We start from the raw sequence: 60,948 nt of genomic DNA, 5'->3' as shown, positions 1-60,948 counted from the left end.
ACAAATGAATTAATGCCACCATCTTCCCATGGATATCTAGACAACTTAAATCTGGGAGAGGGAAGAAGTTCCCAGGAGAGGCAGTGCTTGCACTGTGAGTATCCAAACCCCTTGACCATGGTGACAATGGAGTCAATATGAGGCACTTGCTCACATCATGTGGACTTGACAGGAAGAGCAGTTTATAATTCTAGACTCCAAAAGACTGAAGAACTATCACCGCTCATCTCCCCTTGTTTCCCGCTGCATGCCATACCACCCCCCCCCCAACATGAGGACCCAATATTGATTATCTGTACACAGTATTTTATAATTAACTGTGTGTATGACTATTCTCAACTAGTCTGTGAGCTTCTGTGCAGGGAAATTTTTTTTTTCAGTTTTATATTCCTGGTTTCTAGGAGACTACACAGAAAATAGTATAAATACAATAAATGTTTGAGTCACCATATAACTTGAATCTAATCTACAAGCTAGTGTCTTGGATTAAGAACCAGAACAACCAGATGGTTCTTTGCATACATCAAGGCTTTCAGCTGTTGTGGATCAGGTCTTGCCAAATTTGGGAGTATTCCAGCCTCTGCCTACCCTACCCTACTTTGGCTCTCTAAAGAGTGTTCATCACAAAGAAGTAAGCTAAAGATAGAAAAGAGCACTGAAGGAGACAAATGGAATGGCGGTGAAGTCTGCAGGAGGAAATTATTCTTTCTCTAACATTTTTGGGAAGGAAAGCAAGGCTTGCTTCCAGGGATTGGCAGTCTTCCAGAAGTGGTTTGTTCGCTATCTCTCTCCCTCAAGGATTTCCCTTTGCATTGTAGATATTCTTAGAAAGGGTGGCACCTTTAGCATATCAGTTATGCCTAATCAGTTGTAGCCATCTCTGAGCCAGAATGGGTCATGGGAAAGTGGCTGGAAAAGGGAAAAGGCCCAGGAGAGGGGAAAAAGATTCTTATGGAGGAGGCGGAAAGCCAAAGAAAATTTTGCCCACGGTCAGTTTTACTTACTCAAAATCACCCCCTCCCTTCACCCAGCATCTTTGCCATATGTATCAACCCATAGATTGGAGGAATGGGGAATCACTCTTTCTAGAAGGAAAGTGCTATTATTTAAGTTCTCTGCAGCCTGTCCAGGGACATCCCAGTTTGTCCAGGCTTCAGGATAGGAGAGAGGTGATGCCTGTGTTCGCCACATTAGGAAATTGTGTTGGAGAGCAAACATATGCCTTGTTGGAGGGACTCCATCAATGTTCAGGATGCTCAGTCTTTGCCAGCCTGAATGTCATTGGAAGCTCCAGTCTGGCTGTACAGAGATGATGAGGGTTTCTGTGTTAGAGGTGATGAGCCCATTGGGTCCAGCTGCAGCAGTGCACCATATTGGAAAGAAGTCATTCAATACATTTCCCCATTCCCATAAACACCTGGAACTGGAATCTGAACTATGAAGTCTGGTTCTCTATAAATTTAACATTAGTTCAGTCAGAGGAAACCTCTGAGTTTAGTATCCTTCTCCCTACAGGCCAAGAAAGATTCATAAATACCATGGAGTTAGACGATAACTTAGATACCTATTCCTACTCTCTTATTTTGTAGATGAGGTACTGAGTCCCAAAGGTAAAATGACTCACCTCAGGTCACACAAGTCAGTCTGTGGCAGAGTGAGAACCAGATATTTTCCCAAGTCCGGTGGCCATTTTATGGCACCCTTGAATTCTATGACACCTGACCCTTTGCCTCTCACTGCCCTAACCTTAGTTCCTGAGTTCTTAATAACATGTACAAAACTAAGAGAAAGTTTGGCTTTGGGAGATTTGCACCAACTTTGAGAGAATTGAAGAGACTTAGTTAGCATTTAACTGTGCTTCACTTTGTCATGAAGTTCAGAGTACTCATCAACCACACCCCACTATCTGCACCCCCCAAACCATTAAGTACAGAGCAGCCAAAGAGGAGAAAGAAGGCAAGGAAAGCAGTCCTGCAGGGAAAGGGGAGTTAGTAGTGGCAGAAAAACAGACAGGGGTCCTTTTTAAGAAGCTTCTCTTTTTCTGGAATTTCCATACACTATTAATACTGAGAACATCAGTTAGTGCTCATTGAGCCATCATTCCCCCTGGTCTTGAGTTGTTTTTATCACCATGGCTCTAGAAGTTGAGAAGGTGTGAACTTCAATGTTAACTATAGTCCAGAAAATGAGACCAGCTGGGCTCTACCGATTCCACTGTGTCTGGACTGCCTCCCTCTGCCTCTGCGGAAGGATCTCTCTGCCCTGCGATTTCTCCAGTGAAATCCCAGAGCTCTGCAATTTCTCCAGTGAAAAACAATTCCTGGAAATTCATGGAAGTGCATTGTGACAACCAGCAACTTTGTTTCCCTCACTCTCCTGGGTGTTTTTCTTTCTGCATACCGTAATTCCATAATAATTCTCAAAAACTATGTCTTCTTTGTTGCTGCTGTTTGGAAGGAAACACTTTCATTAAAAAACAAAACAAAACAAAATACCCAGATTACAAATGACCTGACCTGTACTCCCAGAAGACAGAGATTCAGGTGAGCTCATTATCTAATCCTCCCATTTACTGAAATGTACTTTGTGTTTTTCCAGATTACAGGATTTGAGGACATTTACCAATAGCATTTTCCTCTGCATGTGTCTCAGTCCCTTTGCTGAGCTATGGCTTATTCTACAGCACTGCACATGGATGATTCACGGCTTCTTGGCCCACTCACAGGAGGAAAGAGAGTTCAGACACATTGCTAATTATGATTTCACTGCCAGTGAAAAGTAATCTCAGGTTATAAGAAAGTGTTGTCTTTCTTTGGTTGTGGGCAGCTAGAACTTTACTAATATTATTCTGTAAGTAAATCTTCGATTATTATCTAATTGGTTTCCTTGGGAGATGAAACTCCCCATTATTATATTTCCTGAAATTGAGACTCTTTGGGCCCCTTACTTAGAAATTGTCCCTACGTAATTTCAGAAGCAATGGTAAAGAACTCCATTTCTTAACTGGCGATTTTCAGCTAGCCATCACCTTGGCAAATATTTAAGAGCAATTACAACATCCTGGTTCTCCCACCTGCACACTTTGAGCAGCTGGTATAGACTGTTCTAAAAGGAGAGAGGAAGAAAGCTCTTCACCATGGGAGGGGTTAGGGGTGGAAGCATAGTTTACACAATAAGAGAACTGTGTTCTAAAGTCACTTGAATTGTCTGGACCTCATTTGTCTATAAAACAGGTAAGAATGAATGGTCTTCATGGAGAATGAAGGGCAAAATAAGGGATTTCTCAAGTTTTTTGAGCTTAATTCCACTTTTACAATATAATTATGCATAACCAAGTCCAGATGATGTGAAGACAAATTTGTGAAAATAGGCATAGATAAGTTAATAGCTAATATTCACATGTGGCCTGAATGCAGTTATTAATATCTATGCTCATTAGAGTTAATAATACCAAGAGCATTAATTATTAATAAGAGGGACAAAAAATAAGAATTATCGATAGAGGCTGGCATGGTTAAGATGCTAAATGCCTGGGAATTGGACTGACAGCCCAGGGCAAGTTCACAGATAGTAGTTGGTAATATTACTTGGTGTTTGTTTGTTGAAAAAAAGAAGGAAGGGAAAGAGGGAGGGAGGGAGCATATTTAGTTTGAATTGCCATATCTAAAAAATAAATGCTCTTTTTCAAAGATAAAGATTGTATTTTGCACTCCAGCTACACTTCTATCCATTGTAACTTAGTAACGTTTACCTCTGAAAACAAAAAGAACCCTTGGATATACTCTCCTTTTTTGGTAATTTTCTTATATAAGATGCCAGTATGGTAATAGGTCCATTAACTAGTAAATACAGGGCTGTCAATTGTAACGGTTCAAGGTTTTCCGTGCCAGGAATTCCATGGCACCTGCTAAAATTCTGGAAGTATCACCTCTGGTTGCAATGCCAGATTCTGGTGATGATTTAGGGATTACTTTTCCTGGCCCTCTGATCTATCTCTGAAAAGACAATAAGATAAGAGAAACAGGGCAGAAAATAGCTATGATAGCAAAGCTGGGTTTGGTGCTTTTCCTGGCTTTGGTGGCCAATATCATTGGACTCCTATGGTATCAAGCTTTATGAAAGAATCTCACAATATAAAGCAGAGCCATCTCAACCATTTTTAGACTGACATTTCCAAAAGTGTTAAGAAGGTGTTTCCTCCGTTACATGTGTTCAGATGTTTCCTGAAAACATCTGTGCTGTGATCTTTAATTTTCTTTAACAATCATAGTTTTACTTACCAATGAATACTTTTTAAAAAATAAATGAGAGGTATAAATACTTTTATATAGAATTTTGTATTCTAAATAATGGCTATTATATAAGAAGAAGGAACTATCCATTTAGCACCAGATCCCCTCCAGTTAGAGAAAGAAACAATTCTTTTAAACATCTTTATGATTTAAGGTTTCAGTAACAACTCACGAGTAGGCAAAAGTTTGCTATTTATTTAATTTTGAAAGAACACAGAAAGAAAAAGGCAGGGAATGTAGGCAGTGTGGAAAAACTCCTTTACATAGCTGGCCACTTGTGGTTTTAACAGCTGCAGGGGAAACTGGCTGGGGCTAAGTTTACGTGTTTCTGTTCAGTAAGGGTATCCATGGTGGTAACTCTCATGATGACGGTAGTCATCCTGGTAACCATCCTGGTATCCTTGGTGGTAGCCATGGTAACCATAGCCTGCGTACTCATCTTCTGGGCAGCGCATCCCCAGTGACTGCTGAATGGCCATTTCCTGTCTCCTTAGTTGCATCGAATCAATTAAATCATACACAATCACCATGGACCACATTGGGGAAGGATACCAGGATTTGACATTTCCATCTTTTCCAACTAGAAGCATGGAGAAGTACTCTGGGCTCACTTGAAAATAGTTCCGGATGTCTTTCACCAAATGGGCTGGTATGTCTTCTCGCTCCACAACAGAACTCCCTAGAACAGGGTTAGAAAAGTTGTTGTTAGGGGATTGAAGTCAGCCCTCGAGCAAACATCAAAATGAGAAGAAATCACTATGAGAATAGAGAAAGTACCCATGAGTCCTTTGGTTCAAAATCCAATTAAAGAAGGTTGCTGGGTTTTTCCACTAGAAATTAAATGTCCCTGATGTTCTGCATCACTATGAGTGTCAAACTTTAAGACATGTGATGTCTCTTTTATAGGAATGTTACAAAATATGAAACCAGTCCTTTAATTTAATTCTGGCAAGATCAAGTTCTTTCAAGTTTGTCATGAACAAAGATTATATTGTTTATATTTCTAAGTTTATTTCCAATTAGCTTAGTTACTTCTTTGCAAATATGGCTTTCCTTTTGATACTTCTTTGTATAACAGAAAGCTTATTTCATTTTCAAAGGGGAAAAATACCAATTATGCAAGATGTAGATTACATGTATTTAAACTATTATGGTCAGTGAAAAGGAGAAGGGGAAGGGGGAGGGTGCTGATGCTTTGTGTGCCAGGGAGTTTATGCACTTTTATCTCTTGTGAAGAACTTGATCTTGCAAGGAAGAACTGATTTGCTTTCTGAAAACTTGAGTCATTAGTCATTTACTTTCAGCTTCTCTGAGCCTTTCAGTATTGATCCTCATGTATTAAAAGGGAATCAGTAAGATATGACCCAGGTGCTTCCTAAAATTATTGTGGGAATTAAATGAGAAGGCATAGATAAAAATGTTTTGTAAATCATAAAGTCCTATGCAGACAAAAAGCATTATTCTAGTTTAAAAAAATGGATACTTTTACTGTCACTTATGAATGATTTTATATTAAAAACAATAATAGTGATTGCACTCTATTTCCCGTTTGCGTGCACATGCACCCACATGCACACACACAAGGTAGGGTGAATTCAGTGAACTGTGTTCACCTTATAGGTACACCTACTGCTTGCCTACAGTTTAATATAATTTAATTGAACTTAACAGTAGTTCATAATGTTCTAAAATAACAGCACTTTACCATTAATTGGGAACAGTTCTAAAACTCCCCCAACTTCCTCTCCAACCCCTAAAAGTTTCAGAATGGTTATGTGGCGCAGACCTGAAAGAAAAAAGAAAACCATAAAATTGGTAAATCATATTTTACCTCCAAAGGCCGATATCTGACAATTAGAAATCTCTACATTAAAAAGAACATAGAACATAACCTGATTAGGCAAAATAATCCATTTTTTCTATGAAAATAGTAATCAAATGCTTTTAAAACCTCAAAAAAGACCAATTGTAGATTTAGGATTAGCAACAGGGTCAGATGTGCTGTTTTGTTTTGTTTTGTTTGTAGATGGAAATAAAAGAATTTGCTCTTAAACTGTGGTTCTATTAAATAACAAAACAGAAATGAAGCCATCAGAACATTCAGATATCTGGGATGATCTGAGCTGATTTGTGTGCTAAAAAAAGTCATGCCTGAGGTTATAACAGCTTACACGGATAATTCAACTGTCTCTAGGAGAAAAGACAGCAGAACCCATCTGTTTTGATTGTTAAAGGAATAGTTCTGGCTTTCTTGCACAAAGGTTTGTCAGTGTAAAGGGCAGGTTCTTATCACTTATTTAGAGGGTTCAAAGGAGAAGCACTTAAGCAAGCACAATGTGCTTCCCACATTCAGCTAAAGTTTCAGGAAAGGAGAGAAGGTCATGCCTTGGTAGCTTGTTGGAATTCTTTTGAGGATGAAGTGCACAGGAAGGGATTCAGGAGAAAAAACACTGGGGGACAAGAGGGCTGTCAGTTCATCATACCAAGATTTCATGGTGTTAGACAAAATGCCAACCTAGGCAGGGTCATAACTTAGGACTAATAATATGAATATCGATGGAGTTTTTTGTTCAGAGGAGAAAACTGACAGTTGTCATGGCAGGGGCTGTTTTAAGGAGGAGCTAAAATCCAAGCAAAAGGCTATTCCAAAAAAAAAAAAAAGTTTGTGGTCTTGCTCTTCTCCCAGAGAAATGAAGCATTCTGTTCTCCACATTGTTGAGTCATGTTTTCAAAAGGGAAGATCATGAATTTAATTATTCCCAGAAAATAGGACTTGTTTACATTTCCCGTATATTACAAAAGGGTTTGCTTGCACTAATGTGATTTAGGTTCTGTGTGCAGAGATTAAATGAAACATCACCTAATAACTGTTCCAAAGCTGTCTTTAGAAAATTAACAAATTTTAATGATATTCTTATCGTGAAGGGCCATTAACTTCTCTAAGAACTTCTTCCTTACCTAGCAACATGGGTGGCTACAAATAATTTAAAATATGCTTAAAAATACAAAAAAACCCCTTTATATTGATATGAAGTCTTATTAACTTTGATAATAAGGACTATACATAAAAACTCATGAATTTTCTAGTTGTTCTTACTGTTATGAGCTTGTTTTCTGTCTGCTTTTGAGTTATTATTTTACATCTTAAAACTGAAATGTATTTGTAATTTAAGATAGTGGGTTGTAGTAAGGCCCCAGGCTCTGTTAATGCTTTACAAAACTTATACCCCCATCTTTTTATCAAAATAATGCTGATTCATCTGTGTTCCAGTTAGGAATGGAATTTTTAAAATCTGTGGCTTTTAACTACTCCCCCCCGCAAGACTGTCAAAATTCTTCCTCCATAGAAGTGCATTTTAAATGAGATTTCAATTGTGAATTCCACTTTTGAAACTGCCCTTAGCTCCTTCATTCACCATAGAACTTAATAAATTCTATGTACTATGCATTTTCTGTTCTATGTGTCCATATTCAAAATGATACTATAGGCCACTAGGATAATAATTTTGGTAAAGAAATCAAGTGTTAGTCTTCAAAATACTGAGCAATTCACTATAAAAAATAAATAATAAACTATGTTTCTCTTTGACCTACTTGTCCTAAAAATAAGATTCTGTTTAATAAATCTTACTGTCTTTGGTGCCCAATTATATAGATCAAAATCCTTTTTAAGGGAATGGCAATATAGTACAGGATACTTCCATTAATATATTAATTCTCAAAGCCATTCCTGTTTTACAAAATACATTTAATCTATGGAGAGGGATCCAGCGTTTGTAGCTAAGTATTACCTAAGTAAATGATAATACCTGAGTTTTATGATGTTGAGCCAAGTTAAAAAAAAAAAAAAAGAAGGCACATAATACACATAATACAGATCACTCAAAGTAAAACAGTAGGTATTTTCAAACACTTCAGTGAAGAAACCCAGAGGGGAGAATATTGAGAAAAAAAAAATAAAAAAATAAAAAAACAAAAAAACTCCGGTTGACAAAGGCTCCAGTCTGAAAGCAACTTTATACTCAATACAACTGAGTAAGTGTCTGGGAATCTCCAGTCTGGACTGAGGAATATTTGGATGATCTAAGCTTCTATGTTCCATTTTGGAATTGACCAGGAAGAGAGTAGTATGGGAAAACAGTGATGACGAGGCTTCCCACTCACCAAAATTGCAGGCCTGGCCACTGAGAGCAGAGAGCTGCTGTGAATAGGCCCAGTCTTCATCATTAGGGGCAGAGATCACCAGCAACCGCCTCCTCCATCGGAACCTGAAACAGGCAGGAGGCGTGATTACTGCTTCAAACAATAGAGGCTAGTGTAAGAAAGCGGAGTCATTTTGGCTGGCGGGTTTGCCTGTGCCCAGAATAAAAAACACTGGCCCTTAGAAATATCTCATAGTTCCTCAAAGCCATTAAACTGCATTTCCACATTTCTTGCACTTTTTCTGTTATAACTTCACGGTCTGCCTACTGTGACATTTGCATGAAGCATCAGGCATGAGCCTGGCCACCATTCGGGTGGGGTCACTTGGGGAGACACGAAGTTCTCAGACGCCATGAAGACTGGCCAAAATGGTATGTTACATTGTAGCCACAGAAATAGGGAATCAGAAGGGAACTGAAGAAAACTCAAGTTCTAATAGAGTTCACTAGGGCTTGGAGGGAGTTAAGAATTGAAGGTATGGATAGGAAACAGTAGAAAAAGAGAACTAAATTTAAAGTAGGTGACAGTGACAGGAAGAAGGAAAATGGGGAAGTGGCTCAAAGAGGTCAAGGAGGGTTCCTGGAAAAACAAAGCCCTAGGTATCTTTCTTGGTAGCCGGTGGTTCTTCCAGAAGCAAATGCAAGTTCTAAAATGTAGCCTACTATCATTAGTAAGAACCAACATTATAGAGTCGTCCTGTGGAGTGGGATGGGGCTACACCTAGAGCCTAGGATTTTAGCATATATGGTAAACCTGTTTCTGCTCCAACACCGTAGGGTAGTAGAAAGAGCTTTTGTCTTATAACCTGAGTTCATGTTTCATCACTGCTAACTTTTTGAGTTCCTTGAGCATGTCATTGAGTTCATCAAAGTCTCAGATTTTCCTTATCTCTAGAACCAAAAATAGCTTCTACTTAAAAGAGGTGAAAACTAAAGAATTAAACTAAAACCCATCAGTGTAAGTTGTCCATGTGATGGCATGGATATAGACAAGACGGTGGCTTGATTTGTGGGCTTCTAGATATAGAACTTTGTCTATTAATAGACCCCGGACATTTGTCAGTCATAATGCCAAATGATAAGTGATTCAGTCCTTATGTTTGTGTATCATTTCATAGCACACACCCACCTACATTGACAACATTAGAGATCAGTGAAGGCACGGCCTATTGTCTTCATTTTACAGATGACGAAGTGGGGCTTGGAGGAGAGAAGTAATTTGCCTAACTAGTAAATTGAAGAGGTGGTACCAGTGGTTTCCCTAGTCTATCGCCCTTAGAGATCCTGAGGCGTGGCTGACACAGCCGGGGTCCCTCAGGAGAAAGGAAGGAAAGAGGGTACGCATCCAAGGGCTAACAGTATGGAGTTGTCTCCAATCCCACTTTCACTGGAGGAGGGCTTGCGCTTTCTGCCTTCTGTGCAGACTACTATGGGGTGTTAGCGCACTCGCTGAGCTGGAAGCCAGTTGGTTTTATTCATGACTTCTCTCCCTGTGCCCGTTCTAGCCTCACAGTGAACATGAGAGTTTTCAATCCCACAGAAAATGGCCTCTTGGGGGAATAGTGGTTCGGGTGAATGAGAGAAAATGACAGTCTGATGAAATACAACCTCTGAATGGACTCCTATAGCAGGGCTTGCAAGGGCTGCTTGCTGTGCCGTAATTACATTTGCTTCCTCTGCTTGTTTCTCTTCAAAGGGAAAGAAAAATGAAAACCTCCACTGAGGATTGGGAGATGAATGTATTTGGCACGGAGGAGGGGAGAGGAGCGTCTGAAACTGTCCGAGATCTCCTGGGAAGGGGAACAGTGATTGCTGTCGGATCACAAACATGGTCTCCTGCACCCTCCCTGCTTCCTTAGGACGTGTGCCAGCCCAGCACTGGCCCCCCAGCCAGCATCCAAACCAGGCCAGCCTCCTGGCCTCACACAGAGCTGCAGGGTATCCTCGAAGGAGCTATTTTGGGTGAGGTATATTTTGGCTTGTTTACCTGTGTGCACCACTGAATGCTGTCCTGATTGGACAGGGAGGATCTGAGACTCCCTGTCACAGACACAACTAGGCAAAGGTTATTTCCCCTAAGTAATGATTCTTTCTCCCACGGACCTTCACGTTAAGATACAAGGCTCCAACTCGCGACACTGAAGGAAATAACTTGCCTAGGGGTAACAAGAGGTGTCAACGTGGCCCACATCCTTATTTTGGATAAATTGTTCTCCTGTCACTTTAACTTATCAGTAAATAAAAATTCTGTGAGCTGCATGTGTGTGTGTGTTTGCTTCTCTTAAATGGAATTCCCAAATTAGTGTGCATTTGCCCACTCTTTAGGGCTTCTGTCTCAGGAACGTAATTATAGCCTGAACCAGATGAGTGTCACTAAAGACCAGACTGGCTTCAGAGTCTGGTCAGCTGAAACCAGGCTGTATAGACTCACCAACAACTCAGCAAATTTGAAGGAAAATTCCGATTGGATACTCATTTATTTATAGAACTGCTATTTAAAAAAAAATTTTTTTTTTTCAGCTCTTTTTGCCTGGGTTTCAATCCTGAGGTGTTTACTAAATATCCCCCTACCTCTCCTTTCATAACAAAGTTCTCTAACTAGGAGCTGAATAACTGGACCTAATACTACTAATAGCCAGCATTTGTTGATGACTTACTTTGTACTGGGCTGTTGGCCATCATTACCTTTATTTTTATCTTATTTTATTTTTATTTTATTTTATAAAAAGATTTTATTTATTCATTTGACAGAGAGATAGAGCCAGAGAGCACAAGTAGGGGGAATGGCAGAGGGAGAGGGAGAAGCAAGCTCCCCGCAGAAGGGAGCTTGGGTCTCTTAAAAGAGAACCTCACAACGGACCCTAGGATCCAGGTCCTCCATCCCAGGACCCTAGGATCATGATGCGAGCTGAAGGCAGGCGCTTAATGGACTGAACCACCCAGGAGCCCCACCACCCATCATTACCTCTAGTATTGAATTTACCTTTCACAACAATCTTAAGAATAGATACACTCATTATCCTCATTTTGCAAGTGAGAAAACCAAAACTTGGAGAAATTAAGTAATCAGCCCAAGGTCACACAGCTAATACATGGAGAAACCAGGAATCAAACTCAGGGCTGTCTTACTCATGCCTTTAGGTAATACACGATTCTACTTTAACTTTTAAGATCAATGATAATTATCAGCACAGTGATTTCATGAGTTGTGACCACAAATCATGCACAGCTATAGGACATCCAAATTATAATCATATCCATTCTGAGTATCTACAGCAGATGCATGTCCTTGACATAGTACTGAATATTAAAGTCCATAAGCCTCTGACATTCGAATGAAAATACATTTACATATCATAGTGCCCTATCCAGTACAAAAGGCTTTAGATGAAAAATGTGCATACAAGTCTTAAAAATCAAAGATAGGCCAAATTCAGATCAGTGATCAACTGGAATGAGCACTGCAAGCTTTGTATGTGATCAAAATTGAGATAATGTCAAGCCTTCCCTGTCAAGGTTTGAAACCCATGACACAGTAATTATAAAAAAGCCTGCCTGGGGATGGTAAGAAAAATCTCTCAGAATGTCTGTAGCTGCAGGTCCCAGAGCTGGCCCAAATCCTTGGCTATAAATAACAACAATGAACTGGGTAGTGACTGTCTGCTGTAGAGCATGGGCAATCTGAGTTTACAGGGTTGGTTCAGCAGGTATGCATCTTTTAGTCCTGGAAGACTTAGAACTAAGAAGAGAAAGTTTTCAAAGAATCATAGTGATAATATATATTTCTAAGAAGGATCCTGGTCTTCTTTATATATATAATTTATGTTCTCATGAAACAAGAGAATTTGGCTTAATAAAATGACAACCTTGAAACTTTAAATTAGAAAGTGTAATTGAGTAATTGGCTTAGATATGTGGTTTTACATCGTGTGCAGGTACTGGAACATCTGAGAAAACTTTATTTTTTTATTTTTTATTCTTTTAAAGATTTTATTTATTTATGACAGAGAGAGACACAGCAAGAGAGGGAACACAAGAAGGGGGAATGGGAGAGGGAGAAGCAGGCTTCCCACAGAGCAGGGAGCCCGATGCGAGGCTCGATGCCAGGACCCCGGGATCATGACCTGAGCTGACGACAGACACTTTAACGACTGAGCCACCCAGGTGCCCCCTGAGAAAACTTTAGATTCACTGTATTTATAAGATTACTGGATCATTTAAGTACTCAGCAAGGTTTTGTTCATTTATTTCAAACAATTCAAAAATACATTTTTAAATGTAAAATGACTGTTTGAAATAGTAAAATTGTTTAATTATTGAGTTTGCAAGCAAGATCAAACGCTATTCAAAGCCCCTTAAAAGTGATAGCTAAAATTTGCTAGGTTATAAATAGAATAATACAATTTAAAAGCCAAACTTAAAAGTTTAAGAGAGAGCTACAGTCTTAAATTTATAACTTGGATATATTTAACAATAATTGTGAAAATCAAAAGTAAACTTCTAAAGAATCTTCTGCCAAAAGAAAGGTAGAAGGAAGGACGGAAGGAAGGAGGGAGGGAGGGAAGGAAAGAAGGAAGGAAGGAAGGAAGGCAAGTAGGCAGTCAGAGGGAGGGGAGGAGAGAGCAGGGGAAGGAAGGAAAAGGAAGAAGAACATCTCAAGGGCACCAGAAAGCTTTTATCATCAATCTTCTAAGTCAGTGCCATCGAGAGGGATGACCTTGGACAAGAAGTTGATGTTTCAGTGCACCCAAGACTAGACAAAGAGCCATCTGTCCAGTGGAGTGGTAGAGACTTTTCTCAGCCAAGAGAGTGGCCTGAAGACTGAGTCGAGCCTCACATCCTTCTAAAGACATGCCCCTTCCATCTCCATTCCAGATGCTTGCACTGCACTGAAAATTTGAATGAAGGAAGAACCTCAGGTTCCTTTCAGCTCTGAAATCCTGTGGTTTTAGGGATATCTCTCTTTGCTTCAAACCCAGGGCTTCTGGCTCCAAGACTAAAATTAATTCACATTATATTTTCAAAAGGAGTATTTGGTAAGAATGTGGACTTTGGGAGCTCAATTCCCCTGGGGCCACCAAGTCCTAGAGCTGACACTAGCTCAGTGTTGACAGAAATTTAGTTTTTTAATCTCCATTAGCCTCAGTTGTCCCATCTGCAACACAACAATACTTACAGTATTCAGATCCTAGGATTGTTGTAAAGATTAAACGCAGGAGGGAGGATGAAGTGTTTGGCACAGAGGCAAGCATACAAAAAATGATCTCTTGGGACACCTGGTTGGCTCAGTTAGGTGTCCGACTCTTTATTTTGGTTCAGGTCATGATCTCAGGGTCGTGAGATGGAGTCCCCTATTGGACTCTGTGCTGGGCATAGAGCCTGCTTAAGATATTCTCCCTCCCTTTCTCTCTGCCCCTCCCCCTGCTACTGTGCATGAACTCTCTCAAAAAAAAAAAAAAAAAAGTGATCCCAGCAACACTGGGATGTAGTCAGGGCTACTTGTTAATATTCTCCATTATGGGTGAGGTTTTTAAGGCAGGTTAACTGAGAAGCATAGAGAAATCAACATAGCTAGTAAATTGCAGACCCCAAATTTGGATCAACAATAAGTCCTATGCTCTTTTCACATTGTGAGGTTTTCTTTTAAGAGACCCTAGCCTCCCTAATCTAGAGGAATTCAGATGATCTATTCATTTACTTATCATAGAATCCTTGATTCTCCAACTCACATAGGGAGAATACACTCTATAAACATAAGTAAGAAGTTAACAACTTCCAAGTTAATGAGTCTCCAAGTAAATGCTGCTCCATTTCTGGAGCCCCTCAGCCACACAGTCCAGCTAGGTGTGGGGGTGAGAAGGGGAGATGTTACGCTGAGATCTCTGTGCGTTTATTTGTTGTCAGTGGAATTTCAGCAGCTTTGTACCTCCTAGGGCCCCAAAGTCCCTGTAGAATTTTTATCCAACATCGGGGAAGGGATGGAGAAGGGAGAAAGTGGAGCAATTGTTTAAATCAATCTTCTCTGTGTATTTATTGAAATTTTCCTACAATGGTTTTCAATAAACCCTACTCCCCAGGGAATCAGGGAGCTGGGTCAAGAAGATTTCTTCTTTTGAGGTCCTAGAGGGGGCTTTTGTTGTTTTCTGCACAGTTAGAAGGAAGTGGAAAATCAAGCAGAGTGTTCTAAATCCTGTTTGGAACCAGAGGGGCCTAATAAATAAATATGTAAAATAAAAATGCTGTATACAAAGCCCTCTAAATTCACTGATGGAATAAATGAACCTTCCCAGGTCAGAATTCTCTATTCTGTGCCAAAAAAGGACCAGTAAAGAGAGAAAAGACCTATCCAAAGCCACCAAATCAATATTCAAGCTTGGAGCTGACCCCAGTCAACCTTGCGACTGGAGCCCTTTCAAAAGACTAAGCCCAGTGGCCAGAGGGCTATGAAGCAGACAGACCCTCCACCAGGGAAGGTCTGCACACAGGTCTACTTTGTGTTTCCTTAGCCTTTGCATTAGCTCACCCAGAACACCTTCCCACCTGCCTCCTCAGGGACTCCAAAGGTGGGGTACCTGGATAGGAAGTTCTCCAATGACTGCTTCTTGTCTTCCTTGCAAACAATGCCCTCCTTCTTCTGCTTTTCCATGTCTTTGATTCGGGACTGGAATGTATCGATCAAATCGAACACAGACTTCATTGATATAGGCACCTCATAGTATTGCTGTTTAAGAAAGAAAAGAAAGCATATGGTGTATAAGGGTGTTTCTTCCCTCTGTTTGTAGGATAGAAAGCCTGGGAGAATTCAAGAGAGCACTGGAGCAATCAGAGCCTGGAGGGTTCATTGATTTATAAACTAAACTCTCTTTTGCAAAAGTACCTCTGTTGATGTTTTGAGGTTCAGAATCCATGAAACAACTGTCCCTTACCTTTTATGAGAATTTTTTAATGCATACCTTTTAGTGGAAAGGGTCCGCGCCTTCCACATCACACATATTTTAGGTTTGCTTCCCTATTTCTAGGACTAAACTGGTTCCTGTTCACTACACCACTGAAGAGAAGGTGAGAAATGCTATAACCAACACAGGAATGGAATAACCTGTTAAGAGTATCTGACCTGAACTATAAGGGTAATTTTCCACCAGAGGGAGGACTGTTCTGCGGTCATCAGGAATCCACATAAACGCTTTGTGATTCCCAGAGACTGTTTTATTGAGCAAGTGTCACTTAAAATTAGGTCATGTTTCTATACGTATTCTCAGAAAAAAGTTGGAATCCAGCTTCAAGATGGTGCAATTCAGTTTCCTGGATCACAGCTGTCTGGACTTACAACAGCAACCTAAGGTGGATTTGAGGGCTGGATGAGCATAGGTGGCGTAAACTAGAGAGAAGTCTGGACATAGCTTGGAGCTATGCCCCCAGTGGGAATGTGAAATGTGAAAGCTGGCAGAGACCTTTGGGCCCATCTAGTCCAGCCCCTCACATTAGAGGTGGGGCAACACAAGTGAGGAATGGATTAATGAAAGGTCCTCTTTCAGGATCCAGAAGAATACTACAGGTTGGATCAGCTATTCCTATTCCGTTAGTCCAGGTGACCTTTTTCCTGATGATTTTCACATAAGCATGGTATGCTATTGGTGTACCGAATAGTTAAGACGTGCAAGCTGGAGCCCGCCTGCATGGGTATGAAGCCCAATGCCAACTGGGTGAACTTGGGCAAGTTACTTAACCATTCTGGGTATCTCTTTGTTCTGTGAAATAAAGGTAATACTTGTTATTTATCTCAGAGGTTTGAGATAGGGATTGTAAACAGTTGAGGTGAGTGCCTGGCATGCGGAAAACACTTAATAAAGTTAGATATTTTTGATAGTATTATTATAATTATTATTAGTGTTACTACATGGCACAGTTTTTCATGGCTCAGAACTTCTGTCCCTAAGCATAGGAAAAGAGTAGGTATAAAACCCTGCTGTCTTGTCCATATTGGATCAGGAGGTAAACTTCCAGGCCCTTCCATGTTAAATCTGGCTTTCCTGAAGGAAGAAGCCAAATACTCTTCACCTTTTATCCCTTGGGCCTGGCACATCATAGCTATTCAACCAGTGTCTGATGAATGCATAACACTGAATTTTGTCTGACTCAAACAGCTGGGCCACAGGAGGCCATCCAACCCAGCTCTTTCCATATACTTCAGTTCTAGGCACAAATTCTATAGGACAATGTGGAATATCTGAACCATTCCAAAACCTTTCCACTTATAAAGTAATCTGTGCCTATTCATATGTCTAATTGATTCATTGGCAAAAAATTCCGAGTTGTATTCAAAGGAATAGAACTGTATCATCTAAAACAGAAACCCATACCTTGACTCTAAGGTCCACATCTGTGAGCACCATGAAGAAGTCATTATAGGTCATTCCATACTCTTTCCTCAGGTCACCAATGAGATGCTGGTCTACCAAGTCCTCATCATCCACCACTCGCATGGGTTTTTCATTATCTTAAGGCAAATGAAATGTGAATAAATATAGGTGCGACAAGACAGAAATACGTGGGAAGCGAATGGGTGAAGGCTCTGGGTCTCCATCCTGAGTTAATTAGAACAGCTTTCATTAATTACACACATTCAACTAACATTTTGTTTGAACAGAAGTTTCCCAAGTGAATAAGTAAATAGAGAAATAAATGAATAAACTAATTTTGAAAGTCAGTATTCTGACTGACTTGATCAAGCCCCACCTCTGCCTACCTTGGTCATAGAGAATCAGAAGGAGCAAAGTGAGAGTGAAGGCAGCTGAGTCATCCCTGAAAGAAGACCGCCAATTCTACCCTGGGTATGAGTCATCACCCCACCTCACCAAGGAGTTTTTAAATTTATTTTAGTTTTAGTTATTTATTTAGTTGAGTCTAAAATCTGTGTCTTGTCGTCACTTTTATTAGAGAATCACTTTGGGACTCAATGAACTATGTCATTGCTATAGAGAAAAATAAGCTTAGGTTCAAGCCTGGCCACAGGTTCATTTTAGCTCCAGAAATGTAGGGCTTTTCATAATACAAATGTGGTGAGTGAAGACAATTTCAAGCCAAGTGTTACTAAATGTACGGAAGTTTTTAACCATGATGTATTTTTTTAAACATCAAGCCCTAAAAATTAATTACTATAATTTGAAATGGTTCTTGAAGGTCACTAGGTTGATGGGAAGTATGAACATGGCAACTCCTATGTCTCTGGAAATCATTTTAACATTTCTGAGATGATAATGCTACTTCCCTCCCTTACATGTCACCGTGTTTCCCTCAACCTTACTAAAATTTTTCTTTGCAAAATAATCCCCTGTACTTAAAAAAATGTGAAAAAATTAAAGTTAGCAAATATGTGATAATAGATATATTAGTGAAAAGAGTCTATCAGTTACTATCCACATTGTTACCCATGAATAATATTATAGTAGAAACAACCACAGTTTTGCAGATACAGAGGTTATAGAGTTTGAGTACCATAGACCATTGCTCTTTTATGGATAAAAAGGGGATGATTACAATTTAACTATTACTTTGGTTTATTTGATTAGGATCACTGAAAGTATACAAACAAGGAACTTGATTTCCCCCAAAGCAGATCAAAACATGAGGAGAAAGAATCTATTTTCCTCCCCCAAATTGTGACAGTTCTTCATGGAGGGGGTTCAAAGGCATGGGAGCTGATAGCTTATATGAAGACCAAGTACTGTCTACAAAATGAAAAATGACATGCTTCATGCATATGAACTATTTTTTAAGTGTACATTTTTCGTTGCCATTAATTAATTACAAAGTAATGGAAAAGAATTGCCAGATCTATGTTGATTTTTGTTTAATATGTCTCACTGAGCACAAAAAGCAAGTTGCTGAAGAAAATGTATAGTAAACGTTACTCTTGGTTAAAAGGAAATAAAGCAAAAGAAAACATATCTGCACAGGAATAGACACCAGAGAATGTCCAGAAGGACATCTAGCTGGTAACAATGGCTGCCTCTAGGGAATGGAAAAGGTGAGGTGGAAACTTTCACTGTTTATTTCACACAGGTCTATAGTATTTAAAATTTAACAAGAAGCATATTTTACAATTAATAATAATAATACTAAGGTAAATCATTAAAAACTGATTTTTAAAATGTTTTTAACAACTGATGTTTCTAAAATTTTACAAACAAGATTTTATCTGGAACCTAAGGATGACCATTTTTAATTCCCAACATAGAGTCATTTTTGCTTTTGTTCATTCAACAAAATATTTGTTGCCAGTGTCCTGAGCTAAGTCTATGCTGGGCCCAGGATTCAGAGATAAGTAACTTGGATGGAGTTCAAGTTCCTAATTAGAATCAAAATAAAACCATTAAATCTACCTAACAGAGAAAGTTACAAAAACCACTGAATGGCTGAGATGGAAGGAGATTGTAGTAGATTTCAAAGATGGCCCCGATTCAGCACCCCTCTCTATACCTAGACTCTTTTCTCAGTAACTGCAGCTCTCATTAAGGTGAGTGAGTTCAACTATCCTGCCTCTTGATTCTGAGCTCATCTATACAACTTGCTTTGGCCAATGCTAGCTGATGTCAGCACGAGTGACACAGATAGAGGTTAGAATTGGGCCTATACGTTTGGGATTGCTCTTGCCTCTACCACGGCCATGAGAACAACATCCACACTAGCCTTCTGAAAGATAAGGTACACCAAGTTACCCTGGCCCCAGCCCAGACAGGGCCAATCCAGATCAGCTAACACCCGTTGACCACTAAAGTGTTCAAGCCCAACTAAGATCACCAGGACTGCAAATACATGGACCAGCCTCACTGAGGCTCACCAAGCCCTGCCCAGATGAGCAGAACCCTACAGACATGTGACTGAATGTTTAATAATTATATGCCACTGAAGTGCGCAGGTCTTCTTTACAAAGCCTTATTGTGGCAATAGAGAAGTGATACAGACATTATCTGGCACAATCCAGTCACGTTATCAAGAAACAGTAATATAGGAAACATTATACGAAACGGGAACTGTAGAAGACACTGTGGTGTGTTGTCCAGATCCCACCTTCAGAAGCAAGGCAGCTGCAGCTGTGAAGCTGAGCAGCTGACTCCCTCTCCAAAAATCACTCTCCTTGGAAAAGAGCTGCCTTTCCCCCAAGTCACACTCTTACTAGGGGAGAGCCCACATTCAATGGTTGATGAGGTGGGGAGGGGGTAGATCTAAAAGGTGTCCCCCTTGGCTGGAAGTGGACCACTCTGAAGGTTTGACTGCATTACAATTAAAATTCTCTCCCTGTTTTCTCCTATCCCTCACCTCTCATAAGCATTATTCCTGAGAATACTCCCCATTCACCCCATGCATGCAAATCTCAGAGTCTCAGAGTCTTTTTCCCAGAGGATGAACCTATCACAGAGCCCACGAGGAGAGCAACTTGCTCAAGTTCACATTAGTAGTTAATAACAGAATGAGGGTAAAGCCTCAGGTAAAAAGACTTCACTCTTCTCCAGTGTTCTCTCTAGTTTACCAAAATACGCCCCACTCAAGGGTAGGGAGGACCTATGACCAAGATTGAAGCGAAATTTTTTTCTAACTGGGATATAGCAAGAAACCAATTTCATGGTCTGATTTCTCCTTTCAACTGAATATTTTCTGAAACATTTTGACTCAACATTAAACATAAAACATTTTACACTTCCAGACTACAGAATATCTAAATCCCAAATGAACGTTTGTGTCAAGGAGGAGCATCTGCCCCCCCGCCCCAAAAAACAATGAAAACACTGATCAACAGTGGCTGCAAAGATGGGCGCAGCTCTACCACAAGACAGAGTTCCCCTCTGGCCCAATTCCGAGCAAGGTATGTGCGAAGCCAATTCCCAGCTCAGCTGCCTGCCCTGCTCCAGGTCTCTGTTAACGTTCTGCATTCTGTCTCAGTTGGAGCTGAGACAGGACTGGGTGAACATGAGGCTCTCCTCAGTCTGGAAATGTAGCATACATCTGACAGCTTGTTATATTTATCCAAGTTTTGCCAAAGGTCTCCAGCCCTCATTCACAGGGCTTAGAAGCAAACATTCTTTGGGACACATCCTATAAACGTCCACATGATCTTGATACAGCTAAATGGATCCCCAGATCCAGACCCATTTGGTGGGATTTGGCTATCCCACACAGCTTGTCGCTGACCTAAGGTGACTGAGGAGGCACAGAAGGGAGCGTGAACTCTGTCACACGCTGGTGGGGACCTGCGCTGTGAGTGCAGCATTGGCTTGGGTTTCCATCCTTGAAGGACCTCAATTCCAAAAGTCAGTGACCAATTTCACGTTGCAGTAGATTCCTTCATGTATTTGTTCTTCCAAGTCTGACTACAGACAGCAATGACATTGCCGAAAAATTCCGCTCCAGTCACAACTAATTAACCACCAACTGGTGCCAGGCATTACGTTCGAAGCTTCCATCCGAGATGGCTTCTTCTCTGTGGTATTCATGGTATATCTCCTCCACCTACCCTGTCCTACCCGAGTTTAGGCATTCTGCCAATGTCCCTGGACCGCATCAGCCTCTCCCACTGCTTCAGAAGTTTCTTATCTCCTCTAGCAGTTTTTCAAAGCATGATCCACTGTCTACCTTCATCACAATCACCTGGGGCACTTGTTAACATTACAATCCTTGGATCCAGAACCATTGGATCAGAGTTGCTAGTCACGAGGCCCAGGAATCTGCATTTCTTTTGAAGATTTATGTATGTATGTACATATTTATTTGAGAGAGAGAGCATGAGCAGGAGAGGCAGCGGGAAAAGGAGAGAGAATCTCAAGCAGACTACACGCTGAGCATGGAGCCTGACTTGAGGCTCGATCTCATGAACCTGAGATCACGACCCCAGCTGAAAACGAGAGTCGGGATGCTTAACCGACTGTGCCACCTAGGTGTCCCGGGGATCTGCCTTTTAACCAGTTTTCTGCATGACTGTTATGCAGTCTAAGGACAGAGGACAAGGACAGAATAAAATCCAAATCTTAGGCTTAGCAACCAAGGCCATTTCTGTCCTGAAGTCAGCTGATCTTAGCTAGCTGATCCTTTAACTCTTCCACATTTTATGCTCCAGCTTCTATTTTTGGTTTCTAGAAATATGCCTTCTCTTTCTGGAATGCTACCCCTACCAGAAAATGGGAACTAATTACCCGTCAACCTGTCTCTACCTCATCTGTGCACTCACAACCCTTTTACATGCTTCTGCAAACATGCCTATCACCTTGCACCGCAAGTTGTTTATGCATCTGTCTTCCCACCAGATATGAGCAATTCACCAATAGGGACTGACCTTTGATTACCTTCTAAATCCCTGCAGCCTGGCACACATAAACAACTAGGTACCGATCTGGTAATCATGAAATCTCTTCCCTAAGAAAGACGTCACGTAAAAAGAAAAAAAAAAAAAAAGAGGGTAGTGAGGGATAGAGTAAAGACGGTGAGCAATTCTGAGTCTATACAGAGAACCCATCATTAAACCCTTGCGCTTCCTTTATCTTGTGAGCCTATAAAACAGCCATTCTAAGTGTAAGTTGAGAAAACTCATCATATAGATTTATTTTCTAAATCTGGGTTTTCATGTATGAGGTCTTATAATTGTATTAATCATATTTTTTATTTTCTATATATTATGATCTTTTGACATCTTAAAAACTCTTTCTGACTGGGGAGAGACTGCCCCTCCCAAGGCTAGCCAATTCTTAGAGACAGCAAAAGGTCCAGCCCGCAGCAGCTCTCTTAAATTCAAGCCATCCAAGCCAATACCCTACCTCCTGGATCTGGCACATGCACCCCAGGAAACAGTATTCCTTTGCTTTAATCATTCCAGGGTCAGGTACCAGGCAACTAGGGACCGCCCCTATAGCCCGAAGCCTGCTGAAATCATTCAAACTAGCCAATCAGAAACTATTCATAATGTCTTGCCCTGCCTTTCTCTTGGGAACCCTAGGGATAAAGGCAGTGACCAAGGCGCTCCCCTCCTTGTTCTGCTTTCAGACCCAACCCAGGCTCCTCCTGTGGCCCTGGGAGGCATACTGCTCTTTCCTCTCTGGGACCCATGAGCAATAAAGTGTATTTTCCTTTGGCATTCTGATCTTTTGAGTGTCATTCACTGTGCTGCCCCATTCACCACCATACCTTAATAAACCCTGTCGGGGGTGGGGGGGTAAACAGGCAGCAAAGATAAAGTGTGTTTATATGGCATTTAAAATATAACTATCCTATTCAAGAAGTCAGCACAGGCCGAAGCTGTGGATAAATCTGAAAGTAAAGACTCCAGCAGAAGCTAAATTGCTTTGATCTCAAGAATATTTCTGGGATTGCTGAGCAGTCTGTAGTAGATGAATCTCAGTTAGGATAACCCTGGGCTCCAGCGATGGCATTTACTTTCTTTTGATAGGAAACAGATCAATTTAAATGACTTTGTAGTTGATTCCCCTCCTCCTATTTTACTATTTGAGTGGTCGGTTGCCTGCCTACCACCCACTGTGAGGTGAGTGTCTGGATTAAACCTATAGGTGGGACTAGCCTGGCCATTCTTGATCACAAAGTTGCTGCTTTCACTTGATCTCTAGAAAGAGCAACTTGTCCCATAAATGAAGGAAGTGTCCTGCCAGGTTCTTTTCTGTCCCACAGACTGACTCTACCAAAACTTGGAAATTATTTAAAATTTATTTGAAAAATATACTTAGAAATCTTTAGGGCCTCCACATGGTTTACCAAATAAAGTTTGGATTCTCTGGCCTGGTATTTGGAATCCTCTAAAATCTGGTGCCAGTCTCTTTTCCCCTCTGTTCTACACTTAACCTTCTGCTTTCAAGCAAACCTAGCTGCAAATCAGAACCACTCAAGAAACGTTTTAAAAATATAAATTCCCGAACCTTATCCCCAAACTGGCTCAGTATCTTGGAAGGGGGAAGGGAGCCAGAATCTGAATTTTCATCCTCATTTATAAAGAGTACCTGTAAATTGAGATTAAAAGGAACAATCCTGGGGCACCTGGGTAGCACAGTTGGTTAAGCGTCTGGATTCTCGGTTTCAGCACAGGTCATGATCTCAGGGTCATGAGACTGAGCTCCGCATCAAGCTCCACGCTCAGCATAGAGTCTGCTTGAGATTTTTCTCTCTCCTTCTGCCCCTTCTGCGCATGCTCTCTCTCTCAAATAAATAAATCTTTTTTTAAAGAACAATCCAATAGAAAAATAGGTAAAGGACACTAAAAACTAAATATAAATGCTTCCTAAACATATGAAAAGATGTTCAATCATACTCATAAGAAGAAAAACGCAAACCAACAACACTCTGCACTAAGATATCATTTTTCACATATCACATTGGCTAAAAACACTCACAAGTTTGGTTATACACTCTGTTGGAGAGGTTTAGGGAAATGGACACTCTTATACATGCTGGTGGGACGGCAGTATGGTACACCTTGTGTGGAGAGAAATCTGGTGATATCTAACAAAGCTAAATACATTTTCCATTTGGCCCAATAATCCTGTTTCTCAGAATTTATTGTAAAGATATACCCACATAGAGTGACATAGGATAAGGTTATTTACTGTGAAATTACTTATAATAACAAAATACTGAAAATAATCTAAGTGTCCATTAACAAGGAGACTGGTTAAATAAACTGTGGTAGAATTTTACAATGGCTTAATAAAGAATGTGGACAATTTCTATATACTCATAAGGGAAGGTCTTCGGGAAATATTTTTTAGGTGAAAAAAGCAAAGTTCAGAGTTGTATAAATACTATATTTTGTACTAAAGCGGGGATATAGGTGTTTATATTTATTTGTATTTGCATAAAGAAGCACTAAATTTATAAATAAGAAATCATAGGGGCACCTGGGTGGCTCAGTCATTAAGCGTCTGCCTTCGGCTCAGGTCATGATCCCAGGGTTCTGGGATCGAGCCCCACATCGGGCTCCCTGCTCCGCGGGGAGCCTGCTTCTCCCTCTCCCACTCTCCCTGCTTGTGTTCCCTCTCTCACTGTCTCTCTCTCTCTGTCAAATAAATAAATAAAATCTTAAAAAAAGATAAATAAGAAATCATAAAAATACCTATGGGGCAGAGATTAATAAGGTATAGGGGTCAAGAATGGGTGTAATGCTTGTCTGTGTATATTTTTCTATGTAGCTTTGACTTTCGGATCCAAAAAAATGCATCATCTCTTTAAGAAATTAAATAAAAACAAAAAGTACTTTGATGGAGTCATCACCTATCAAAAAATCTCCATATTCAAGGCCTCTCCAAAAAATCAACACACTTTTCAAAATTCTCTGATGTTTACAGCTTCTCTAATGACTGCAATTGGAAGAGCTTAACCTTCCACCACATTCTTCAAGCACTGTTTTGTATGGTTGACTTATCAGGTGCTTTTCGCCCCTTGCTCATCAGGGGTTGATCTTGACACTGATGCACTTGAGAAGCAGGAGGGCAGTGAAATGGGATGACTGAACAAGCTGGGGGCAGGCTCCCCAGCCTCCAGGGCACACAATGATTGATAATAAGAGACTGAATAAACAGAGAGGGACACCCAGCCATTGTCTGGAAATCGGATCCCTCACCCAGCCTGGCCTCCCAGCACAAGGGGGCAGCTGCCAGACTTTGTCACCATGATGAAAGGAGGAGCTGGGGCAAAGCGTCAAATTTTCAGGTGTTCTGAGGGGAAGTGACATTTCTGCATTGTTATGGAGCCGGCGAGGCTTGTCCATAAAGAACAATTCTCTTCCACAGGATCAGAGACAGAAAGAGAATATTAGGCTGAAATGGAGTCTATCGCTCTCACCTATAAAAGGTATTTTAGAAATTCACCCATGAGTTGCTTACTCATATGACTATGGAATCACTTTTTCTCCTGTTGTCACATTCCAGCTGCGTCCCCATCAACTTTCGACCTCCTTTTTCATCGAATACCCTCAAACTTGTCTTCCTTCAAAGGAAGTTTTCAAAGAACTTCCTTTGCCCATAAAAATGTCTTGTATGTTCTAGCCCTTAAAAGCTGGTGATTGAATATCACTGTCAAATATTATTCATCCCTGTATCTTGCTAAGAAACATGCCTGCCGTGTTTTCCCCTTATTTCTCTTTCCATTCTGCAATAAAGCACCTTTATTTTTTTTTTAATTTATTTGAGAGAGAGAGAGAGTGAGAGCATGAGCAGAGCAGAGAGGCAGAGGGGGAGGGAGAAGGAGAAGCAGACTCCCCGCTGATACAGGGCTCTGCTCCCAGGATCCTGGGATCATGACCTGAGCCGAAGGCAGACGCTTAACTGACTGAGCCACTCACGCGTCCGAGTAAAGTGCCTTTAGCCAGCTACTTCTTCCTATCTGGCACACTTTGTCTATAATCCATCCTCTTCATATATACACCAATTTTTCTATCCGATTGATATTTTAAATACCACTAACTGAAAATGCTTTTATGTGCTATGTTTTTCTAAACTCTCATGTATAATATTAGCTTGGATGGCAAAACGAGATGGGCTTATTCTGCATTACAATTTGCTCAGGCAGAGTGACTTTCATTAGGCTAAGGACTGAAATCTTAAGGTAAATTTCCCGATATTTGTAGGGCCATCATCTGTAGTCCATATACATTTAGCAAAATGGACCAGCTGGTGAGAACAGCCCACAGTGTAGTTGGTTGTGGGTTTCTCTTTTTAAGGCCCAGTAAAAGTCTGGAAGAGTAGAGAGTGCTTGATTTATTTTTAAGGAAAGTAAGGCCATCTGTTAGATTTCCAGCTGAAAATCGGTCAAAGCTAGAGCTTGGTTCACTGAGTCTATGGTGCATGCCAATTCCTGTTTTCCCATGGCTGGCTCCCAGTCTTGGCTGAAAATTCTATGGCCTTTCCCATAAGGAGGTTAAGCTGGGACATAACACAAGGAGAGAAAGGCCTTCCAGGAATTAAATGAGGAACAAAAGAGAAGCCCCCCCCCCCCCCCCGATCATATCCAAGCTGCCATTCAGTGAGAGGCAAACACCCAACGCACAATACCTGACTTCCAATAGGGCAGGAAAAACCCCTCAGTGCCTCTACTGCTCATATTCAATCCAGATGTCTAAAAAACCAGCAGGATTAATGCTAAAAATTTGCCAAGGCAACACCAGATGCTTATAACAGTAGGGACCACATAGAGGCTAAAGCAGAACAGATAATGATTTTTCCAAACTTCTCCGAAATAAGGAATGAGGAAACACTGCACCAAAAACTAATGATGTAATATATGGTGATTAACATAACAATAAAAAAATTAAAAAAAAAAAAAAAAATAAGGAATGAGGATTCTTTGGGCAACACATTTGACACTGGAAACACCTGGCAGGGGAGCCCTTTCATCGCCAGCCAGCACCAGTTTCTGCACTGGATTGAATATCTACTTCCTCTCTAGACATCTGGATTGTAATTAAGCTCCCTGGCTCTTGCTACTATTTGGAAATCCAGAAACAAATGGTTGAATCTCGATTAGACACTAAATAGGTGTCTTTGCAGTCTTAGTGTTGTGGGCTTTGGTTTTATTACCAAGAGCAGTAATGCACCTTGTGACCTGGGAGGGCACTTGTGAGGGTTCCCTGTCAACGTGCTGTAATTAGCTGAGAGCAATTACAAGTGCTTTTTAATTACAGGTGCTCTAGTCCCTGTGACCGCTCACGGAGCTCCAGATGCCTGCCAGAAAAAATGGTGATGATTGTGACCACATAAGAGCATTCATGATATGGCAGATACTTATAGGCCTTATCTTACTAAATCCTCACCATAGCCCTTGAAATAGCTATCATTATTTTCTAGGCTGAAGCTTAGGAAACAATTTGCCCAAAGTCACGCAACAAAGAAGTTGGGAACTGGTCCGTTTGACTCTAGACCTCGTTTTGTGTCTTCTGTTTGTACGATTATTGTTGTGGTGGTTAAGGGCTCTGTTGTTGTTGCTCTCCCTCCCAAACATACACTCAGCATAGGGATGAATGTCCACAAACCAGTCACTGACCCCTAATGTTTTATGATGGGACATTGGAAAGGTTGGTATTTATTTTCCTTTGGAGCTAACTCGGGAAGGTGAGCTAATAAAAACAGAGAAGGCATAACTGAAACTTCATATTTGAATAAATTCTAGAGACCTGCTATATAATATTGTGTCTATAGTTACCAATACTGTATTGTGCACTTAAAAATTAGTTAAGAAGATCGGACTCAGGGCACCTGGGTGGCTCAGTTGGCTAGGCATCCTACTCTTGATTTCAGCTCAGGTCATGATCTCAGAGTTTTGGGATCGAAACCCGTGTCAGGCTTTGTTCTGGGCATGGAGCTTGCTTAGAGTTCTATCTCTCCCTCTGCCTCTGCCCCTCCCCAACTCTCTGTCTCATGCTTTAAAAAAAAACAAAAAAAGGTTGGGATCACATGTTTTAACCACATTTTTTTTTTTAAAGTAGGCTCCACGCCTAGTGTAGAGCCCAACACAAGGCCTGAACTCATGACCCTGAGATCAAGACCTGATCTGGTACCAAGAGTCAGATGCTTAACCATCTGAGCCATCCAAGCGCCCCTTAACCACAATTTTTAAAATATGATTTAGAAGCTAGACAGTATCCAAACTAAATTGGCATTATCATGATGTAATTATGACTGCTATGTGTTCTATTGCATCAAGATCACACAACAGAAAAATCTGTGAGATAATGTGTTATATGTATTGAAGTTAAATGTTAACTAATGGGGAAAATATGTTTTATATTCTTTCCGAGGAAATGTATTTTATGAAAAATATGCAGGATCTGCAAATGGTGAAATATGAAGAACTTTCGTTGTAGTTAAAAAATTTTAAAAAATAGAGAATGCATGAAGGGAAAAGTTTTTTTTTTAAACATAAAGCCCCAGAGATGTAATAATTATAAAAGAAACTGGGTGGGTCAGATCTGGGGCTTCTGACTGTGACCAAACTACTCACAGTAAGTCTTGCAACATTCCCATGAGAACTGCAAGGAGTTAGCTGCCCAGTGCTGAGCTGTACACCTCATGAGCCTCACACACACCATTAATATGAAAAATTATGAAAACTCTACATTCAGCCAAATTCTTCAGCTCTCCAAAAGGACTTGGGTGCAGTTCAGTCCATATTTTCACTAACTTTTCATTTAGCTGAACAGCCTTTCTCAGCCCTCCCCAGTCTTGCCAGAGACAAGTGCTTCCAAGGGCCTGGCAGGTCCCCATCTGTGAGTGAGTCACCTGCAGCATGAAGGTGGCAGGAAGATCAAACGGTATTATTCACAGGCAAGAAGACTCTGGATCCAGAAGAAACTGTCTACATACCTTTCTGGCTCTCCCACCACTGTATTACTTCTCCTGTTTTTCTCCACCTCATTGACTTTCAAACCATAGGATGCTTGCATATTTTTTTCATTGTAAAGTGCCAAAAACTTACACCAGAACCATCCAGAATAGTTACATAAAGAGGTAGGTAAACTGACCTTTGTTACCACAAGGAAAGAGCCCTCTGAATATCTGAATTTTCCTCTTAATTCCCTGCTGACCTCTCCCATAAAGTTTGTTTCACCTTAGGTATGAGAAAAACAATAATGTAATTAAAATGTTTAAGAGAACCTAGCTGGAAGTGGTCAATTTTCATGGTGCTGTTGTTGACAGGGCCAAAGATGGTGATCACGGAGATTTTCCGGGTGGCCATCTTGCAGAAACTTTCCAGATACTCATCTCGCTGCTGCACATACATGTTGTTCTCAGCCTTTGGAGCCGTGATCAGCTAGAGGTGGGAGGAGACAAGCAAATATTAATTCACAGTGATAGTTGTACACAGAGGCAAAATCCAAAAGGATAATTCGGAATAGAGGGCTGGTAGTGACTGATGCTAAAGACAGATGCTAAACTAAAGTGTTCTATTGAACAGTTAGCATAACTAGGGCCAAAACAGTCCATTTGGAAAGTGCCCCTGTTTTGTAATGACTCCAAATACCTTAGAGTTTTCTATTCCCTCTAGTTATCTTTAGTACTAGTCTTCATGGGTCCTAGCTTTCTCAGTGAACTCTGCACAGGAACACTTATTTTACAAGGCTGTTGTGGACATTACATGAATACTGGACATGTAATAATAGTGCAATAAGTGCTATCGCCCTTCCTTCCTTTTGGTCTTTATTATCCTAATGGGCTGCTCTTGTGAACTGAGTGGTTACTACTCTTTTGTTTTATGTCCCACAGGGTTGAGAGAGCTTCATAGCCATTGTAACTTCAAATCCATGCATAGATTCTACTTCATTCTTATCATACTTCTCTAGGCAACCTTGCAGAAAGTTTTTAGGATGGCACCTTGGCCTATGTTTTGTCACACAGAATATATTCATTGTCACACTGGGCCTGTACAGAGCTCGTGGCGGACTTCTTTGACACTGGAGTCCGCCCCAGCAAGATGGATTTTGCTCTTTCAGTTCAGCCTCCTGTAATTTAGGCCTGGCATTTTTCAACGAGCTCCTGTGTGTCTTTTAAGCTCACTGCGAACCCCAGACAGAGCAAAAGAAAGAGATGCTATAGTCACGAGAGTCATTTGGAAAAGCATATTTTATAATTTTGGATAAAAGGAGGATACCCTTCATTTTTAGGGCTCCTGTTGAATGCTCTAAGAATGTCTCAATATTTCCATCTAACTGGATATAAAAGCTTTTCTACTTCCTTGATTATTTTTGTAGGCTTTTCCTGAGCCTTCTCCAATTTTACCAGGTTTTTCATGAGCAGAGACCAGAGCTAGGTACCACACCCCCACAAGTGGGTGGGCATGGTGCTATTCACCCTGGAGGTGGAAGAACGTGGAATTTCATTCTGATGATGAGCAGGTCTTTGTTAAGCTCTCTGACCTTAAATAGCTCACTAGGCTGTTGTCTGTATGAACACTGTCTATTCACCCTTTGTTAACTCATCACTTGGCTTAGAGACCGGCCTCTATACACTTTCTCAAACCTGACCACATTCAAATTTATCAGCCACTTTTCTACTTACCATCTAACCTTATAAAATATTTCTGAAGTTTGTGGCTATTAGCTTGACATTTTTCAGAGGGCAAGTTGCCACGTTGTTATTGTTAATCTCTTCCAAACACTTTATCGAAATGGTTAATAAACCTGCTCCCAGCTTGATACTGCTATTTATCCTTCTCTGTCAGAGATGTGTTTATTATTGCCTGCAGGCTTTCCCTTTTAAAAATTCCCTGTGCTATACAAATACTATCCCTCATGGAAATCAAAATGTGTTCAATAACTTTTGAGTGGAACATTAACAAAGATTTTTTCTGGGATGAAGCTATTTTTTTTCTCAGGTTGTTATTTATTTAAGTGGTCACGATTTTGTTTATTTTTGATTTTGTGTTTATATGCCTGTTCAGATGGACAGGGTGGGTAGAACATGCTTATTTTAGAAATGTAATTTCCCAAGAGAAAAAATAATATTTTTCCAAATTTATTCATTGATTCATACTTAGCCTTAAAAGAAGATTTAAAGTGGCTATAAAAAGATACAGGAATGGTATTTTTGCTTTGTTTGTTAGTTTTTAATTGGTTTTATGACATTTGAACATATTTCTTCAGGTTTTGATGGTGGCCCATATCTTGGGACTTTATTTTCAGTTGGTATGTTTTAGGTTTTTCTTTCTGGCCATTCTTTGCTCACAAACACACTGTTTTGAAATAAATGAATGTTTAAGTGAAAACACAAAGTAGCCAGAGACAAAGGGAAGATCTACTGGTAATGATTTTGGATTCCCTTTTCTAAATGAAGGATATACCCAAATTTAGAATATATTTAGAGGAGTCTCTAGGGCACAGCTGCCCCCGTGCTAGATGACTGATAATTACCTGTCTTTGGAACTTCAAATCCGTACATAGATTCTATTTCATTCTTATTATACTTTGCCATGGACCTTTACAGCCCATGGACAGACCACGAAAGGACAGGATTTCAAGAGTCCTCACAGCTCCCTCTGGTCTGTTTCTCCCTCTTGTGAATAACTGGGAACTTCGGACAACATAGAATCATACAGAACCTCATCCTTCCCTGCCTGGCAGCTTCTCTCATTACCTCTGAATGCAGTAGCCTTAGACTACTTAGACTATTGGACACCCAGTGGGAATCAACATAAATAAATAAAGAGCCCTGATGTTTATTTTCACCTCAGGACCTGTGCCCTGGGATGCTTTAACCTACCCGTGAGGTGACATTTATTTTGCATGACTCACTTCCTCCCTCCACAACCTGGTCCCAGCCTCTCTCTTGCTAACCTTTCCTCCTATTCCTCCCTTACGTGACCTCTTCACTCCGTAGCCAGACTGGTCTCCGTTATGAAATGAAAGGAATCTGGGCAGAGTGGCACAGAGAAAGGGTGAGTGTAGTCAAAGTGGGAGGGACTGCATTTGCTTCTAATTCAACGCTGGCTACCTTGTAGCCTCAAGAAGGCTACTTAACTTTCTGAACCTTGGCTTTTGCATCTTTAAAATGAAACAACTTCCCTGACAATCGGGGAAGTAGTGAGAATCGGGGGGAAAAAAAAAAAGTATATGTACCGGCTGTGTGCACACAAGCACCATATGTGTATGTTGCCTCTGAAGAGTTGACTCTCATTCCTTCTTTTGCCTTGGCCCCTATCACCCCTTCCACCCAGAAAGCTCTCCCCTCCCCTCCACCTTAACTGCATGCAAGCAGTCTTCAAACGCAGCATCGTCCTTATTATCTTTCCTAGCCTACGATGGTCACTTTCTCCTTTTCATTGCTGTTCAAATGCTGGCCGATGTTTCTCAGTTTCCATAGATCACTCCAGCCAGAGGAGAGGAGGAGTGGTCCCCTGCTTAGGAATGTCTAGATGCCGTCTGCGAACCAGCTGCTAAAGACCCCTCTCCCCTCGCATTTAATCTGTTGCTCGAGCTTGCATCAGGGACAGTAGAGGAGGTTGATCACGTGAACATATTTCAGGCACTTTCCCTGTGTGCTGACACCTCCGTCCCATTTGTTGTCGAGTTTGGCAGTATTTTCAACGGTGTTTAAAATGGTAACCGTGTCCAATCCTCTCTTCCTAAAAAGAGCATCCTAGAACTTCTCAGTAAACATTATTGTCTGGCACTTGGCCTCCTTCCAGTTTGGTGGTGATAAATCAGGGTATGTATCATGGATTCAGAATTGTGTTGTGGTTCTTTTTTTATGTTTCTGTTCCAACTGGTGTGTTGGCACAAGGAGCCTCAGAATATAATGGAGCCTGTTTGCATAAGTGAAGGGAGCAAACAAGAATGGGAAGATGCTAAGGGGAAGATATTTTAAGTCTCAGCTTATTCTAAGCACTGTGTTAAGCTCAAAACACTAGATTTTTACAGGATTCTGAAAAATAACATTCGAGCTACTAGTACGCCTCAGTAAAGCAGAGCTTTGTAGCCCTTTCTAAAATTAAACCAAATAAGTAGATTGTTGTCCCAATGTCCAAATTTCTGAGGTAGGGTTAAAAGTAAGAACCTGGTTGAATTATAGGAAATTCAGTCTCCAGGGTGCTTAAACTTGATCTTGAGTCTATGTAATTCCACATTATGAGGACTCTTGCTAGCTGACAAGTAGGTACATCTCAGGGCACAAAATGATGGCCTTTTAGCTCTACGCCATATAGTCCATCGTTTTAGTGATAAACGGCTTTTCTCTATTCTTACTGTTGTCAACCCCAAACTGACACCAACCAGTCTGAGGGGTTAAGTCAACTGGGATTCAATCTATTGTTCTCGACTGACCCCCAGGCAAGCCGGAGGGCTCAGGTGCAGAGAACCAGCTGGTCATCAAGGTCAGAAACTCTACACTGTTGCTTAGCACAAAATGTTGACAATTGATAGACCTTACCATTTATCTGAGTAATTTAAGGTTAAAAGTGAATTTTAAAACATCTGTATTGACTAACAGGATGATTTCTCAGTTTCTCCTTCACTTTTTGGCATATGCCCATTGAAGGCTCACACCCATAGGATGCAGGATGGGGGAGGGGCTGGAGTATGAATTTTAAAATCAAACGGACCTGAGTTCTAATTCTGACTTGGCCATGTATTAGCTGCACAGCTTGGGAAACTTCTCAATTTCTCTAAGCTTCTTTCCTTGACTGTATAGTGGAGTTAATGAGTCCCTCCTCATGGGGTTGTTATGACAGTTAAACCACACAGCTTTGGCAAAGCACCTTGCAGAATGTGCCCTTTTCTGTTTATAGGCTGAGAGGAAGGGGGTTTGAAGGACTGACCTCTGGCCTCAGAATAGGACACCTGGTTCTCCCTGTAGGTCCTTGGAAGGCCCCTCAGATGTTGTTCACCATGGTGGCCATTGTTTCTCTAAAAGATGGGTTAAGGAGCGGTTACATGATGTTTTCACATCTAAAGAATGATATAGATAACTGTGAAGCCCTGGGGGTTTATGATACATCGTAGCTGGTTACTGAAAAACTGGAAAGAGGAGCTGAAAGTCCTGCATGACTTCTTGGAATGTAACCTCGTTTCAGTTTGAACACACTGGGTTCGGTGGAGGCCAGTTGGAGGTATGTGTCGTCAGCCCCCCTTTTACAGCTCGGAGAGTGTTAAGTCTTAATGAATATTAATTGAATCACGGCACTTTCTGAATAACATCAGCATGTGTACTAGGAAAAAAATGAGTGGAAAAAAGACAAAAGGCACCAACCAGCTCTTTCACCCAGAAATCCAGGTCTCCTCTCTGCCTGGTGAAACAGATTTCTTTTCTCTCCATCTTTTGATATTATATCATGTTTACTTCATCTTGTCTTTTCTAATCCATTCCTATTTTAGATATCATCTCTTCAGGAAACACATTTCTGATATGATCATCAGCTGGGCACACGTGGGATGGTGAGACTGAACTGCCGGCTGTTGGTACTTTCTTCCTAATAACAAACCTGGTTCTCTCGCCAGCCCCAGAAAGCAATGCTGCCATGAGCCATCCCAGCTGGTTTCTGGCTTGCCTCACATGACATCAGCAGAGGCTGTCGTTTGAATTTCATTTGCTAGAAATTTATGATCAGGGATACTGTTTAAAGCAGAAAATAGCCAGCTGGGCTTTCAAATCCCTGACTAAGGGAGTAGAGTGAAAGGGGAGAAATGAAAGGCATGACTAATATCAGGGATAGAGTATGAAAACCTCTTTCTTTGCACTCACAAACCAGGGGTAATGGAAGTATTTGCCAGACGGGTGCACAATTACAATCCTGACATTTTACCCATGATTATTTCCCCCCTGCTTAAAACCTGCCCATGAGGAACACTTCACCCGCCCTGTTGGCTAACTGGCCAGGGTTGGGTGATGTACTTTACAGGCTGGACAAAGTCCTGGCTCCTCGGGAGGAGCACACTGCAAAGGCTTGCCCACACCTCAGAGAGCAGCTGGCTCCCTTAGGTTCTGTAACAAACATTTAAGTACCAGGTAGAATTAATTCTCCTCTGAAATGAATGGTTCTTTTGGCTCTGACTAAAATATTCTCATTTAAATTTATGTACTCTGAAAATAACCAAGTAGCTGTTAAACTGCTCTAGCAGACAGCCTATCCTCTGCTAACTAAGTTATATACTTTAAGGCTCTGGTTAAAAATGAGTAAAATATACAAAAAATGCATAACAACACACACACACAAACCTGTAGAATCAATGAAAACTTAACGTTTTGTTCTAATGCATAGGTGCACCACTGTGGAACACCTGAGAGAATTTTGGGACATGCCCCACCCATGATAAACACCACCAGGGACTCTGCTCTGAGTCACATTTCAAATGCCTACTTAAACTTTTTGAAACCGCTAAAGATAAATGGACACCAGAGCCTCTCCGCTCAGATCATTAATCCAAATTTAGACCAGATTGGAAAAACTAAAAGCCCCTTTGAGAGACGCCTTGAGAGAAGAGTGCCTATCTCTTTGGGTGGGGATAATGCAGGGTGCAGTCACCTCATGCCTTTAGTAGGACAAAACTGTCCTCAGTGGCATGAGGTGTCTCCTTCCCACCCATGTATCTGAAAAAAATCCTTCCTCACCCACACTGCCTGACATTAATTTACTGATCCTTTTCTCTGAAGTGATTGTACTGTACCTCTCCTCCTTGACAGCCTGGAGTAAAATGACAGCATTAAGAAGGGGTAGAAATCTTGGAACGGCCCTAAAAGAGGGGCAAGGAGACAAGAAGAGGGGAAGGAACCATTCGCACACGGCTGATGAGAACTGCCCTTACATTTAAGATGGGGTTTCTTTCTGCCCAAAGGCTTCCTTCGGCTTGACTAGATTCTTTAATTATTCTTGGGATGGAGGCTAGTAATGGCCAAAAGAGAGAGCTCTTGAGATGGACCTTGACTTGCTCTGTATCATTGGCTTCAGAAACACAGGCAAAGTGGGAGAAAGACTTGCTTGTATCCTTTCTCTCTCTCTCTCTCTCTCTCTCTCTCTCTCTCTCTCTCTCACACACACACACACACACACACACACACACACAGGCACTCATTTGACAGAGGCTCAGGAGAAACTGACATCTGTCTTTAGCATTTTGGAAATTGGAACAATTAACCCGGTTCCCCACGCTGTCTTTTTGGTCTCTTACTGGGAGTTGGGCAGTGATGGGGGAGGCAGTCTTTAAGGGGAGAAGACTTCAACCAGCTGGTTTTAAAGTATTCGTGAGGGTCACGCCAACAAGGACCCTTCCCCACTCCCAGTCATACCCGCTCCCCACCCAGGCTGCCTTCCTTTCCTCTTTGAGGTTTCCACTCTGATAGAGACCTAATTAGGAGAAAAAGGAGAAAATGTACCATTTCCCCATACACATGCTTCTAGTTCCTAAGCTCATGAAGAGATACATCTCCTTCCTAAGTTGTGACCAGAGTCAATGCATGCCGTTTTTGGAACTCCTTTGTTCTTTTATTCTTTGAACTTGGTAAAAGGATGCTCTTGCCCAGAACTATCCGTTGGAAGAGAGCTAAGGATGGGGGATGGGTACTGACAGGTTTGGAAAAAGCTTCGCATAGAGGCTTCCCTGGGCTTATGTCTAAGGGCTCCCGGCCATTGAGTCTGGACCTCAGGGCCACGAACCTGTGTGGACAGAGGTTCATAGAGCACTAAACCAAAAGGAGCTACCGGCCTAGCTGCCCTTTCTGGATGAACCTCCTGATCTTCTTGACATGGCACGGATTCAGCCACAGTCTGCCATCCAGCAACATGATTGTAGAAAAATAACAAAGCAAACATTAACATGCCCTGCCTCAGCCCACAGAACAATGCTGGGGAGATTACTTACAAGAAGCCTTCGTTTGCCTTCAAAGGACCCCAGCAGATCGGTCACCGACTTCCTGGGACTCTGAGCGAAGTGTTTGGTGGTGGGTTTCAGGTAGCCCTCCTGCTCTGTTTTCCCTGCTTTTTTCTTCTTGCTCTTCTCTTTCTCCTGCTTGCTCTTTTTCTCAGACTTCTCCTTCTTCACCTGCCTTTCACTCTTGAGTAACTTGTCTGCTTTCTCATTTTTCACCTTTTTTTTCTTCTCCTTCTCAGGTTTCTCAAGCTTTTCATGCTTTTTCGATTCCTTTGCTTTTTGGGGGGGAATATTCCCCACCTGCAACTCCTCCTCCAGCTGAGAGGCAGTAGGCCTGCTGAGGTCATACTTACTCTCATACTCATTGCTAAGAATTTTGTCCTGGGCTTTCTTTTTGGGAGGTTTCCCCTTGGCTGGCTTGTGAGGACCTGGCACCACATTTGGGTCCCGGTGGCCGTGCTCCCGCCTGTCTGTGCGGTTGTCCCGGAAACGTCCCGCGCCCGCCCTAGTGCTGTGCTCTGAGATGGTGGTGGGAGGGGCAGCCGTGAAGCTCTCGAAGCCGGTGGCCTTGCCGGGCCTCCTCGTGGTCTGCAGCCTCTCCCTGTGCTGCTCCTTCCTGGGCTGAGGGTAGAGATTCTCTGAGGCCCCCGGCTCCCTGGCAGGGGCCCCCTCCGCCGTTGCGGGGGGCCTGTGCGCATCTGAGGAGGGGTGCACCCTGGGGGTCCAGGGCTTCTGGGTGGTAGGAAAGGCCGTGGTGGACGTCAGTCTTGCAGCTGCAGTTACCACCCGAGAGGTGGCCCGGGTCACGGTTGGGACTGCAGCAGGAGGCAGGGTGGTGGCCCTTGGGGTTGGAGGAGGCGGGGGAGGGGCGGCCGTGGTGGCGGCCGGCTTTCTCAGCACCTTCACCCGACTCTCTCTGGTCGGTGGGACTTGGGCTCTCCTCTGGTCGTCCTTTCTCTTCTCACTGCTCACGACCGGCTTTCCTGCCCCTCCGCCATTGTTCCCCTCCTCCACCACCTGGCCCTCGACTCCAGAGGCCTTACATTTCTGGACAAAACCCTTCTGCCTGATTTTCTCTATCCTGCGGATGGGACCTTGGTCGATGATCTCATACAGGGCCTCCAGCCTGACGGGATAAGGGTAGCGCTCCTCCACCTGCAGCGTCTTCTTCAGCAGCACCATGCCAAACTTCCCCTTCTCCAGCTTCAAGAAGCTCATCAGCTTTGGGATGAGGTTGGGGTCCAGGGGCTGCTCCAGGACCCGGCCCTCACTCGTGATCCTCCGCACCTTGCCTCCTTCCTCGCCTGCCTGGTGGAACAGCACAATCTGCTGGATGTGCCTTTCAGCCAGTTCGCAGTACACATCGTCCTTCAGGAGGCTCATCATGAGCCGGTAGTAGCCCTCCGAGGCGTGAGGGGCCGAGATGACCCAGACCCTATTCTTCCCTGCAAAGCTGGCAAGGATGTTGGGAGAGCTGGACCCAGAGGGGAAACGCAACATTCTTGAGCGAGCTGAGGACCCCTCATCTCGGATCATGTCACGGGGAGAGCTCGGGGCTACTGATCTCTGCTTGGGTCGCACTGGCGCCCCACTGATGCGCTCTGGGGCTGGCGGCATGGTCGTCGCGGGAGCTACTCTCAACACCGGCACACTCCTCCTTCTCTGGAGAGGCGGAATGTTTGGTTCTTCCAGAGTGCTTCTCTCAATTCCCTGAGACCTCCCTGTGTGCCTCAGAAGCCGAGCTGGCCTTCTGCTGGCTGGGGAAACCAGAGGTGCTTTCCGCCCTCCGTGGCTCCCCCTATTCGTGGCATGGAGGTGGGGTTCTGATCCACACACCAGCCACATTGCCAACAGCATGGTAAAACTGAGTCCCATTCTCCATGTCATTGTGCAATCCACTTTGAAAGGCAGCGGGGTCAAAAGACAGAAAGGGAGAGGGGGAGTGGGAAAAAAAAGAAAGAAAAAGAAGAAGAAAATCATTTAATTGCAAACAGAACTGGGCATTTTCTCTTTCTCTGTCTTGGCCAAGGGGGTGGGGGAAGGGGTGGTGAGAGAAGAAGCAAGGAGGTCAGGGAATGCAAAAAAAGGATGAGATCCTGTTGCTTTTAAACCCCTGTAATTTGTTAGTTCTTAACAGAGACAGTTACATTAAGCAGGAAACCCAGCTCCGTTCCCCATTCAGCGTGCTTGCCCTGTTTCCACCCGGTTCTCTGATGCTCCAGAGAAAAGGCACACTGAGCATATTAATTATGACAACATTCCTGTTTCATTTCTTCAAATGAGCAACCAAGAAACAAACAAACACACCAAAGACAGCAAGGATTACACACTTACATTGTGGCTCATGGAGATGGAATGCAGAGGGTTTAAAAGGCAATCTGAAGTGTGGTCCCAGGACAGTTTCCTCGATGAAATACTTTTCCTCCCAAGCCTCGTTCTCCTTCGCCCGGCTGAGCAGTACAAAGGGGGGTGTGCTGCAGCTCCGGCTCCCAAAGGCGCCACGGACCCACAGCCTGTCCTGACCTGAGGGCTGAGCTGCTTTCTTCTTTCCTCTGGCTGTCTTCTCACCTTCTTGACAAGTAGGATGAGGGGAAAGGAGCTGTCCTTGTGAGTCTTTGCATCTCCATTTGTCTGTAGTTTCTGCTCGCGTGTCTGTGTGTGCCAGTCCCCTGTGCCTACAACACAGGACGCCCCTGAAAGTGAAGTCCCAGCTCTCCCTGAATCTTGTTCTTTCTCTCTTTAGAGTTCCAGGATCCTTCTTATCACCCTTTCCCCCACAGTCTGGCTGAGTCCCTTTGTTTCCAAGCCTGAAAGCACTGGGATTAATATGTTTTCCAGGCTGAGGGAAAACACAGGAATGTGATGTTGAAAAAGAACTTTTTTCTTTTCCTGTGCTTCTCTCCTCCTTTATTTCTCCCCACCTTTTTTTTTCTTTCCTCCTCTTTTCCTTCTCCTTCTTTTTCTTCTTCCTCTTGCCTGGACCTGGTCCCAGAAATGCCAGGACAACCTCAGTTTTGATCCAAACCAAACTCAAACAACAGCAGCGCTGGAAATCAAGGAAACTTCACTAAGAATTTAACAGATCAGCAAAACACCACCTCCTTCCCACTTCAGCACGTTGAGAGTGGACTCGGTGGGGAAGGAGAGGGCTGTTCTTTGGGGTGGGGGAAAAGTTTTGAAACACTACACATCATCATAAATCACTTTAGAATAGGATGGCTGAGGACTTAACCCCTTGCATACCAAGGAATCAGGATACTTTCCCTTCCTGTCTGGACTCACACTGCACGTCGGGAAGGGAAAATTCTCAGTTTTCTGTGTTTGGCTGCTTGGTTTTCCTAGGGACAAATACTCATTTGGGTCAGGGTGCTTGGCTGTACATCCATGGACAGTATTTATATATTTCTAGTTCCGTGTGTATATTTTTATCTCTTTCTCCCTGTTTTATGTGTTTAGTTTGAGGTTGGAAAAGCCCATGGAAAACATGACTGGGTTGTTTTTATTTTATGCTAATTGGGGATCATATTACTGAGTTCTTGTTCCTCGTTTTCTCTTTGGCCTGGAAGGAAGTTGGGAAAAGGTTAGAAATGGCAGGCGATGGTTGCTGTCCCCCTGAGACTGTGGCTGGTCATTACATCAGGGGAAGGGCATTATGATCTCCAGCCCTGGGCTCTGGCTAGAGATGGTAGGCTAGGGGCTTCCTCGGAGGACATGAGTGTGTGAGAGGGTATGGGGGCGGGTAGTGCAGGACTGTGCTCTCCGGAGGCTTCAGGAGTCTGGAGGGTGTTAGGCAATCCTGAGAAGTCACCAGATCAGGTTCCAAAGGAGAGACTGAGGCAGCTGTGTGTATCCACCTCCTGGATCTGCCATGGGCATTCAGCTTTTGGTGGTGAGAGTAGGTGTCTCAGGGTATACAGATATTTCTTCTGGTCTCTGAAAGAGCATCATTCAGTTGGTATTAATTGCCACAGACAGTGGTGAACCAGGATTCTCAGAAGGCTCCTTCAAGCTAGTCCATGTTAGTGGCTACTGTCATTGGCTAAAACCTAGTTCCTAATTGCTACCCCTTGACCAGCCCCATCTCTGACTGGTCACATTTATCTCTCCTTCACATAAGATCCCAGCACTGAATGAAAGACCTGTAGGGGGGTTAGTGTAGACTTCTCAGCCCACCTCTTGAAGACCAAGGAGTGCCAAGAGGAAGGGCTCTCCTGCGGAGCCCTTTCTGACACTTGTGAGTACAGTAACAAAGGTGGACTTCAGACAGAGACCCTCGGTCTGCTGGAGTCGGAGAAGACATCCCCTTTCATGGGTTCACCTGTTCAGTTGATCAAATAAATGCCTTCTGCTAAGTTGGACAGTCCTAGATGTTATTTCCTTTCTCACATCATAATGTGTTCTATGTTATCCTTTACTGAGGCTTCTTCTTTCCTTCTCTTTTCCTTTTGTCTTTTCCCTACTAATAACACTACCATTTATTGAGCATTTTCACGTGCATCTCTGGGCTGGGTGCTTTCATATAGTCCTTTATCTATCCTTCACAGCATCTCTAGGAGATAGGTGGAATGATGCCCATTTTACAGATGAACGTATTGAAGCTTACTAAGTGTAAATAAATTGCCTACCATCACACAAATCGTAAGTGGTAGCTCCGAAATTTGAGCCCAGGTTTAGAACTACCTAGAAAGCATGTTGTCCTATCCCCGTCTTTAATCTTCTCTCCATGTCTTCTCTTTTTTCTCTTCCCTCAACTCCTTTTTTGTGTTTCTAGTATTCATAGAGAAATATTATCTGTTTGCTCAACCAGAGCACTTACAGTTTTAGAGTCCTACTCTCTGGAATAACTGTATAACAGTACTGTTTGCCTTTCTTAAGAGGTCCTTAAGGTCTTTTATCCTTTTCCTTAAATATCCCCTGACTTCCACCAACCTGCTAATGATGTGTACAGCATTCGTCACCTGTGCACTGGTAGAGTTGAAATACAGTCAGTTTTGCCATGGAAATTTGAACCAGAGGGGAAGCCAGCCCAACTTTGAGCTGTGTGTGTCTTCCTGGGGCCTTCAGACTTTCTTGCCTTCTGCGAGCTTCACTAGATGGCGCACTAAACACATAGGCAGGAGCGGACCGACTACACCACCTCCACGTCTCCCCAGCACTCCCTATCTGCACAGACACGCTGGCAAAGTGGGGTTTCTCTGCCTGTTCAGAACTTTTCAATCTCTATACCTAGAGCCTTCCCTGAGACCTCAGAAGTCCAGGGAGTACATACTTAATAAGAGCAATCAGGTAAGCAGGTTAGCATCCACACCTTTCCAGAGAACCCTATAATGATATATGGTTTGCAAAGATTCTCAATTTCTAGTCAAAGATTTAAGAGCTCTGTATTAAAAAGTCTCCCACTTAGATCTTCCCATTTTTCCCCCCCTGTAACCTAAAAACAGACATTAACCCATTAGCTGAGAAGAGAGATTTGAAAGAAGTGGATGTTGAGTCAGAGAAAGGTAAAAGGAATAACACTTGAAAGTAGATTTTAGAAATGTTAGCTTGGGAATTCACTGTGTTTCAACACAGTGTTTCAACACAGCCTGACACTGGTTGCACAGTGATTTGGAGGAAGGAAAGGAAATGAATGTGCAAAACAGAATGGCACAGGGATTAGAGACACGAGGATGGGAGTAGTTATTTGATGGAAGTTGGAATAAATGTAAGGAGGCATCCAGAAGGTGGTGTGCTCACTGGTCAGACCCACACTGACCTAAGGCTTCAGCAACCTGGGACGAAGACTCTGGGAAATAGCAGAGCCATTTTATCACACCTTTGTGGCAGAGATGTGGAATTATACATTGAAGATTGCTATGTGCTTTTCCTTTTCACTTGCAGACCTTAATCAAAGGTTCAGTCTTAAGGATGAAGACCACATTTATGTCCTTCGGAATAAAAAGAATTCTCCTCTTTCTCAGTATTCACAGGGTAGGGCAATGGAAGAAATAAACAACAGGGTCCAGGGGAAAGCCAGCAATGTGTTAATTCAGGATGCTGCCAGCCCAAAGAGGCTCTGAGAAAGGCTAATTCCCAAAAAGAAACACTCTGAGATTGTTCCTGGAATGTCAACGGGGGTCACATGTTTAATCCAAAATTGACAAATATGTGTATTTAAAAAATAAATAAAAATAAGAAATAGTTGACAGGATAATGGCCAAAACTATTGAGAAACAGTTATAAGTATATTTTTTATTCATTTATTTTTAATTACTTTAGAACTTGCTGGGTGGGGGGGCCGGCGGTAAAGGCACTTTTTTCCCCAGGTGGAAGGTTATTTAGTTAAGAGAATGTTGAACTCTTAATTAGAACAAATTGAAAGATCTTGCCCCAGCAGAGATTAAGGAATTATGTGAATAACCTAATGGCTCATTTAAATCTTTAATGTCAATGATTTGAAATTTAGATCTGTATTGGTTGCCATTCTATCTGTGCAAGAGGTGTAAATTGGTGGACGTATCAGTTTGTTGCTTGGGGGGTCAGTTCAGGGTTGGGAAGGGATAGACCGTACTGTGTTCAAAGTCTTAACCGTTGGCCCTTTCAATACATGCAAAAGATTTCTATCAATCAGGTTTAAAGAGGCAAATAGAGATTATGCTTCTCTGCATACCTGTGGGTATTGCCAAGAAGAGATTAATGATCCATTTTTTTTCTCCCTTCTTTCAGCCATTCTCTCAAATGTTTGCCAGGAGTGCAGACTTTGCATCAAGAACAATACAGAACCAGGAAGTCTCTTCCCCTTAGAAGTTCACAGCCCATTGGAGAAGATAAACAATTATCAGTATATTTCCACAGCAGTACAGCCAACTTTCTCATGTAAAATTCAGTACTGACTATGGCTGCCGCCAATATGCATGGAGACCAGTCCTGTTGGAGACTTTGTTCCTTTGATTCCTGGAGCAGGCTTTTCCCCAGAAAGAGGCTTCCCATGGCAGCTACTGTGTGGCACTGGAAAATCTTGTTTGGTATGTTTCATTGGCTCCAGAGTCCACTAGAGTCTATAAGGGTCCAAGATAATCTGGGCTGCAGGAGGTGCTGGGTTACCCGACAGTCCTTCCAGCCTCATTTTCCCAGTCCCCATCTTGATTCTGTCTGTTGCACTTGCTCTGCTAGGATTGCCCCATCTTTCACTTGTTTCTCTGTGTTGAGGCTGCCCTCTGGGTTCTGATCACATCTCTAGGATACCACCTTACATCAGGAGGGGTTAACCAACAGGATGGCAATTCATTCATTCAGCAGATATTTATTCAGTGCCAGGTATCGCTTTAGTCACAAGGGTTATAGCAATAAACAAACTCTCTGACCTCATGGAACCTATATTCCAGTGGTAGGAAACAGGCTAAAGAATATAAAAAAATAAATATATCATAAGTGCTTGGAAGAGTTTTGTTTTGTTTTGTTTTGTTTTAAAGAGAAGGGAGTAAAAAGTGATGGAGGGAGGATGGCCAATTTATTTTATTTTTTTTTATTATTATGTTATGTTAATCACCATACATTACATCATTAGTTTTTGATGTAGTGTTCCATGATTCATTGTTTGTGTATAACACCCAGTGCTCCATGCAGAACGTGCCCTCTTTAATACCCATCACCAGGCTAACCCATCCTCCCACCCCCCTCCCCTCTAGAACCCTCAGTTTGTTTTTCAGAGTAGGATGGCCATTTTAGATAGGGGTCAAGCATAATGGTCCTAAGTGAAGCTAGGGGAGCGAGACACCCAAGTACTGGGGGAGTGGAAGAACATTCTAAGTGGAGGGAATAGCAGGTACACAGGCACTGAAGCAGATTCTCTGACAAGCATGTCACAGAAGAGCAACGTTTGAAGGATTTTAAGCAAGGATGTGGCCAGAACTGATACATAATTTTAAGAGATCACTATGGGTATTACATGGTGAGTAGAGAATGACAGCAGGGAGACCAGTTAGGAAGACACTGTCCTAGAACAAGTGAACGGTATGGTAGCTTAAATTAGGCTGTTAGCAGGAGGGTGGTGCAGAAAAGCCATCCTTCTTGGTATATACTTTAAAGACAGAGCTTATATGAATAGTTTGGGGAGGAGACAATCACATGTTTTGTTTGAAAATTCTGTTAAGACGCTGTGGTACAGATGTTGAGTTGGCAGTTGGTACGTGAGCCTGGACGTCAGGGAGGACTGAGGCTGGAATTATAAACTTGGGAGGTTGTTTGAAGCATGAGGCTGGAAGCAATCACTTAAGGAGTGAGTACACATAGAGAAGAAGAGTCCTGGGGCCTGAAGCACAATGTTTAAAAGATGAGAAGAGGAGTCAAGAATGTGGAGGAGGAGCAGCTGATGGGGTGGGAGGAAGGCAAGAGCACGTGCTGTTTTCCACTGCTTGAATCACATGTTGCCTCTGACCCTTTCTCAACAGGTCCTTACTGCATGCGTCCACATTCAGCTCATTTCTCAATGTCCAGGCCCTGTACTATCTCTTCCACAGTGTTTTCTGAGAAGCCCCAGCACAAGCCATTCTGCTTTCTCTGAGAAGGCATTCTGCAGAACATCACTCTTCTAATTGTTTTGTACTTCAAATACAGGTTCTTGCTCTTCCAAACACATCTTTAAGCTTCTGAGAACATGGAGTAACCTTACTCTTATTTTGCATTTTTCTTAGCACCCTGCATGTAGTTATGGTACAAAAAGGGGAAGTCTGTACCAATCTAATACAATTAAAAGGAGAGACAGCAAAGTTCCAGAAGACAATCCAACTATGACTTATCACCTAAAAGTAGGAAAGAACAGAAGAAAAGAATCTACACTGTTAATGAACCAAAGAATCACTTTATTTCTATTTATTGAATAATAATAGTAGTAACAGAGCACATGGCACTGTAAGTCATCACAATGAAACCTTATGCTTGCATTGAATTATGGAATTGTGAAATTGAAGCAAAACATTTATGTAAAGTAATATAAATCTTCATTTTATTCATTCATTCATTCATTCATTCAACTATTGATGGAGCACCTTTTATGTGTTGGGCATTATGCCAGTGTCAGAAAGACAGCAACAGACAAAAGTCTCTGCTCTCAGGACACTCACATTCTATTAGTGAGAGATAAACACCATAGAGAAAAACAACATGGGGAAAGTAATACTGAATGAAGGAAGAAAGATACTATTTAAGATGGGGTGATCAGGTATTACCAAGTGCAAGCCTTACGAGAGTAGTTCTATGCTTCATGTAAAGGAATCTTTAGGATATCTTCCACTTTGTCAATTCTTCAACACCTGAAGTTGGAGTTGAGTTTTAGTCATAACCTGAAGTCTCTAGAAGCCAAGTCTATTGAATAAAGTAGATGACCAAATTGTATATTTTTGGTTGGGGGTCAAAATAATAGATGACTATAAAGAGATAAGTTTTCTGGGGCACCTGTGTGGCTCAGTCGGTTAAGCATCTGCTTTCAGCTCAGGTCATGATCTCTAGGTCCTGGGATTGAGCCCCATGTCAGACTCTCTGTTCAGTGGAGAGTCTGCTTCTCCCTCTTCCTCTGTGTTCTCTGTCTCATTCTCTCTCAAGTAAATAAATAAAATTAAAAATAAATAAATAAATAAGCTTTCTGCATGGTTCATTAACTGGCTTTGGAAGAAATATCAAAAAGGAATTTCAAGAATTCTCTGAGTGTCTGACATAGAATAAGTACTTCTTATATGTTTCAGTGAATGGATAATTAAAATATCACTATGTACGGTCTCCCAAGATGTTTGCTTTGAAGCCAATGGTATGAATTTGGACTCCACTGTTTTCTAAAAAGTCACATTAGTTTGTAATCACATCTCAGAAATCTCTGCTTAAAAACTATATTGTTATAACTTAAATATTTTTAGCCAAAATCTGTTGCAAAAATTCCAGAATCAACATCAAATACAAAGTGGTCTTCAAAGTGAGTTTAAAAAGTTCAAAGCAAAATTCATTTTGAATATGTTAACAGGTAACATTCCAAAGCTTTAAATGTTATTTTTATTTAAAAGTTAAGCATGGAAAATAAAAGCATATGGTCCCTTTACAAATAATTTGGTTTGATGGATTTTGGCAGGAGTCTTGACATTAACTATCAGGAAATTCAATCAGTACAAATAAATGTTGGTAAGTGCATCAAAAACAAGAGAAACAACTTAGATTAAAAAAAAAAAATTCCTGTTCCTGGTTGGAGAACAGTTCCCAGTTCCCATAGTTTGAGATTTCATATATTCATCGGATAAGATTTGTTTTGCTTAAGAGAAGGTAGTACAACATTTGCAGCTGAACAAGCCTTAGATTGGAATGTGAGGTTCTCTGCTCACTAACTGTGTGACTTGGGCAAGCTGTCAACCTCCCTGAACCTCTCAGTTTCTTCATCTATAAAAACGTGAATGGTTGTTTTTTATGTAAATATTAGGGTTAATTTTTCTCTAACAATGATTTTATCAGAGTGCTTCATGGTTCAGATTATAAGAAATCCATAGCTAACTGCTGTAAACAATAGGGAATTTATTAGCTCACACAAATAAAGTATCTTGAAGTAGGGCAAGCTTTTGGGTTGTTTTGCCCCAGGAGTTCTCATTCTTTTTTTGTTTGTTTGTTCATTGTGATAAAATATAGATAACATAACATTAACCTTTTTAACGATTTTTTTCTCATTTTAACGATTTCTAAGTGTCCAGTTCAGCAGCATTGAGTGCATTCCCTTTGTCATGCAACCATCACCATCATCCATCTCCAGAACTTTTTCATCTTCCCCAACTGCAACTCTACCTATTAAACAATTGTTCTCTGTTGCCTGCCCTTCCTCAGTCCCTGGAAACCACTATTTTACCTTCTGTCGCTATGGACTGGACTGTGAATGGCTATTTTTAATGTATGCAATGTGCCTACCACAATGCTAACACTCAGCTGACTGGGGGAGAGGGGAACGGTGCCTGCACAAGAACAGCCATAAACTCAGGCTTCCAGCCCAAGGTGAAAGGCTACTGGAACGATGTGGGAAGGAACTAAAGGATCAGACAGAAGTGTTAAGCACCAAAAACAAAGAGAAATGGTTAGACACTGGAAGAGGACTCACCTAATAAGTATTTTGTACCGGGTGCCTGGGTGGCTCAGTTGGTTAAGCGACTGCCTTCGGCTCAGGTCATGATCCTGGAGTCCCAGGCTTGAGTCCCACATCGGGCTCCCTGCTCAGCAAGGAGTCTGCTTCTCCCTCTGACCCTCTTCCCTCTCGTGCTCTCTATCTCTCATTCTCTCTCTCAAATAAATAAATAAAATCTTTAAAAAAAAATTATTTTGTACCAATCTGTCGTGAAATCAGAAGCCAGACTAGTGTTTACATTTTGTGTCTCCTGTTAGCTTTCACCTCTATAGCTGCAAAAGTTCCAATTGGTCTTCTGGCCACCAGACTCATCTTTCTCATCTATCCCCAAAATGGTTGTCACTGTAATTTTCCTCAAACATTAATGTTTCATTCCTGCTGCAAAGTCCTCAACAGTGAGCAGAGAACTTTAGAGAGAAAACTCACGGCTCCCCTGGTCTGGAAGTGAGCTGGAAAATAGGCACTGATTTTAGCAGTGACTGTGGAAACCTGCTCAGGGTGTGAAGTCAGATCAAGCTGGAAGTGGTCATGAGATTGTAGGCCTTCAGTAAAATACCTGAGCGGAGCTTGGGACCCTGGGATTTCCTCCTGCAAAGAAGGTTTTGAACTTTAACCAAGAGATGAGTGTGAAGGTGCCCTAGAGGAGCAAGAGAAATGCATGACTTCAGGGCCATGGTCTTCAAAAGAACATGGTTTGAATGTGAGTGGCTCAAAATGCAGGGAACTATGAAACTCCCCAGACACATTTTTTTTTTAAAGATTTTATTTATTTTTTGACAGAGAGAGACACAGCGAGAGAGGGAACACAAGCAGGGGGAGTGGGAGAGGCAGAAGCAGGCTTCCCGCAGAGCAGGACCCTGGGATCATGACCTGAGCCGAAGGCAGACGCTTAACGACTGAACCACCCAGTCGCCCCTCCCCAGACACATTTTACAGGGTCCACTGAAAATGGTGAACATCCCCATGTAAGAAGGGAAAGCAGAGCCCCAGAGACTTTGTCTTCAATTAAAGAGCAGTGCAATTGCATTAGAAATTGAGCAGTGATTCCATTAATTAAGGTTTTTTTTTAAAAAATTTATTGTTATGTTAATCACCATACATTACATCATTAGTTTTGGATGTAGTGTTCCATGATTCATTGTTTGTGTAATTAAGGGTTTTCACAACTTAATTATAAAAAAGTTTTCCTGAGCGTAAACTTGGAATAAGAAGGAAATAATTTGTTTTTACCATGTTGCCCCTAAATTAACCTGGCTATAATGTACAACTTAAAAAAAGAAAAAAGGAAGGAAAGAAAATTATGCCTTTAATTTTACTTTTGTAAATAAAATATTTTTTTTAATTTCTAAAATATGGTAGCTTTAAATTATTTTTAATTTAGTGTTGTCTCAAATAGGTGGCATTAAAACATGACACGTGTACACCTGTTCATGGTGAGCTAGTATGTGTAAATTATCAAGATTCCTGATTCAGTAAGCAATTATAGATAGACATAGAGCAAAAAGAAATGATTTTAAATCCACAGGTTATTTTTAAGAGTTTTTTTGAAAAACAAATATTTTATTATGTTTTAAATGTTTAATATTCACCCAGTTTACTGAAATGACACGAGTACTTAAAGAGAGATTTCAAACTATTTGTTCTGTAGATATTCAGAGCATGACAATCTGACAGATGCTTAAAAGAACAATTTCTTTTCTGTGTTTTCAACTGCAGTAGAACCAGTTAAATGTTCACCTCATTATTCAAACTCAATTTGCCTCCATGGCAAAAATAACCCAGTTGATTTTTTCCTCCCTTTTCCCCACTGTGTTTTTCCAGCATCCTGACAGCTGTACTTTCATATGCCCAAATACTCGATAAAATTTCAGCTTACTATAAGGAAAGTGTTATAAATACCAGAGCTGTTCAAACATGAAAAGAGATGCCTGGGGAGGCAGTAAGCATCCTGTTGGAGAAAGTGTTAAAATAGGGGTTCCTTCGCAGAGAATTCAAACATTTGGAGAGTCGCTACCCCAGGTAAATATTTTGCCTTGAGTCTGGGAGTCTATGGTTACTATAATTACTGTGTATGAATTGAAGTAATTTCCCTGGTTTGCTTCTGAGAAAAAAAAAATTAATGAAATACCTGTCATCAGAATTGTTATCTAAAGACACAAAGTAGAAAAGAAGCAAGTGTCATAATAATGCAAAAGTAAGTAGTAAGTTGTACGTAAGTAGACGGTCCACTACTTTTGCAGTATTATGACACTTGCTTACAAAGTGTCATAACTAACTTACAAAGTTAGTTTCCAAAAGTTCTTCTCCAGGTAACAACTGTGCCCATCAATTAGCATCTTTATCTAACAAGAAATAGTGAAGAACTGCTAAAGATATACGCAAACAGATGTGGCAGAAGACAAAATCAACAAGGATGAAGAAATGATTGGTACTGCACTTGAAAATTATTTGGAAATAGGTCTTTCATAAAATCAATTAAGCCACTGAAAGGCCATTGAATAAGCTTAAAAATGAGATCCTCATTGGGACTGTGCTATAGAAGTCCACTGTGAAGTGATGGATACTGGGTCATGTTACACGATTTGGCTGGAAAAAATTGTACTCTGCCCCAGATCAAGGGCTGAGTCATTCTTTAATCATCCTAAGAACATAGCCCACATTTGCAATTGCAACTCAATATGTTATACCTAAAATAAAGTAAACTTTATATTTTTCTCTCAGATTTCAAAATAAGGTTGCAAAGAAACTTTGAACTATTTTCTATGACATTTAGTACTTGTTGAGATGGATTAGTTTTGGTGGTCTTCTCTCAGGATTACATTTTTGTTGAGCAGTAAAGACTTCGTGTATTTTCCAACGGAGCGCCTTAAAGCAATCTGAAAACAAACATATATAATGAGAGGCATTGTATTAATCATTTTTAAGAAATTATTTAAACTTTCCCACTCTAAACAAGTCCACAGTAGAAATAGCAGACATTATGTCAGCTTAAAAGGAAAAAGTCTATACTGTTGTGTCAGAAGCTTCTTTAGAAATCTAAGATAATCCCACTAATCAATTATACCCAAAACAGTTTACACAAGGCAGGAAGCATGCCCTGGGATCTCAGTCACTGAATGCAATTATGGGTGACAATGGGTGATATTTTTAGGTGATTCAGCATACTGAGACTCGGGTGTTTACTCCTGAACCAGGTCTATCTGAACTCTGCCTGTAATCTCTACTCTATGAACCCTACCTTGGTCTCTTGACCTACCTCTAGCGTTTTGGGAGCCAGCACATCAGTTTGAGTGCCTATTGGAGTCCATTTCTACTCTCACAATCCTCACAGGTATCACCTGGTTTCTTAAAGTAAATTTAACTCTACCCCCAAGTGAATTACCAGGGAACTGGATACCCAAAACCTCTAGTTTACTTGAAGCCAATTTTCTTCTTCCCTCATTACAGAGTAATGCCCTCCAGGAAAGATCAGGAAATCCTGATACAGACGTGGAGGTTCAGCCTTCTCATAATTGAGCTAGAAAGACTTTGGAGGCAGTTTCAGACAAAACAGAGCCACAAATAGACTAGAGCCCAAAGACCAGCCTAAACAACTTTTCAAGACCTTTCTGGCATCTTCCTTGACCTTTACAGAACTCATAACTTCACATGTTGGCCATAACACATTGGTATTTGGGCCAAGGCAACAAGGTGAAGCTTTTGAAGAACAGGCCTTCAGATGATCTTCTCCACGATAGGAGATTTCCATTTCCTTGCTCATCATCGGGAGAAAGAGCTTAACCTCTGGCTGCCTCCCTTTATTACATAATCCCTTCATCACGAGGCCCAACCCTAGTTGCTCGTTGCTTATTTGGATGAAGAGAATTTTAAATCTTGGACTTTGAATTCTTGAAAAGCTTAGGTAGATGGCTTAGTGTCATTCTCTTCTATGTTGGTCAATTCATGCCAAATGTGTCTATTTAATGTGAAAACTTATATATGAAGTAATAGTACAAAGCCTTCAGCTACCTATCTTGTTCCTACTAAATAAATTCTTCTTGCCTTGGGAATAGGAAGCCCAGTCCCATGTTTGCCCCAGCTCTAAACAAACCCAGGGCAAGCCCTGAGAGCTCTGTAGGACATACCAAGACAGTGTCTCACACTCTCTGGAGTTCATCATGGAAATGTGATAAAGATTAGAAATATGTAGACCTTTCTCTGTGTCTATCTTCCAAACGCCCTGTGAGGGCTGGCAAAAAAAAAAAAAAAATGTTCTTATTCCCCAAATATTCACTGGCATGTATTTGTGCAGTAAAATTATGTTTGGGGTTTGTAGTTGGACTTTTTAAATGAACATCTGTTATTCTCTTTCAGTCAAGAGGTTCTGAACCCAGCTGGATAGGGCAACTTGGCTTCCTCCACCGCCTCTGTAGAGTCACAAATGGAGCCTGTCATCCACCAGCTGTTTGTTGATTGGCTGACCAGCTGCCACTCATCTCCCACAGCTATTTTGGCTTTGAGAGGCTCTTGGGTGTGGAGGGAGAGGGTCAGGGTCAGCTTGTTCTGTGCTGCAGCCCATGGGAGTTCCAGAAGCAGGGATATTTCATTAAGCTGCTCTGATCAGCCATTACTGAATGCTAAAGTCACAGCCCTGAGTGGGTGTGAAACAGGGTCTGGTGTGTACCTTTTAGAATGGTGAGTCATAGCAGCTTAGTTTTTAGAGCAATTGTTTTTACCTCCTGGTGTCTCTCTTATCTATTTCTATGAGATGAGATTATAGATAATGTGACCCATGCTAAGGCAAATGAGAGATGTGGTTGCAAAGAGTGCTTTATTTTCACCAAAGAAAAATGCTCTTTGGATCTATGTTATAAGTTCTGTATTATTTGGAAAAGGAAGTTTATTTTCTACCTGTGTCAGTACCACCATCTACAAGAATACTTCAAGTTACCTAGACCACTCTAACTCTGATAGCTTCAAGACCCTGGATTTCAAGAAGCCAAAATATAAGACTTCAAAAGCTTCCTCTCCAGGCCCTTCAGCAAAATTATATCAATAGTCATAACACTCCTTTTGACACGCTGTTATAGGATGATTACTCTTCCTGACTCACAGCTCTAATCATGTTACTGTCTCACTCAAATTCCTTCCATGCCTTGAAGCTGTTAAAAAATACAGGTCATACTCCATAGCTTGGCATTCGAGGTCCTTTATGATCTGATCTCAAACTACTTGTCAAAACTCTTAATTGCCAAGTACTGTCATTAACACTTCCTTCAATCTAGCCAAAATGTACCATGTACTGTTTCTTTGTTGCCCCTTGTTCTCCCACTTCTGTGCTTTTGCTTATTCTGTTTCCTGATCTCCTCAAATCCAAATGCTTCCTGTCAAGGCATTTCAAATATACCTGCTCTAAAGTCTCCCTAAGCCTTCTCAATAAAGCCCATCTCTGCTGCCTCCAGATATCTAATTGCTTTCCCCAAGTTCTCTCAAAGCACTTTTTAGGACTTTCTGCCTGGAATTATAGCTCACAGTGCCCAGTTGTCCTACCTTCGCCAAGAAGGGGCAGGCAGAACCTGTGTCCAGGTAACCTCTGTACTTGCCCTAGGGCCTTGCAGATAGTGGGTGCATGATCAATTTTTGTTACAAATATAGTAATGGACATTTGTAGAAAGCTGTAGAATTTCCAAAATAGATTCACATTCATCAATTCAGTTAATTCTCATAAGTGAAAGTACAAAGAACAGGTGTTCTCTTTATTATAAATAAGGAGAAGGGAAACAGAACTAATTTTTAGTCAGAATTAACTTTTACTTATTTATCAAACTATGATTTGTGTCATTCTTAATATCTGCCTCTTCCACCAGATTGTAAGCTCCATGAGAGCAGGAACCATGTCTGTATTTCCAATGCCTTGCACATTGCCAGACATAAAAATTTATTAAACATTGCTGAATGGAGGAAGGAGTGAATACCATATACCATGAGATAAGCAGTGGGCTGAAAATCCTATGTACACTATGTTATTCTCACAGCAGGTATCACCTCCATTTCACAGGCAAGGAAATCTAGTCTCTGGGGCACACAGTGCTTGTACGTGTAGCTGAAATGGAAACCCAGTTCTTGTGATTATAGATATGATGTCTTTTCCTTCATACCATTAGCCTTCTATGAAGTGCCTTTAAGTAGTCTTTCTTTTGTTATTTTTTTACTTTTAATTGCTTTGTAATTCTATAAGAAGAAAGACATTTTCAAGGGTTACCTTAACTCTTAAATATTTATCTGTTAATTATAGACATTGTATTTATGAAATAGTGGATAGGTTATTAGTCACAATTACAGAGTCCAATGGTATCAGTGTGTGAAGGTAGATGGGGGTGTACTCTTGGAAGGGAGGAAATGATTTTCTAAGGATTTCTCTACCTCTACTGGAGGTCTCTGCTTTCTTTGAAATGAAAGAATTATTTTGATCTAAGAGTAAAATTAAATTCCCATCACAATTTGCTTTATCCTAAATGTTCCAGATGAATATTCATAGTTACATTTTTTTTAAGATTTTATTTATTTATTTGAGAGAGAGAGACACAGCAAGAGAGGGAACACAAGCAGGGGGAGTGGGAGAGGGAGAAGCAGGCTTCCGGCGGAGCAGGGAGCCCAATGGAGCAGGGAGCCCGATGCGGGGCTGGATCCCAGGACTCTGGGATCATGACCTGAGCAGAAGGCAGACACTTAACGACTGAGCCACCCAGGCTCCCCTATAGTTACATTTTGATTGCTGTCTTTGAAGAGAGAAAACAAACATATATTGAACAATCGCCCCATGCCAGGACTTCTGAGGTGAATAACCTGATGAGGTGGGCATTATTATCACCTCTATTTTACAAAGGGAAATGTTATTGCTTTCATTTTAAGAATGGTTCACTTTTATATCTTTTGAATTTCAAAAGAAAAGAATGATTGAATTGTCCAAATCTCCTTTTTCTTTATTTGAAATTTGGGGAAAGATTTTCTTCTGACTTAACAACATTCCTCATGCCTAAAGTCAAAAGGGAGTCTTTAACTTTGTAATTTTCTGAGTCCTTTTTCATAGTGTTTTCATACTGTGGTTGGTGGTCAAGTCATTGGGCTTGAAATGGTGTGTTTGGTTAACATGTGTGTGCAAAAATGCGAGTTAAATAATGCCCATGATTATTATTATTATTATTATTATTTTAAATGTTTGTTTTCTTTTATAACATGATCAATATATTTCTCTGACTTCTCTTTCCCAACATACATTTGGGAAGCCAAGTATAAAACTCCTTCATTTGAAAGGTAGGCTGTTTCAACATGATTTCTAAGAGGGAGTCCATTTATTCATATTTTATAAATCAGTGTTAATCTATCTTTACAACTCATCATCTAATTTGCATCTTTAATATTCATGGTGCCTTTAGTGACAATGTGCTTTTCTTTGTTTCTGTGCAGACCTCAACTACCAAACTACTGGTATGCAGTTAGTCATTCACAAAGTGTATTGGATCAAAACAAAAGACCTTTAGGCCAAAGTTTTGTGCTCTAATACCATTCCCATGAGCCCTGCTTGTTACCCACAGCAGGTTCCTATCACTGTGATATGGATTTAAAGAAAGCTTTTAAAAACAGCAGATTAGCAACATCTAAAAATCCCTAGATGGAACCATTACTCTCAAAGTGATCCAAAGCTGACATCACACAGAATTTTTGTAAAAATTACTGTTCTCATGGCTACTTGTGGTGCAAAATACTTACGTGAACTGCTTAAGTCATCATTATATTAATATAATTTCATGGTTGACAAGTTTATACCATGTTGAAAACAAGACAATAGGCCCAAAAAGGAGTTGCTTACCCTTATCCCCACATCAGCACACTGATGTGCTGTTTCAGGTCTTCCAGAATGGAATCTAAACCAAATGGATTAGGAATCTCTTGATTAGCAGTAGTTAGGTCATCTGCCAGATAGACCCGCCATCCCCTAAGGGAAAGTAACTGCAATAGCCAACTGTCTTTTTTGCCTAGTGCAACTTCATAGTTCCTGTTCTCTTTTCCCTATAAAAGTCTTTCACTTTGTACCACTCCTCAGAGCTCCTATCTACTAGATTGGATGCTGCCTGATTCAAATCAAGTTTTGTTCAAATAAACTAAAAAATTTTAATATGCCTCAGTTTATCTTTTAACAACTAAAAGTAAGAAAAGTGTCAGTTTTGACATGTTTTATTATTTTCTTGTTTTTATACAGTTAGTATTATCTTTAAGATGTGGAGTATTGTGGATTGTTGGAGTTTTTGCAGAAATTTTTATGCTACTTATTCATTTTGTGTGGTTTGTTAGGTTAAACCAAACACTATGTATTTTTTTTTTGCAGAAATCTTTTTTATGCTACTTATTCATTTTGTGAGGTTTGTCTAGGTTAAACCAAACACTATGTATTTTTATACATATATTAAAATTACAAATAGAAGTTCTAATATTTTCTTCCCACACTTCAGTGGACTGTCTTGCATAGCCTGTGTCATATACATCCATTTTGGATACTCTTAGGAAACTCAAAATCAACCCCACCTTATAGAGTCAATTCATTTAACAGTTGATGGCAACATCATAATGGGAGTGTCCCCAACCCTTCCTAAGTATCCTTACACAACTATTATGATCCAGTTTCAATCCAGAGACCTAATGAAGAAGACCATCCTTCTACCTACCAGTAATGGAGCCAATCCAAGACCCTGGACTCTATTTTGTTCCAGTATAACAGTATCTTGGGCTGAGGGGCACCTGGGCGGCTCAGTTGGTAAGTGCCTGACTCTTGATTTTGGCTCAGGTCATGATCTCAGGGTTGTGAGATCAAGCCCATTTTGGGCTCCACACTAGGCATCAGACTTCTTAAGAGTCTCTCCCTCTCCCTTTGATCCCCAACCCCCCCCACCCCACCCCGGCTTGCACTCTCTTTCATTCAAGGAAGAAAATAAAAGAGTATCTAGGGCTAGAAAAAAAAGAGTATCTTGGGCTGGAAGCGGCATTCCAGCCTAGCACCATCTGACTTTGCTGCACTACCTCTGGGTGCTGAGACACTGAGAGCTAAGGAGAAGCTGGCTGTGAGATCTGAGCCCAGCACTCTGTTGCAGGGCTAATTCTCAATTCCAGCATTTTTCATCAGTGTTTCTCCTTTGTACAGACTCACCCCACTCTAGTCAGACCTGGAGCACAGAGTGAGGTCTGGGCTGAGCAGTCTGCCAGTACCCAGAACCCTACCCTCCCTTCTAGCCACTAAGACGGTTGAAAGTACAGTCTTAGTCTGTCCCTTTTCTCCATCCCTTTATCTTCTAAGGTAGCCATCCACAGTGATTCTAAAGAACATCCCTCATTCCAACCTCCTTCTAAATAAGGTTGGCCTCAGTGAATTCAAAGTGCTTTTCTGGCTTCTTCTTTGCTGAAGCAGAGAAAACAAAACTTTTATCTTCATCTGCGTCTGCACTACAATACTGAATACACACTGTGTTCAAGGCACTGTGCTAAGACGTTGACAGTCAACATTTCCTTTTAATACTCACAGGAGCCTGATTATTATCCCTGTTTCATAGATGGAGACATTGAGGCTTAAAGAGGTTACAAAACCAGAACAATTCAGAAAATGGGGGTGTCTATAATGGAAACTCAGGCAATACTAGCTTCAATATCCATAATATCATCATTATATATATTACAATTCCATCATTAACTTAGGGACAACATTAGCTCTCTACCAGAATTATGTTCATGTGTACGATGAAATATTTTTCCTTGAGTAGGTCACAGTGTGTTTGGGGAGACAGAAAGTGTGTTACAAAAGAAATCAGCAAAGGTTGCTGAGAGAACAGGAGAAGAGAGCCCCTAACTACTTAGAAGGGATCAGAGAAAGATTCATCCAGGAGGAAGCTCTTGAGTTAATCCTTGGGGAATGAGTAGATGGTAGCAAGGAGAAAAGGCTGGTGGGCATGCCTGGCAGAGGAACCATTTATGCAAAGGTGAGGAGGCTTGAGAGTGTCCTACACATTGGAGGACAGCAAATAGCTTCCCATAGTCAAAGGACAAGAAAATGGAACTTTAAATATTAAATCGAAGACCAAGAGGCAAGATGACAAAAAAAGTCAGGAGGGAAAACATGGAGCACTTTGCATGATATGCCAAGGGCTTTGGACATTTTCTGAGTGTGCAAAAGCCACTGAAGGAGTGATTATCACATGATCACATTTGCATCTTAGATAACTCTAGAAATGGATTAGAGGATGGTATAAGGCTTAGAGACCCAGGTGGAAAGATTGTATTTTGATGCCATTTATATTCTAAAACTCAGGAGACATCAAAGGTATGACCTGAGCCACTAGGATAGCCCCACAGACCAATGTAGTCTTTTCCACATTTTCAGTTTGAGGGCTTCTACCAAACTCGGTTTCTTAAGTCCACTCCCTCATTCACTGACTCATTTCTTCATTCAACAGACATTACCGTTGGCAGGAGTTTCCAAGAACTGAGTTCAGGACGAGAGCAAACTTTTCCCATCAAGCTTACCCCAAGAAAAACCACATCTTTTAAGCTAAGCCAGACTAGACAGCTCTTCCACCTGAGCCTGAGAGAATATGAGGATGCCTTCATGCATCTCTCTCTCCACCCTCCCTCTGCACTTACCTGCATGCATCCATCTCACTACCAGAATCTCAGTAGGAACACAGCTGCAGGAACACTGGCCCAGGTAGAAAGCCTGCCTTCTACATAACCATGTGTGGTGACAAGGTGCTGGGCAACACTCATGCCAAAGCCTGCAGAAATTTCTGTAGAGGGATGTTGTAGACTATTTTGAGAAAAACAAAACTGGAATTGCATTGGATAATGCATGTCAGCATCTTTTCCTTATTGGATAAATTTGAAGACAAATGAAAATTCCTATGTGGTTTGCAGATAACATTCAAAGAAAACCCACATGGTATCAACAAAGAGGACTGTGATCATGCCAGCTCTACAACTCAGAAAGGATGAAAATTCTCCCTTCTTCAGTATCAGAATAGGAGCCAACACACCCAAAATAGAGTTTTTATTTTTAATGCCATGCTCTTTCCAAATTTTCTTTGTTATTATTTTTACTAGTCCCAGTAACAAAAATTATTTGAGGATCTATGTGGGCAAAACACTGTACAGGACACAGGAGATTAAAAAAACTCATATAAGAGCATTATTGTCCTTAAGGACTTTGGTCTAATGAGGCAGATAAAAGGTAATAGGGAAAAATTCATTATACAATAAAGTAAGACACGCTATGGATTAAGTACATGGTACTCATAATGGTTTCATAGGAAAGATGAGATTTATCTGAGATTGAAAGGAACAGGAAGGGTTCAGATTATCACAGAGAGGAATGACCCAGGAGAGGCTCACAGAGAGACAATATGAACTCTAGGACTGAAGAGTAACTACGGGTAACATTCACATAACATTGCCAGGCATTGTTCTAGGCAATTCATACATATAATTGATTTTATTCTTTACAATATCCTTATGACATAAGAACTAAATTATCCCCTATATTAAAGATGAGGCAATATGCACAGAGAAACTAAGTGACTTGCCTAAAGTCACACAGCCAAGAAGTGCCAAAGCCATGACATGATCTCAGGCAGTCAGCCTTCAGAATGTGGTCTTACCACTTGCACAGCCCGGAATGTGTAAACAGCAGTCAGCCTTCATCCAGGGGCAGCAGGTAAGAACAGAGGTGGGCAAGTATATCCATGTGACAGGGGGTGAAATCTGATGAGAGTGGGGGCATATACAGAAGTGTCCCCAGAAACCTTGACATGCTCCAATGTGGGTGTCAGACTGAAAGCCATTCACTTCTGGATTTGATATTTGATTTCTTTTTTGGCGGGGAGGGGAGAGAATCCCAAGCAGACTCCCTGCTGAGATTTGATTTGATTTGATTTCTTTTTTTGGGGGGGAGGGGAGAGAATCCCAAGCAGACTCCCTGCTGAATGCAGAGCCTGATGGGGGCTCTATCTCATGACCCTGACATCATGACCTGAGCTGAAATTAAGAGTCAGCCATTCAACCTACTGAACCACCCAGGCACCCCTCACTTCTGGATTTTAAAAGACAGTTTATTTTATATTTGCAAACATATCTAATTTCAAAAGTCAAAACTCAAATGGTAAAATCTTAAATAATCTCAGAGTGCAGTAGTATTGGGGTTGAATGGACAACTAGGCAAAGCAGCATATTATGTGACTACAGAAATGAATATTAATATGGTCTTCGGTTGGGAAATGTACAAATCTAGAATTTTCCTAAAATTTGTATTTATAGAATTGACATATGTATAAACCCAAATTTTAATTACAAAACATTCATGAGTGTTCTTAATGTTTGGCCTCTTAATTAATCCCTCTCCTGGCACCATGTTTCTTGTGCCTTCTTCCCTCTGCCACAGGTCAGAGACAGTGGGTGATGCCAACGAGCATCCTGAACGGGGTCATTTCATGCTCATTAGGGTTCTGCTGAGGTGGAATGCTGGACCAGCTTACTTCCTCCCCAGTGTGGTGACAGAACCCTACTTCTGGTAAAAAGGAGAGGAGAAAAGGGGGTGTGGCAGAATGGGGAAGTTGGTTTTGTTTCAGGTTGAGGGAAAACACTAATCAATGAGTGAGCTTCAGTTAAAGTGACAATATTCTGGAACAAATCCACAAGACTTTTTTCCACCCCAAAACTTGTTAACAAAACAATGATCTCCCTTGAAGGGGCAGAGAGCGTTAGATGAGGGCTCCAGCAGACAAGCTTCCTGAAATGAAAAAAAAAAAAAAAATTAGTCAACACCTGAGATCCCTACGCCTCCTCCCTTCCCTAAAACAAGTCTAGCGGGGTTGGGGTGGGGGGCGGGAGGCAGAAGGGCAGGAAAGGCCAGTGACTACTGTCTCCACTCTAACTCCAGTTCTCATTCAAAGAACATCAAACAAAATCTTTACACGT

General features: G+C 41.4%; 1 protein-coding gene across 1 annotated transcript; it reads right to left on the bottom strand.

The window, feature by feature from the left end:
- Positions 1-4,467: 4,467 nt before the first annotated feature.
- Positions 4,468-40,147, bottom strand: CCDC80 (coiled-coil domain containing 80). Its single transcript, XM_027582905.2, has 8 exons — positions 39,168-40,147; positions 36,825-38,731; positions 29,134-29,290; positions 16,855-16,991; positions 15,067-15,215; positions 8,457-8,560; positions 5,998-6,078; positions 4,468-4,971 (listed from the first exon to the last, which is right to left on the bottom strand). Exons 2-8 carry the CDS (start codon positions 38,718-38,720, stop codon positions 4,625-4,627), a joined length of 2,871 nt encoding a protein of 956 aa, XP_027438706.1. The 5' UTR covers positions 38,721-38,731; positions 39,168-40,147; the 3' UTR covers positions 4,468-4,624.
- Between the last annotated feature and the right edge of the window lie 20,801 nt (positions 40,148-60,948).

Source organism: Zalophus californianus, chromosome 1 (assembly GCF_009762305.2).
Source record: "Zalophus californianus isolate mZalCal1 chromosome 1, mZalCal1.pri.v2, whole genome shotgun sequence".
Lineage (NCBI taxonomy): Eukaryota > Metazoa > Chordata > Mammalia > Carnivora > Otariidae > Zalophus > Zalophus californianus.
The sequence above is the reverse complement of the archived record's forward strand: the minus strand, read 5'-3'. Positions and strand labels throughout refer to the sequence as shown.

Coding starts and splice junctions, on each gene's coding strand:
- CCDC80 (XM_027582905.2), bottom strand. CDS start 38,720: ATGACATGGAGAATGGGACTCAGTTTTACCATGCTGTTGGCAATGTGG. Junction 29,291..36,824: donor AAGGCAAACGAAGGCTTCTT/GTAAGTAATCTC, acceptor TCCCACCTCTAG/CTGATCACGGCTCCAAAGGC. Junction 6,079..8,456: donor TGGCCAGGCCTGCAATTTTG/GTGAGTGGGAAG, acceptor TTTTTCTTTCAG/GTCTGCGCCACATAACCATT.